Consider the following 72089-nt stretch of genomic DNA (forward strand, 5'->3'; position numbering starts at 1 on the left):
GGCTGTATCACAACCGGCCGTGATCGGGAGTCCCATAGGGCAGCGCACAATTGAACCAGCATCGTCCGGGTTAGGGGAGGGTTTGGCTGCGGGGGCTTTCCTTGGCTCATTGCGTTCTAGCGACTCCTTGTGGTGGGCCGGGCACCTGCTGGCTGACCTCGTTGTTAGTTGAATGGTGTTTCCTCTGACACGGTGCGGCTGGCTTCCAGGTTTAAGTGGGCGGGTGTTAAGAATCGCAGCTTTGCGAGTCATGTTTCAGAGGACACATCACTCGACCTTCGCCTCCCGAGCCCATTGGGGAGTTGCAGCGATGAGACAAGATCGAAATTGGGGAGAAAAAGGGGGTAACATACTAAATAAATAAAAATGTACTGTATGTTATGTCGTGTCTTTGCTATGCCGGATTAAGTGATATGACATGCTATTCTATAAAATCATTTATTTGTAATGAACATTACCTGATTAAACTAAGTCGGGAAACCACGAAAGAATGTTTATCGAGCTGTTATCTTCCGAATAAACTCTTAAAGACCTGGTAATCTTTTACCTCAATAGCAGTCCATCATTAATCATCACCATATTCAGTCTCATCTGAACGGCGTAAATTCTTGGTTATCTTCACGAACCCTGGCTAACAAGTTGAATCAGCAATACAAAATTTGGTTTAATTATTTATTTACTAAATACTTAAATAATCACACAGAACTACATATACACAGGATGGATCATACTTTGATTACTAATTATGTCATACAAGAAAACGCCCCTGGTGGACGGAACCAATATGACGGCTGGTTACACAAAGAAAGGGGGTTGGGTTTGAATGAAAGCGCGGGAAGACTGAGGAACAAAAGGTTTGGGTCTCTATCGGACCAAATGCAGTTTTGCTATCTTAAATACAGAATCTTATGCATTCTAAAAATCACGCCCATTTGGAAAAGGAAAATGCAAGAAATATTTACTCTGAGCTGCGCTTCGATAGGTTGGTTGTAGATGGGATCTCTTTTGTCCTTTGAAGAATATGTCTTGTGGTAGAACGGATACGTTGTTGTACCGTCGTCGTGTGGTAGAACGGATACGTTGTAGAATCCTGTCTTTCTGAGGAGATTGTCCGTCCTATCCTAGCCCACGTTTACAGCTGCTGCTGCTAACTCAACGGCTAGGAGGTATCACTTATTTAGTGAATAAGAGTTCAAAGTTCATACCAAGTTGCCATACTTTACGCTCATGCTATATTCTGGCTGGTGTAGTCGACATTCATCCTTACAGTGTGTCGATCGTCACTTCCACATTAAATTCACCCTTTTTAACGTATGGACAGCAGTCCTCACGTCACCGGGAACACGATGCTAATTTCATTAGGTTATTGTTGTTCAACCAGAGCTCACGCTGAGGTTGGCTTAGTTGTGTAGTTGATATTAGCCCTTTTAACGTATGGACAGCAGTCCTCACGTCCTCGGGAACACAAAGTTAAATTTTCGTAAAGGGGCTTATGTAGTGGTGGGAGAGAAGGGCGTGTTTCATAGTTTACAACCAATGTCTGTTCACTTGGGCGGGGCCACTGAGTGAGCAGAGTTTTTACTTTATGAAAACCATTCTCTAATTTAGAAGCTAAAATTACATTTAATCTTTTCACAAATAGTTTCATATTTAAACATTTAAATTGCACAACAATTCCATGATATTACACAATATTTCCAAGATACAGTTTGTCATCCTATCATCAGTAATAATGTCTCAGACGACAACGGATCTGACATCATATTCTTTTCAGCTGGTTGGATTACCGAAATATGGTTCCGTTCCCCTCCCCTTTTGATGTTACCAGACTCTCTCCATGTTAACAAAGGGCTTCCAACATTCCCATCTGTAGGGTTGAGAGAGGAAAGGGAGGAGGGTATGTATGGGGGTCATAAACCTCGCCAACAGGGCAACGTCATGACAGTTATTTATCGTTCTGTAGTTAATCGATCAATGTACATGCAAACACAGATGTTAAAAACAATCCTAAAAACGTGCAGTAGAGCATGCTGGCAAATATTATAATAATGGGTGTGGTTTTGATAGGACTGTTTTACTCGCCACAGTGTAAAACAATAACTCTGGTTATTAACACCAGCTGGGGGGTTATTTTACACCACTTAGTGTACATTTCACATGTACAGAGTGACTGTAACTCCTGAATCAACACTAGAAATGTTACATTAAGTGGTGTATTAAAGTATTGAGATATCAGCTTTTTTGAGATGCACCCTTTTTAAAGATTATTGCAGTGTTATCACCCCTCTGTCATCAATTCAGGTGTTCCATCCCAAATGGCACCCTATTCCCTACATAGTGCACTACTTTTGACCAGGGCTGGTCGAAAGTAGTGCACTAAGTAGGGAATAAAGTGCTATTTGTGATGCACCCTGTGTGGATAAACAGAGCGAACATCATCCACCTTTTCAAGATCCAAATGTGATGACATGCAGAAGATGGGGAGCTGTGGCACTGTACTACAATGCCATCTAGTGTAGAAAGACGGGTCAGGGCTTCATCTATAGAAGCACCATTCATTGTCACTGAAAACATGTTATTTCATCTACTTTGTGATCATTCTATATTTACCATGTTAAACTAAAAAAACAGTCTCAACAAAGACATTCAAATATTTGTCCAAAACATATCAACTGTGGACCATGGAGGAAAAAACATTCATCTTTGGTGAAATATCAACCGTTCAACTGAGTGATTATTACAATGAGATCTTTTTACACAGAAAAGTTATGTCTCTCAGCTGAGTCCGTATTCATCTGTGACGCCTCAGTCCTAGCCTCTGGGTGACAGGAGAACTGAGGAAGGTCAGAGGATACTCACACTAAACTCTAACACTAATGTTGAAACATGTTTAGCATAAACCTGCCGTGCATGTACACACACACACATATAGAAAAAAAACACAGTAATCATCAATGTGACAACGATGTCAGGACCCTGTACATACACCTGTCAGCTTCACCGTGGGGACATTGTGGCCCTCTGTCAGCTTCACCGTGGGGACATTGTGGCCCTCTGTCAGCGCCACCGTGGGGACATTGTGGCCCTCTGTCAGCGCCACCGTGGGGACATTGTGGCCCTCTGTCAGCGCCACCGTGGGGACATTGTGGCCCTCTGTCAGCGCCACCTTGGCCGTCCATCTGGAATAGATGGTGATCAGCTTTCTGTTTACTTTCTCAACATCACCAGAAGGCACAGGTGAAATGAAGGTCTCCGAACAGTCTGCCGAGGTGAGCTAACAGGTCTCCGAACAGTCTGCCGAGGTGAGCTAACAGGTATACGAACAGTCTGCCGAGGGAATGAGGAAAGGGGGCGAGAAATAGAGGGGGATGAGGGAAGATAGGAAGAGAGAGGGATGGCTAAAGGAGTGGACGGGTGCATTATTCAACTCTACTTCGCCCAAACCAACTATTGATCAGGAATTCTGAGATAGAGGCCTCCCGAGTGCTCGAGGCGCTACTACAGACCTGGGTTCCTTCCTGGGCTGTGCTACAACCGGCCGTGACTGGGTGTCCCATAGGAAGGCGCACTATTGGCCCAGCGTTGTCCGGGTTAGAGGAGGGTTTAGCTGGGGGGAGGCTTTACTTGGCTCATCACGCTCTAGCGACTCCTTGTGGTGGGCCGGGTGCCTGCAGGCTGACCCCGGTCGCCAGTTGAACAGTGTTTCCTCTGACAAATTGGTGCGGCGCGTGTTCAGGAGCAAGGTTAGGCGGGTCATGTTTCGGAGGACGCATAACTCCACCTTTGCCTCTTCTGAGCCCGTTGGGGAGAAAAATAAGAACGCTGAGATAGACCTCATTAGACAAGGACTATTATCATTACTATGGCCCTGGATGCCCTCTTCCTCAATAGCCTTACATAAACCCCACTGTATATCACTGTACGTGAAAGTCCTGAGACTATATGTTACAGGCTAACTAAAGCTACATACTTGAATGTAAGAACTTCCAGCGATGGGCCCATTGTGAAAGAGGGTAAGGTTGATTAACCATCAAGCTACCAACATATTTGACATCTATTACCAACTGGGGTAATTTTGACCCCAAGAAGAAACTATTGGGGAAATCAACAGTCATAGCAAAGCATGACTCAAACAGGCTTATTTTTGCAAAATTACACAAATTAGCACATTCTGTCAATGAAAATACACATTTCCTTTTTGTAATGTGAACCTTGTTTTCTAAAGTACACTCTACATTAGTACTATGCTGAATAAAAATATAAATGCAACATGTAAAGATCCTATGTGTCATGAGCTAAAATAAAAGATCCCAGAAATTTTCCATACACACAAAATATGTATTTCTTTCAAATCTTGGGCACAAATTTTTTTACATCCCTGTTAGGTTCAATTTGAAGTAAATATCAGCCTGTAATATTTATGTGGTAAAAAAACACTTCCATTAAGGGGGCAGTACACCAACATTTGAAATTCTTAATTTTACTGGCAAAAAGTGATTCAATTCACTTTAAGAAAGTGATCCTGAGAGACATTGACCAAAATCATGCCTTCGTTTTCTTTATTTACTTACCCCACAGCCAGCATCAGCATCGCTTCTAGTGAAACAATATCATAACAAGTTGCACATAGAATATTGGAGGATATTATAGGAATTTGGGTATTTATACAACAGTGCCGTTCAAGATGAGGGAGGACATTTGTTTTTCATGAGCATGGCCTTATTTCTATTACAGCATATTGGATGACTGTCATTCATATTCCATTCACCCAGTTCAGTGTAACGGCGATAGGTTTAGGCTACTATATGATACTCAAATTTTCCCTGCACCCATCATGACGTTGCTACAACCTAGCCTATGAATGAACGTTTAGGTGACAGATAGTAACACATTCAATACTGCCTTGCAGAATCTTGCCTGCATTAGTCCAACAGTTGCAAACAAGAGTTTCTATTTGACAAATTCAAGTTTGTGTATCCCTGTTTCGTTCCGTTTGCTTCCATTTAAGAAACATTTCAACAGAATTGGTGGAATGAATTCACCCTTGATCACGCGTAAACACAGTTCACTTTCATAGCAGCCATGTTGTATTCCTTCTTGCATCTATGTGCTCTCCTCCTCTCACCTTTTCCCTTCACTTGTGGACTTCAATGCACAACACATCAGCTGTATGTCACCTGGCGAAAAAACCTTTCCAAGCCAAACCATATCATAACCGTTACACACAGTCTACATTGTTGTCACCATATTAGCTAAAGTAACATCATAGTCGAAATAGCTAATAGAACTAATGCGTCAGTAAACCCGCTACCATCATGCAGTAAGTAACATTACAGTGTATAGTCAATATGCAGTTTAGCTCGGGCCCTGACAATACATTTGTAAAACCAAAAGCTTACCTTGACTTGGAAGAGTTCCAGTGTTGTGTTGGATAGTCACAGCCAGCTAGCTTCATTATCTAGCTAAGTAAGTGAAACTGAAGGTGACAAGAAATGATGAAATATCTCTCTTGCTTCTCCTTCATTTTGGGAGAAATTCATGTCCTCTGGTTGTTGTCATAATTACTGTTTAAGTCTATGGAAGGGGGTGAGAACCATGAGCCTCCTAGGTTTTGTATTGAAGTCAATGTACCCGTAGGAGGATGGAAGCCAGCTGTACTCCGACTACACCAAGGAGCTACCTTACAGAGTGCTGTTGAGGTTACTGTAGACATTCATTTTTATTTTTATGAAATTCACTGAGGAGGATGGTCTCCTTCCACCTCTGAGGAGCCTCCACTGTTATATAACATTTTCAGTAGAATATTTTTTTTTCTTCATATAATACACACAAATACAGCACTATGTGTACATTCAGAGGGTATTTGCTGTACGGTTCTACCAAGTATTCATACCACTGAGACTTTTATGAGCTGTTTTGACTGCAACTAAGCATATGTCCTAGGCAATTTTGTCCATTATCAGAAACGCTAATTTGGACTCACCAGGTTAATCCAGGTGAAAGCCATGATCGCTTATTGTCACTTAAAATGACCCCATGTCTCTCGCATGGCTCAGTTGCTGGAGCATGGCACTTGCAATGCCAGGGTTGTGGGTGTGATTCCCTTGGAGGACCAGTATGACTCAATATTAGGAAGCTGCCCTTCACTTTTGGTATACTAAGTGTATTTATGAAATTACTATAGGCGGAATTAGGTGTTTGTGTTTGGGGTCAAGACCCCAAAGGACCAGAATTGGGTTTTCTTTTTTAAGTCCATATTGATAGAGAAATTATTAAGATTTGTTAAGAATAGGTTGATTGACAAAGTTATGAAAATGTTGGAGAATTTAATTAATAAACTACCTTTGGGTTATGATTTTTTTAAATGACCCCAGTCGGTAGCTTGACGTAGGTTAAAAGTGCATTACGAAGTGACTCACCGATAACAAATCCAAATGGTGCGTACATAACAATTGACTGATTTGGGAATTGTGAAATGATTGACAGCCTCATTTCATTATTCCAAAACGGTCCAAAGGAAATTACAACATCAACCAAATAGCACTCACTCCTAATCCACACAGACACCCAGACTTTGTGTGTACCACAGAATTAAATGGCACAAACCATAGCTACAATATAATAATGTTATATCAGGTTAGCCGTTCCCTCTCATACTTTGGGAACTTGGCAGAAAACGTTTTGATCTGTTTCCTTTGTTTTTCTATTCCTCTGTTTCCTATCCCTCTTGTTAGTGAGAGAGAGAGAGAGCGGTAGACAGACAGCCAGCCAGCCAGACAGCCAGCATAATAGTTTCAGAGTACTGCCCTATCTCCAACATGACGCACATCAGCACACGGGCAAATGAAATCGCCTGGGTGAATCATGAGCCAGTGTATCCTAAGCTGAAATGCACAGAGAGATTTCTATTGAGATTTCTACTGGCCGAGCGATGCCTCCTGCTTTGTTAGAACATTGGAATACAATTCATGTCCTGCGTTTTATAGTGTGTAATACAACTGAGGAAATGAAGCAAAAAACTTGATGCATATAGAATGTTGTGAACAAATTTTTGTGTGTGTGTGTGTGTGTGTGTGTGTGTGTGTGTGTGTGTGTGTGTGTGTGTGTGTGTGTGTGTGTGTGTGTGTGTGTGTGTGTGTGTGTGTGTGTGTGTGTGTGTGTGTGTGTGTGTGTGTGCGTGCGTGCGTGCGTGCGTGCGTGTTCATCCGTGCCTCCTTCCCTGTCTGTTGCCCGGGCAATTATCAAAAAGCTCATTTGTATCAAGGTATAACAGCTTGGGTACCTGCTTGAAATATTTAAAAAGAGCATCTTGCTTTTAATCATTGGTGTACCTCTACAGGATCCAAGCTGATTCAACTCTGGGGAGTGGAGACTCAGCCCTTTGAAAATCAGGCTCCCACTTCAACCCCTTCGTCTTTAAACCTCCAAAACACTATGACTAAATAATAGCACATCACTGAGTCTCTCTGTAGCAGGACTTTTTCAAAGGCAATCGCCCACCGAAGGTAATCTTACCTGCACGGTTTTATGTCAATGGTCGAGGGAAACGTCACCACGTTTAACGAATATGAGGTTAAAGAGTGGTGAAGTTCCCCTTCAAAAGATCCTAAATGTTGCAACTTGACAATTTTTACTGTGTATGGTGGAGGTGTCCATCATTAACAACAAGGCTACATTAGTGACATTTGAGTACAGAATTCTGTTTCTAAGCAGCTTACCACAGCCTGAGGGATTGGTTTGTTCTCTTTATTCCCTCTTCCTTTGTTCCTTTCTTTCTTTCTCTCCTCCCCTCCTCTCTTCTGCTCCAAGCCCCGTCTAGACACTCACTATCTCCTCTGGCATCATAGGGGGAAGTCATCTCTATACCCAGGACCATACTGGTCCTGAATGACACCCTATTCCCTCGACTCTTATAAAAAAAATAAAGGATTCCAGAAAGGTTCTTCGGCTGTCCCCATAGGAGAACTCTTTTTGGTTCCATGTAAAACCCTTTTTGGTTCCAGGTAGAATCATTTTGGGTTCCATCTAGAACCCTCTGTAGGGTTCTACTGCACATGGAACCCAAAAGCATTCTATGTGCAACCAAAAAAGGTTCTTCAAATGGTTCTCCTACAGGGACAGCCGAAGAACCCTTTAAGGCTCTAGATAGCATCTTTTTTTCTAAGTGTGTAAATAATATGATTTTTAGGTGAGGTTTACCAGAAGAAAGTTCTACAAATTATTGGAGTCACTCCAACAAAATCAATGTCATTATTTGAAATAACTGGACATCATATTAGCTTCAAAAGAAGCCATCTTTAAGATATCCACTTGCACATAGCATTCTTGGAAGTGCTACGCTCACAGATACAGTCCACTCGGAAAGTATTCAGACCGCTTGACTTTTTCCACATTTTGTTACGTTACAGCCTTATTCTAATATTTTTTTAATTGTTTTTTCCCCCTCACAAATCTACACACAATACACCACAGTGACAAAGCAAAAACAGGTTTTTAGAAATGTTAGCAAATGTATTACAAATAAAAAACTGAAATATCAGCATTCAGACCCTTTACTCAGTACTTTGTTGAAGCACCTTTGGCAGCGATTACAGCCTTGAGTCTTCTTGGGTATGACGCTACAAGCTTGGTACACCTTTATTTGGAGAGATTCTCCCATTCTTCACTGCAGATCCTCTCAAGCCCTGTCAGGTTGAATGGGGAGCGTCGCTGCACAACTATTTTCAGGTCTCTCCAGAGATGTTAGATCGGGTTCAAGTCCGGGCTCTGGCTGGGCCACTCAAGGACTAACGTGTTAGTAAACCTGCTACAATCATGCATTAACGTTAGCGTATAGTCAGTAAGCAATTTAGCTGGTATACGCTCCCCATCCCAAAGCCACTCATGCGTTGTCTTGGCTGTGTGCTTAGGGTCTTTGTCCTGTTGGAAGGTGAACATTCGCCGCAGTCTGAGATCCTTAGCGCTCTGGAGCAAGTTTTCATCAAGGAACTTGAAAACATCCCCACAACATGATGCTGCCAATACCATGCTTCACCATAGAGATGGTATTGGCCAGGTGATGAGCGGTGCCTGGTTTCCTCCAGACATGACGCTTGACATTCAGGCCAAAGAGTTCAATATTGGTTTCATCAGACCAGAGAATCTTGTTTCTCATGGTCTGTGAGTCCTTTAGGTGCCTTTTGGCAATCTCCTAGCGGGCTGTCATGTGACTTTTACTGAGGAGTGGCTTCCGTCTGGCCACTGTACCATAAAGGCCTGATTGGTGGAGTGCTGCAGAGATGGTTGTCCTTCTGGAAGGTTCTCCCATCGCCACAGAAGAACTCTGGAGCTCTGTCAGAGTGACAATCGGGTTCTTGGTCACCTCCCTGACCAAGGCTCTTCTCCCCTGATTGCTCAGTTTGGCCAGGCGGCCAGCTCTAGGAAGTCTTGGTGGTTCCAAAATTCTCCCATTTAAAAATTATGGAGGGCACCGTGTTCTTGCGGATCTTCAATGCTGCAGACATTATTTCGTACCCTTCTCCAGATCTCTACCTCGACACAATCCTGTCTCTGAGCGCTATGGACATTGCCCTCAACCTTATGGCTTGGTTTTTGCTCTGACATGTACTGTCAACAGTGGGACCTTAAATAGACATGTGTGTGCCTTTCCAAATCATTGAACAAGTTGTAGGAACATCTCAAGGATAATACATGTAAACAGAATGCACCTTAGCTAAATTTTGAGTCTCATAGCAAAGAGTCTGAATACTTATGTAAATAATATTTTTTTTTAATTCAAACAATTCAAAAAAATTGTTTTTCCTTTGTCATTATGGGGTATTGTGTTTAGATTAATGAGGGGAAAAAATATTTAATCCATTTTAGAAAAAGGCTGTAACTTAACAAAATGTGGAAAAAGTCAAGGGGTCTGAATACTTTCCGAATGCACTATACATTTGTGTGTAACACGTCATACTGATACCAAGGAGGCCTATGATTGAAACAGATGGCATCCATGCCATTTCAGTTCAAGCTCATTGTCGACCAGCGTAATCCCCTTGGAGGGGGTTATGCAGATTGTCTCTAATATTGCTGTCTGCATGAGTTCAAGATGCAAAAGACTAGCAGTAATGAAAATAACCTTTGCTGTTCCCTCTTTTTTTTCTCACACATTACATTTCTGTTTTTTCTGGTCTTTGTCTTTCCCTCTGTGCAATACAAAGTTAGCTATTAAGAGGAAAGTGATGAACTAACACCACAAGGCTTTCTCTAATGCTCTATGTTCTAAAACTGTAATCATACTGAGATAAACCCACTAACATACTTACAAAGAGAAAACAACTCAACCCTGAGTACCTTCATGTCCTATCTAAACAACACTGACATGGCTCCCACTGTAATGTCTCCCCACAGAGGATGTCCCCACTTCCATTCACTGGAGCAGTTCAGGATATGCTTCAAACCCCATCAAGTGGCCCATTTCTCTCTCACACACACACACACACACACACACACACACACACACACACACACACACACACACACACACACACACACACACACACACACACACACACACACACACACACACACACACACACACACACACACACACAGACAGGAAGTGAATCAGAGAGCGGCTGGGGGCTTTCTTTCAAAGGGATGGGACATAAACGACAGCGAGGTAGCCAAGCCCAGCAGGCTCTCTCTCGCTCTGTGTGTCTGTGAAAGGGAAACGCTCTGCAAAAGGCGAAAAAAAAGGGAAATGCCCGGACCTTAAAGAGACTGTTCACCCCCTGAAATTACAGTTAAATTGGACATAACTCTCAAAAGTGGTCTAAAGTCTGCAGAGTACAATTCCAATAAATGGGAGTTGGAGGTTTGATGACAAGCTTAAATTCAGCCGTGAATTATCTACACTCTTTTTTTGTGAATTAATCCCACATTTTTTGGTGAAATTATGGTCATTTTCTGACCATTTCTACACTAAAGAAAAATATAAAATGCAACATATTGGTACCATGTTTCATGAGCTTAAATAAAAGATCCCAGAAATGTTCTATACACATAAAAACCACATTTATCTCAAATTTTGTGTACAAATTTGTTTACATCCTTGTTAGTGAGCATTTCTCCTTTGCCAAGATCATCCATCCACCTGACAGGTGTGGCATATCAAGAAGCTGATTAAACAGCAGGACCATTACATAGGTACACCTTGTGCTGAGGACAATAAAAGGCCACTCTAAAATTTCTCAAGTTTTGAAGGAGTGTGCAAATGGCATGCTGACTGTCCATCAGAGCTGTTGCCAGAGAATTGAATGTTCATTTCTATACCATAACCTGCCTCCAACGCGTTTTAGAGAATTTGTCAGCACATTCAACTTGCCTCACAACCGCAGTCAGTGTGTATGGTGTCGTGTAGGCGAGTGGTTTGCTGAGTGCCCCATGGTGGGGTTATGGTATGGGCAGGCATAAGCTACGGACAACGAACACAATTGCATATTTTTCAATGGCAATTTGAATGCACAGAGATACCGTGACGAGATCCTGAGGCCCATTGTAGTGCCATTCATCCGCTGCCATCACCTCATGTTTCAGCATGATACTGTACGCCCCCATGTAGCAAATATCTGTACACCATTCCAGGAAGATGAAAATGTCCCAGTTCATGTTCCAGTCATGTCACCAATTGAGCATGTTTGGAATGCTCTGGATCGACGTATGTTCCAGTTCCCGTCAATGTCCAGCAACTTCGCACAGCCATTAAAGAGGAGTGGGACATCACAAACAACAGCCTGATCAACGTTATGCAAAGGAGAGGTGTTGTGCTGCATGAGGCAAATGGTGGTCACACCAGATACTGACTGGTTTTCTGATCCAAGCCCCTACATTTTTTTTAAAAGGTATTTGTGACTAACAGACACACATCTGTATTCTCAGTCATGTGAAATTCATAGATTAGGGCCTATTTGATGTATTTAAATTGACAGATTTCTTTATTTGAACTGTAACTCAGTAAACTATTTTAAATTGCTGCATGTTGCGTTTATTTATTTGGGTGTTTGCCTTATTAGATATCACTTGTTATGTAGTATCGTTCTGATGTCGACTCGAGACCGATCATTGTCGTCGCTCATTGGTTAGTTGAATAGAAGGTGTGGTCTTGGTAGAAGATCTTGCGCTCTTGGCAAATCAATTCAGTTGAGAAGTGAAAGCTAATCGCACATCGAAAAACATCCTCCGTCAAGAAACGTGCAAGTTTATAAAATTCAACCTGTGGAGGAATCAACGACTTCTGCAATGTGAACTTTGGGGAATTAAATCCTCGAGAAGCGTGCAAAGGAAAAAGCTATTGAACTTACTCATTAAGAAGCACTCCAGTTGAAGTTTTACATGAAAGTGATGTTCTAGAAAAAAAACCACCAACGATAGCCATATTCTGCTGCGTGCCTCTTTAGTGTGTTTGTAGCCCGTTGTGGATTATTATGAGGCGCCATGGCGTGGTGTGACCGTGGGTGTCAGATACTGTTGACCATCGTGGGCGCTTTTGCAGCTTTCAGTCTGATGACCATAGCTATTGGGACCGACTACTGGCTCTATTCTCGGGCGTACATATGTAACGCCACCAATGCCACCACGGAGGACATGCAACCCAAGAAAACTAGAGGCGACCTGACGCACTCCGGGCTGTGGCGGATTTGTTGTATAGAAGGTACTTTGTCAGCTTTCTCGTCTTTATTTTTGAGTTTTTAATTTGGTTAATATAGGAAAGTATCTGATGTATGAATCATTGAAGTGCGTAAAAGTAGTACATGTTTAGTTTGTGACACCAGTTTTTAGTTAGCATAGTGTATTATGATAAGACTTTGTTGGGGGCGTTTGAGGAAAAACAACCTTGCCTATACTGAAATAAACTGTCCATGCACATAGTGAAAAGTTGTTTTGATAGAACAGAGGTCTTGGAACGCGTAGTGCAGCTGGAGATGTAGGCTGTAATTGTGGGCGCGTTATACCATGAGGTATCCCTGTGCGTAATGCAATGTATTAGATGATACTTTATACTATACTTTATGATTTTGCTTCGGATATGACGTGGCCTCGTTACCCTATACTGTGCATGCATAATGCACGGCTGTATGGAAATGTGCAATAGAACTAGTTCATAGCCTACTCAACCCGTTTATAATCAATGGCTGTTACTTTTAAGAGTGCACAACGACGAGTTCAACTTCAGATTGTTTAGATGCGCTTCTCCAAACGGCGGTTCTTTGTCCATCCAGTTCAGTGTATGTGATGCTGTTGCTTGGCAACTACACCCAAGACATTGCTATGGAAACACGGGTGAGATTTAGAAATAGAGTTATCTGCAAATAGGTTTAACGTTGATCAAATTCAAATCCATGTATGTTTTTCACCGACACGAGATCGAACGAATATATAAATTGCTTTCTCGTTTCAAAACACGAGCTGGGTTGGGCTTTGCTAAAAGAGTTGCACAGCAATGAAATATTCAGTCAAATGAATTAATAATGTCTACCCATTTGAGCCAGGTGCTGAGCTTTGTATCTATCAATACATCTTAATCAATACGATCCATCTGTTAAGTGGTGTCCTTCGATTTGGTCACATTCAGATCAATATAGCATATAAATGACATGATGGATAATTATTGGATTTTGGGTCTCTACTTTTCCCTACCAAGCCCCAGTTCTTTACGATTCTCCATTGAAGTAGCCACTAGCCAGCTCTTCCATGTTACTTGCGTCACTGTTAAGGGAAATCAACTACGTTAATAAATATGCCGCAGCTAACCGCTGGAGTGTTGAGATTGAGAAATTATTCTCTAGCGAAGTGAAGTGCATTTAAGTGAATTGTCCCGGGGTATAATGGACACTTCCACTTAAACTTTTGATTATCAAACCTTCTATAAGATACAAAAGTTAGGTAAATATTATTTGGCGTTGTTTATTCTGTAGGCTAGTAAGTGAAGCATTGCATAAAAAGCGTTTCTTCAAAGTCGAATCAAGTGCGCATGAAGTGTCTGAAAGTCGAGCTGGCTGATTTGGCTCTGTCCATTGTGCGTGGCACTGAAACGTGTCTACAGAAAGCGCGGCGGAAAGCGATGAGAGAACTAACGCAACTGGAGAAGGCCATTTCAACTTCCACAGTCAATATGTTTTGAGTTAAACAGCATGAATTACAAGCTACAGACTGCTAAATGAAATTATTCATTGGCAAAGAAGAATACTAACACAGAGAGAGAGAGAGAGAGAGAGAGAGAGAGCGAGAGAAGTCAAGATGGACAAAAAATACATTTCTCAATCATTGCTATTCCATGCATGTCCACAGCTGGGCAACACAATGTCACGTGGCAACATTACCAACCCAATCCTCTTTCCCTTTCTCCGCATCTATACTTTTCCTACCTTTTCTCCAACCCCTAACGTGGCATAACATGTATGTATGTAGCAAACTACAAGTTACTAAATTGCCCTCACACTACTCTCCTCTTTAACGAAGTGTTCCAAATGTAAAGCTCTTTATTTAGTGCCTTGAAAAATATGTTCTTCGCTGCGTGAGAGCATAGGGGAGGCGTTTAAGACGCGCACGGGACAATTTGAATCTTCTTCACAGCTCGCCTTAAATCAAACAAGAATTCCCACCTAACTAGCGCTTCCTTCCTGTGTCGACGGGAGACGAGATGACGTGCTTCAAAGAGAGTGAGAGGGGTCTTATTTCCTTCCTTCTAAGTAGATAGACACCTGTTGAATGACTGTCAATCTCTCTCGGAGGGGTTCTTTCTTTGTGTTATTGAATGGCATTTGATTTTGAATAGCTATTGTTGCTTGCCTTACTGAATAAGAAAGACTTCTTGATGATAATGAAGATGTTACATGGGTCTTGTTGGGTGTTTTGAAATGTAAGGTAATCGTTGAATGATGTTTGTAATAAGCAAAGGGGGGCTGTGAGAGACTGTTTATAGCTAGCAAAACACATTTTGGGGGTTTCAAAACAAACGTCTATGCGAACACCCGCCAGTCCCTGTATGAATGAGTTAGTAGGATGTCAAAGGGCTCCTCTGAGATGTAGGCATGAAATGTGCTTCTTGGGCACCAGGAGGAGGTTGCCATGGCAAAGCTATGCTGAGTAATAAAGGATGCACTGTTGTCTCGCAGGCAGACAGACAGAGATTCCACTAGTAACCACAGGCACAAAGTCAAAATGGTCTATATCGTAAAAATGTAAGCTTAGGTTAGTAGTGTGTTTAGATTTAAAATCACATTTTATGACCAGAAATTCTAGAAATAGGCAGGGTTTTCTGACTTTGTGGCTGTGGTAACTAGTAATAACTGACAGACGGGAGAGAAACTCCCCTTCTCCCCCGCTCTCTTCATATGTTTCTCTCTCATCACCAACTTTATTAGGCCAACGGGTCAAACATATCAGCTGTGTTCTAATTGTCTAAGATGGCTTCCTTTCTTAGACAATCTCTTTGATCAGTGATCTGAAAATATGTGGGGGGGTTTCATCAGAATGAGTGCTTCATCCAGTATCACCTGTGACAGCTGTGATTAACCAGCCGCATCCCCTACCAGCCATTATTCACCTGCTTTTCTCTGTTAGCTCTTTCTGCACATCTCCATCAGTAAAAAAATAAATCAATAATTGCCTCCCGAGTGGAGCAGCGGTTTAAGGCACTGCATCACATTGCCTGAGGTGTCACTGCAGCCCGAGTGCGATCCCAGGCTGTTTGGCCGGCTGGGATTTTCCTTATCCCGCCGTGCTCTGGCGACTACTTGTGGCAGGCCAGGCACCTGCAAGCTGACTTCGGTCGCCAGTTGTACTGTGTTTCCTCCGAGACATTGGTGCGGCTGGCTTCTGGGTTAAGTGAGCAGTCCGTCAAGAAGTAGTGCGACTTGGCAGGGTCATGTTTCGGAGGACGCATGGCTCTCGACCTTCGCCTCTCCCGAGTCCTTACGGGATTTGCAGCGATGGGACAAGACTGTAACTACCAATCGGGGAGAAAAAGGGGTAAAAGTACCAAAAAATTAAACAAATTCAATTTAGCCGTGATGTGAGCTGTGGTTGTGCAGACATTGAGGAATCTTCTGTTGTTACATTTGTTTAATTATTGGAGTAGCTCACAGTGGGAGCAAAGTGAATACATTGTATCTTTTCATTGTTAGAACCAAGAATTACAGGCCAGTCTGGCTATCAAGCCAACCTGGTCTCAGAGCATTTCGTATATTCTTCTGTATGTAAAACTGAGACACACCATTTAGTATGATAATATGATAGATAGATAGATATATAGATAGATATACCCTGCTCAAAAAAAGGGAACACTAAAATAACACATCCTAGATCTGAATGAATGAAATATTCTTATTAAATACTTTTTTCTTTACACAGTTGAATGTGCTGACAACAAAATCACACAAAAAGTATCAATGGAAATCAAATGTATCAACCTATGGAGGTCTGGATTTGGAGTCACACTCAAAATTAAAGTGGAAAACCACACAACAGGCTGATCCAACGTTGATGTAATGTCCTTAAAACAAGTCAAAATGAGGCTCAGTAGTGTGTGTGGCCTCCACGTGCCTGTATGACATCCCTACAACGCCTGGGCATGCTCCTGATGAGGTGGCGGATGGTCTCCTGGGGGATCTCCTCCCAGGCCTGGACTAAAGCATCCGCCAACTCCTGGACAGTCTGTGGTGCCACGTGGTCGATGGAGCGAGACATGATGTCCCAGATGTGCTCAATTGGATTCCGGTCTGGGGAACGGGCGGGCCAGTCCATAGCATCAATGCCTTCCTCTTGCAGGAACTGCTGACACACTCCAGCCACATGAGGTCTAGCATTGTCTTTCGTTAGGAGGAACCCAGGGCCAACCACACCAGCATATGGTCTCACAAGGGGTCTGGGGATCTCATCTCGGTACCTAATGGCAGTCAGGCTACCTCTGGCAGGCACATGGAGGGCTGTGCGGCCCCCCAAAGAAATGCCACCCCACACCATGACTGACCCACCGCCAAACCGGTCATGCTGGAGGATGTTGCAGGCAGTAGAACGTTCTCCACAGCGTCTCCAGACTCTGTCACATGTGCTCAGTGTGAACCTGCTTTCATCTGTGAAGAGCACAGGGTGCCAGTGGCGAATTTGCCAATCTTGGTGCTCTCTGGCAAATGCCAAACGTCCTCACAGTGTTGGGCTGTAAGCACAACCCCCACCTGTGGACGTCGGGCCCTCATACCACCCTCATGGAGTCTGTTTCTGACCGTTTCAGCAGACACATGCACATTTGTGGCCTGGTGGAGGTCGTTTTGCAGGGCTCTGGCAGAGCTCCTCCTGCTCCTCCTTGCACAAAGGCGGAGGTAGCGGTCCTGCTGCTCCATGTCTCCTGATGTACTGGCCTGTCTCCTGGTAGCGCCTCCATGCTCTGGACACTACGCTGACAGACACAGCAAACCTTCTTGCTACAGCTCGCATTGATGTCCCATCCTGGATGAGCTGCACTACCTGAGCCACTTGTGTGGGTTGTAGACTCAGTCTCATGCTACCACTAGAGTGAAAGCACCGCCAGCATTCAAAAGTGACCAAAACATCAGCCAGGAAGCATAGGAACTGAGAAGTGGTCTGTGGTCACCACCTGCAGAAACACTCCTTTATTGGGGGTGTCTTGCTAATTGCCTATAATTTTCACCTGTTGTCTATTCCATTTGCACAACAGCATGTGGAATCTATTGTCAATCAGTGTTGCTTCCTAAGTGGACAGTTTGATTTCACAGACGTGTGATTGACTTGGAGTTACATTGTTGTTTAAGTGTTCCCTTTATTTTTTTGAGCAATGTATATGTTACAAATTCTAGCTAGGTGGCTAACATTAGCTAGCTTGCTAACATAAGCTAGGCTAGGGGTTAGGGTTAAGGTTAGGGTTAGCTAACATGCTAAGAAGTTGCAAAGTAGCTAAAATGTAGTAAGTAGTTGAAAAGTTGCTAAAATGCTGAAGTTATGCGTGATGACATTCTAACTCGCAACCTTTGGTTTGCTAGAACGTTCATTATATGCCCGCCCAACCATCCTACTTTTGCTTTTGCCTTAAGTAGCGGTTTTATATAACCATACCAAATATCACATATTGCACAGGAAGAATGAAAAAGGAAATGATAGCCTACTCAAAGAGATGGTGCTTCAAAGGTAAGATGCATATACCTAATATAAATAAATATAAATAATTCTAAACTGTCTTAAATCAAAAATCGATATTTTTCTGGTGTTCCTTCAATTCTGTTTGGTGCCTAACTTTTCTTAGTTGGGAGCTGCGTGTGTGTGAGCGAGACCTTGAGGCAATATTAGATTGAGTACTCAAATCAAATCAAATTTATTTATATAGCCCTTCGTACATCAGCTGATATCTCAAAGTGCTGTACAGAAACCCAGCCTAAAACCCCAAACAGCAAACAATGCAGGTGTAAAAGCACGGTGGCTAGGAAAAACTCCCTAGAAAGGCCAAAACCTAGGAAGAAACCTAGAGAGGAACCGGGCTATGTGGGGTGGCCAGTCCTCTTCTGGCTGTGCCGGGTAGAGATTATAACAGAAAATGACCAAGATGTTCAAATGTTCATAAATGACCAGCATGGTCAAATAATAATAAGGCAGAACAGTTGAAACTGGAGCAGCAGCACAGTCAGGTGGACTGGGGACAGCAAGGAGCCATCATGTCAGGTAGTCCTGGGGCACGGTCCTAGGGCTCAGGTCCTCCGAGAGAGAGAAAGAAAGAGAGAATTAGAGAGAGCATATGTGGGGTGGCCAGTCCTCTTCTGGCTGTGCCGGGTGGAGATTATAACAGAACGTGGCCAAGATGTTCAAATGTTCATAAATGACCAGCATGGTTGAATAATAGTAAGGCAGAACAGTTGAAACTGGAGCAGGAGCATGGCCAGGTGGACTGGGGACAGCAAGGAGTCCTCATGTCAGGTAGTCCTGGGACATGGTCCTAGGGCCCAGGCCAGTTGAAACTGGAGCAGCAGCATGGCCAGGTGGACTGGGGACAGCAAGGAGTCATCATGTCAGGTAGTCCTGGGGCATGGTTCTAGGGCTCAGGTCCTCCGAGAGAGAGAAAGAAGGAGAGAAGGAGAGAATTAGAGAACGCACACTTAGATTTACACAGGACACCGAATAGGACAGGAGAAGACAGATAAACAAACTGACCCTAGCCCCCGACACATAAACTACTGCAGCATAAATACTGGAGGCTGAGACAGGAGGGGTCAGGAGACACTGTGGCCCCATCCGAGGACACCCCCGGACAGGGCCAAACAGGAAGGAGTACTGCCCTGTATCCAACGCTACAGTGTACACCAGACCCAAAGCTAATGATATCTCCCTGTAAATCTCCTGGGTAAATCATGAGTCTGTGTGCTTAGCTGACTTCTATAGGCTGAGCGATACCTTCTTAGGGTTTTTTTAGAATATTGGGCTACAATTCATGTCAAGAAAGAGAGAGTGATGTGAGTCTGTGTGTAAGAGAGAGAGAGAGGATGTGTGTGAGACAGGGAGGTAGAGTAAGTATGTGTGGAAATATACCGCGTAAAGTTATCTGAAAGGTAAGCTAAAGATGGTTTCATATAGTGTGTATACTGCCACAATGATATGCAGATCAATATGTATTTACAGATTAAGTCGGAGGTTTACATATACACTTAGGTTAGAGTCATTAACTCGTTTTTCAACCACTCCACAAATTTCCTGTTAACAAACTATAGTTTTGGCAAGTCGGTTAGGACATCTACTCTGTGCATGACACATCATTTTTCCAACAATTGTTTACAGACAGATTATTGATCTCAATTATTGATTATTATTGAGCATGGATTCAGATTGTTTAATAATCTCATGTACAGAGTTGAGGTGCGATTGCAGGGCACAGTGAAAATCTTAGGCGTCGAGCTCCAACATGCAGGGAAGCAACAGGAGAAAGAATGTCCATAGGGGGAGTAGCAGGTAAGGTAAGTGAGAGTTGAGACAACACTACGCAACAACACTATACTAAGCCAACAATGGTTGTACATGAACAATGTCTGCTCATTAGAAAAATATATTATGCCTCATGCCATGTCATAGTGTTAATCTGCAAAATTGTATTATTCGCCTACCTCCTCATGCCTTTTGCACACATTGTATATAGACTGCCCATTTTTTTCTACTGTGTTATTGACTTGTTAATTGTTTACTCCATGTGTAACTCTGTGTTGTCTGTTCACACTGCTATGCTTTATTTTGGCCAGGTCGCAGTTGCAAATGAGAACTTGTTCTCAACTAGCCTACCTGGTTAAATAAAGGTGAAATAAAAAAATAAAAAATAGTGTGCTCTCTATTGATGACCTCTGTAACCGTAATAGCCTTGGTTTCATGCATGTTAACATTAGAAGCCTCCTTCCTAAGTTTGTTCTATTCACTGCTTTAGCAGACTCTGCCAACCCCCATGTCCTAGCCGTGTCTGAATCCTGGCTTAGGAAGACCACCAAAAACTCTGAAATCTCCATCCCTAACTACAACATTTTCAGACAAGATAGAACGACCAAAGGGGGCGGTGTTGCAATCTACTGCAGAGATGGCCTACAGAGTTCTGTCCTATTATCCAGGTCTGTACCCAAACAATTTGAACTTCTACTTTTAAAAACCACCTCTCAACAAGTCTCTCACCGTTGCCGCCTGCTATAGACCACCCTCTGCCCCCAGATGTGCTCTGGACACCATATGTGAACTGATTGCCCCCCATCTATCTTCAGAGCTCATGCTGATAGGTGACCTAAAGGTGACCTAGGTGACCTAAACTGGGAAATGCTTAACACCCCAGCCATTCTACAATCTAAACTTGATGCCCTCAATCTCACACAAATTATCAATGAACCTACCAGGTACCACCCCAAAGCCGTAAACACGGGCACCCTCATAGATATCATCCTAACCAACTTGCCCTCTAAATACACCTCTGCTGTTTTCAACCAAGATCTCAGTGATCACTGCCTTATTGCCTGCATCCGTAATGGGTTAGTGGTCAAAATACCTCTACTCATCACTGTCACATGCTCCCTGAAACACTTCAGCGAGCAGGCCTTTCTAATTGACCTGGCCGGGTATCCTGGAAGGATATTGACCTCATCCCGTCCTCACCATCTTAAATAAGCATGCCCCATTCATGAAATTTAGAACCAGGTTCTCTCCAGACCTGACTGCACTTAACACACACAAAAACACCCTATGGCGTTCTGCATTAGCATCGAACAGCCCCCCGTGATATGCAACTTTTCAGGGAAGCTAGAAACCAATATACACAGGCAGTTAGAAAAGCCAAGGCTAGCTTTTTCAAGCAGACATTTGCTTCCTGCAACACAAACTCAAAAGTTCTGGGACATTAAAGTCCATGGAGAATAAGAACACCTCCTCCCAGCTGCCCACTGCACTGAGGATAGGAAAAGCTGTCACCACCGATAAATCCACCATAACTGAGAATTTCAATAAGCATTTTTCTACGGCTGGCCATGCTTTCCATCTGGCTACCGCTACCCCGTTCAACAGCACTGCGCCCCCCCACAGCAACTCGCCCTCGCCTTCCCCATTTCTCCTTCTCCCAAATCCAGTCAGCTGATGTTCTGAAGGGGCTGCAAAATCTGGACCCCTACAAATCAGCCGGGCTAGACAATCTGGACCCTTTCTTTCTAAAACTATCTGCCAAAATTGTTGCAACCCATATTACTAGCATGTTCAACCTCTCTTTTGTGTCGTCTGAGATTCCCAAATATTGGAAAGCAGCTGCGGTCATCCCCCTCTTCAAAGGGGGGGGACACTCTTGACCCAAACTGCTACAGACATATCTATCCTACCCTGCCTTTCTAAGGTCTTCGAAAGCCAAGTCAACAAACAGATTACCGACCATTTCGAATCCCACCCCACCTTCTCCGCTACGCAATCTGGTTTCAGAGCTGGTCATGGGTGCACCTCAGCCACGCTCAAGGTCCTAAACGATATCTTAACCGCCATCGATAAGAAACAATACTGTGCAGCCGTATTCATTGACCTTGCCAAGGCTTTCAACTCTGTCAATCACCACATCCTCATCGGCAGACTCGATAGCCTTGGTTTCTCAAAAGATTGCCTCGCCTGGTTCACCAACTACTTCTCAGATAGAGTTCAGTGTGTCAAATCGGAGGGCCTGTTGTCCTGGCCTCTGGCAGTCTCTATGGGGGTGCCACAGGGTTCAATTCTTGGGCCGACTCTCTTCTCTGTATACATCAATGATGTCGCTCTTGCTGCTGGTGAGTCTCTGATCCACCTCTACGCAGACGACACAATTCTGTATACTTCTGGCCCTTTGGACACTGTGTTAACAACCCTCCAGGCGAGCTTGAATGCCATACAACTCTCCTTCCGTGGCCTCCAACTGCTCTTAAATACAAGTCAAACTAAATGCATGCTTTTCAACCGATCGCTACCTGCACGCCCGTCCAGGATCACTGCTCTGGACGGTTCTGACTTAGAATATGTGGACAACTACAAATACCTAGGTGTCTGGTTAGACTGCAAACTATCCTTCCAGACTCACATAAAACATCTCCAATCCAAAGTTAAATCTAGAATTGACAACAAATCATCCTTCACTCATGCTGCCAAACATACCCTTGTAAAACTGACCATCCTACCGATCCTCGACTTCGCGATGTCATTTACAAAATAGCCTCCAATACCCTACTCAATAAATTGGATGCAGTCTATCACAGTGTCACCAAAGCCCCATATACTCCCACCATTTCAGCCTGTGCGCTCTCGTTGGATGGCACTCACTTCATACTCTTAGCCAAACCCACTGGCTCCAGGTCATCTACAAGACGCTGCTAGGTAAAGTCCCCCCTTATCTCAGCTCGCTGGTCACCATAGCAGCACCCACCTGTAGCACGCGCTCCAGCAGGTATGTCTCTCTGGTCACCCCCAAAACCAATTCCTCCTTTGGCTGCCTCTCCTTCCAGTTCTCTGCTGCCAATGACTGGAATGAACTACAAAAATCTCTGAAACTGGAAACACTTATCTCCCTCACTAGCTTTAAGCACCAGCTGTCAGAGCAGCTCACATATTACTGCACCTGTACATAGTCCATCTATAATTTAGCCCAAACAACTACCTCTTCCCCTACTGTATTTATTTATTTTGCTCCTTTGCACCCCATTATTTCTACTTTGCACATTCTTCCACTGCAAATCTACCATTCCAGTGTTTTACTTGCTATATTGTATTTACTTCGCCACCATGGCCTTCTTTTTGCCTTTTCTTCCCTTATCTCACCTCATTTGCTCACATTGTATATAGACTTGTTTTTCTACTGTATTATTGACTGTATGTTTGTTTTACTCCATGTGTAACTCTGTGTAGTTGTATGTGTCGAACTGCTTTGCTTTATCTTGGCCAGGTCGCAATTGAAAATGAGAACTTGTTCTCAACTTGCCTACCTGGTTAAATAAAGGTGAAATAAAATAAACAGTGGAAGTGAAGCTAAAATGGTTCCCAATACTCAATGCACTTCTGTGTTGAGCTGTAAAGGCACTCACTCAGTCTTAGAGATTGCAGTTTTGCCATACATTGGGGTTGCTTAATTGTCACAATTAAAAATGACAATACAAATTGATTGCCAAAAAAAACATGCCTATTATAATGCTGATTATTTTGTTACCCCACTGATTTTCATACAAAACAAACAATTTAACCTGTGAATTATTAATTTATTTTAAATGATTGTCAAATCTACGAGGGACATTTTCTATCACTGCTAGGAAATGATGTATTTTAGTGGTTAGGGTGTACCACAGTTAGACAGTCCATTTTCAATATACACACCCCACCACTAGGGGCAGCAACGGCCAGGCCAGGTGATTTTTAAGTGCCAACAGTGTGATTGCTCACAGGCAGGGGTTGGAATCAACTATTTTTTTCAATCATTTCGTTCTGAACAAAACCATATTTTTTTCGTTCCATTCCACTGTTCCAACCTGCAAAATAAAGTTCTGAACCGGTTCTAACCCCCAAAAAGTTATGGTTTATATTGTTCCTTTTTAAACCTCTGAAATGTTTACATTTAGCTCAACATTAAATTCATTCACCAATCAGTGAGGATGGAGCAGCTTGCTGTGGAGTGGGCAATCTATAGTTGTTTACATGTGCGATGGACAGACAACTGTAGGGCTCAAGATGACAACTACATTTTGCGTATTGCGAAAGAGCGAGAGAGGTTGGAGGAGGCTTGGCTTGAAGAGCTTATTGACATGCATTATCTGAATTAGGCCCACAGAATCATACATTCAGAGGAGCGGCTTCTATGGAGGAATGTTAAATGTCTTTGAACTTCAGAGAGTTGGCTAAACGTTGAACCAGATGGAGCTAGCTAGCTAACAAGCTGTATGTGCAGAGCGGCACCAGAATTAGAAACACATCTTATATTTTTGTTGTTAATAAATCCAATGTGAAAAGTGATACCATTAGCATTGAAAAAGTTCATTCTAATTAAATAAATAACTTCACCCTAATTTCTGAATCCCGCTTGTAACGTCAGTCAGCTACAGTAGCTTAGGAAGGGGAGGGGCAGGTAGCCTACACATGCGCACACACATTGGCAGAAATATCTACATAAACTAAAGGTTAAAAAAAATAACACAATAAAATAACAATAATGAGGCTATATACAGGGAGTACCGGTACCGAGTCAACGTGCGGGGGTACAGGTTAGTCTAAGTAATTTTTACATGTAGGTAGGAGTAAATCAAATATATTGATATAGCCCTTCTTACATCAGCTGATATATCAAAGTGCTGTACAGAAACCCAGCCTAAAACCCCAAACAGCAAGCAATGCAGTTGTAGAAGCACAGTGGCTAGGAAAAACTCCCTAGAAAGGCCAAAACCTAGGAAGAAACCTAGAGAGGATCCAGGCTATGAGGGGTGGCCAGTCCTCTTCTGGCTGTGCCGGGTAGAGATTATAACAGAACATGGCCAAGATGTTCATAAATGAAGAGCATGGTCAAACAATAGTAATCACAGTGAACAGGTCAGGGTTCCATAGCCACAGGCAGAACAGTTGAAACTGGAGCAGCAGCATGGCCAGGTGAACTGGGGACAACAAGGAGTCATCACGCCAGGTAGTCCTGAGGCATGGTCCTAGGGCTCAGGTCCACACACAGACAGACAGACAGACTAGGGTCAGTCTGTTATATCTGGAGTATTTCTCCTGTCTTATCCGGTGTCCTGTGTGAATTTAAGTATATATATATATATATCTAGAAGGGCGTCAAGGAATCAAGGAGTACGTGATTATGCATAGATAATAAACAGCGATTACTATTGGCAATTTTTCCAGTACTTATACTGTTTTCTTATAATATTTCTATGACAGTAGCAGCAGTGTAAAAACAAAAGAGGGGGGTGTCAATGCAAATATTTCAGATGGCCATTTGAATAATTGTTCAGCAGTTCTATGGCTTGGGGGAAGAAGCTGTAAAAGAACGTTCTTAGCTGGTTCCCATGCTTTAAAAAGAACGGTTCTGTTCCCGGAAGAGTATAGATCACTTTTGTTCCCGGTTCTGATTCTGTTCCTACAAATGTATTGTTATTTTATGTTCTGTTCCCTGAACTGGTTCCAACCCTTGCTTACTGGTACAGTTGAAGTCGGAAGTTTACATACACTTAGGTTGAAGTCATTAAAACTAGTTTTTCAACCACTCCACAAATGTCTTGTTAACAAACTATAGTATTGGCAAGTCTGTTAGGACATCTACTTTGTGCATGACACAAGTCATTTTTCCAACAATTGTTTACAAACAGATTATTTAACTTATAATTTACTCTATCACAATTCCAGTGGAACAGAAATTTACATACACTAAGTTGACTGTGCCTTTATACAGCTTGGAAAATTTCAGAAAATTATGTCATGGCTTTAGAAGCTTCTGATAGTCCAATTGACATAATTTGAGTCAATTGGAGGTGTACCTGTGGATGTATTTCAAGGTCTACCTTAAAACTCAATTCCTCTTTGTATCCTAGAGATGAACGTACTTTGGTGCGAAAATTTCAAATCAAGAACCTTGTGAAGATGCTGGAGGAAACGGGTACAAAAATATCTATGTCCACAGTCAAATTTATTTTACTAAGCAAGTCAGTTAAGAACAAATTCTTATTTTCAATGACGGCCTAGGAACAGTGGGTTAACTGCCTGTTCAGGGGCAGAACGACAGATTTGTACCTTGTCAGCTCGGGGATATGAACTTGTCCAACGCTCTAACCACTAGGCTACCCTGCCGCCCCATGGGTCTTCCAAATGGACAATGACTCCAAGCATACTTCCAAAGTTGTGGCAAAATGGCTTAAGGACAACAAACTCAAGGTATTGAAGTTGCCATCACAAAGCCCTGACCTCATCCTATAGAAAATTCGTGGTCAGAACTGAAAAAGTGTGTGAGAGCAAGGAGGCCTACAAACCTGACTCAGTTACACCAGCTCTGTCAGGCGGAATGGGCCAAAATTCACCCAACTTATTGTGGGACGCTTGTGGTAGGCTCCCGAAGTTAAAATTTTGACCGAAGTTAAACAATTTAAAGGCAATGCTACCAAATACTAATTGAGTGTATGTAAACTTCTGACTCACTGGGAATGTGATGAAATAAAGAATTCTCTCTACTATTATTCTGACATTTCACATTCACATTAAAGTAAAGTGGTGATCCTAACTACTTCTAAGACAGGGAATTTGTACTAGGATTAAATGTCAGGAATTGTGAAAAACTGAGTTTAAATGTATAAGGTGTATGTAAACTTCCGACTTCCAACTGTATATTCTGGACCTTACTACATTCCTCTTGCCTATGGATATGAGCAAATCAGCTATATTCTGCAGTAGGCATAGCCTATTCTATACTGAACAAAAATCTAAACGCAACATGTAACGTGTTTGTTTCATGAGCTGAAATAAAAAGATCCCAGAAATGTTCCATGCGCACAAAAAGTTTATTTCTCTCAATTTCTGCACACATTTGTTAACAGTTATGTAAGTGAGCGTCTGTCCTTTGCCAAGATAATCCATTCACCTGACAGGTGGGGCATATGAAGAAGCTGATTAAACAGCATGATCATTACACAGGTGCACCTTGTGCTGGGGACAATACAAGGCCACTAAAATGTGTTGTCACCCAACAATGCCACCGATGTCTCAAGTTGAGGGAGCAGGTAATTGACATGCTGACTGCAGGAATGTCCACCAGAGCTGTTGCCAGATAATTGAATGTTAATTTTTCCACCATAAGCCGCCTCCAATGTTGTTACGTCCATCCGGCCTCACAACCGCAGACCATGTGTAACCACGCCACCCCAGGACCTCCACATCCAGAATTTCTGCATAAACTGTCAGAAACCATCTCAGCAAAGCTCATCTGTGTGCTCGTCTTCCTCACCAGGGTCTTGGCCTGCCTGAAGTTCGACTTCGTAAACGACTTCAGTGGGCAAATACTCACCGCCGATGACCACTGGCGCGCTGGAGAAGTGTGCTCTTCACAGATTTAATCTTGGTTTCAACTGAACTGGGCAGATGGCAGAACACATGGCGTGGTGTGAGCGAGTGGTTTGCTTATGTCAACGTTGTGAACGGAGTGCCTCGTGGTGGTGGTGTTATGGAATGGGCAGGCATAAGCTATGGACAATGAACACACTTGCATTTTATTGTTGGCAATTTGAATGCACAGAGATACCGTGACAAGATCCTGAGGTCCATTGTCATGCCATCACCTCATGTTTCAGCATGATAATGCACGACCCCATGTTGCAAGGATATATACACAATTCCTGGAAACTGAAAGTATCCTAGTTCTTCCATGGCCTGCATACTCACCAGACATGTCACCCATTGAGCATGTTTGGGATGCTCTGGATCGACGTGCACGACAGCGTGTTCCAGTTTCCGCCAATATCCAGCAACTTTGCACGGTCATTGAAGAGGAGTGAGACAACCTTCCACCGGCCACAATGAACAGCCTGATCAACTCTGAGGCAAATGGTGGTCACACCAGATACTGGCTGTTTTTTCTGATCCACCACCCTTTTTAAGGTATCTTTGACCAACAGATGCACATCTTTATTCCCAGTCATGTGAAATCCATAGATTAGGGCCTAATTTATTTATTTCAATTGACTGATTTCCATATCAACTGTAACTCAGTAAAATCGTTGCATGTTGCATTTATATTTTTTGTTCAGTGTATTATACAGTAAACGGTGTGAAGTTAAATGTGTTATATTGAGTATAGGAGTGAATATCAGGGACAGATTTTTGTCCTGCGAGACGGGGCTAACAGAGATGTTAACAGCTTCACACATGTTTTGCATGCAAAAAAAGTATTATTTTTGGGGCCTCACCAGTCTGCATCCCTGAGTTGAACACCCTAACCAGTCATTTCAATTGCAATTAATGGCTTCTGACCCACTACAAGCATTAAGGAGCGTGTGTCTCTTCAATCCCATATTATCAGTAAGACAGACATACAGAGGCGTTGGGAGACCCAGAGAGACCAGTGCAGTCTGGGTAACTTGGTCTCTCTCTCTCCATGCTCAGTAGCCAGGCTGTCATTACAACAGCTATTTGAGATCAGCTTGACCGGGATTGTCGACAAACGCATTACACTTGACTTGTAAATGTAATTAACACCTGAGCTGACATTCACTATGAGCCAGAGGGAAATAGTCTATGCCATGACTGCAGACAGCTATTGGGGGTACTCACATAATATCTAACTACAGACAGCTATTGGAGGTACTCACATAATATCTGACTACAGACAGCTATTGGAGGTACTCACATCAGAGCTGACTACAGACAGCTATTGGAGGTACTCACATCAGAGCTGACTACAGACAGCTATTGGAGGTACTCACATCAGAGCTGACTACAGACAGCTATTGGAGGTACTCACATAATATCTGACTACAGACAGCTATTGGAGGTACTCACATCAGAGCTGACTACAGACAGCTATTGGAGGTACTCACATCAGAGCTGACTACAGACAGCTATTGGAGGTACTCACATCAGAGCTGACTACAGACAGCTATTGGAGGTACTCACATCAGAGCTGACAACAGACAGGCCCAGGGGGTGTTTGGGGCAGTGGTTTACCATGTTAGATAGGTGCCCAGACCAGGGGGTCCATTTTGGAAGTATTTTGAAGTTCTTAGGATGTCTGTGAATTCAGCCATCTATGTTATCGATTTCCCCATAGACTTCCATTGTAGCAATAGAGAGCGGTGGGCTCTTGTTGTGTTCTGTTGGCCTTGGTTCCTCGTGAGTGTGAGTTAGAGTCCTGGGGCTATAGGAGGTAGAAGTCTCCTATGTTGGGGTTGTAACCAGCCCAGAGTTTTGTTCCTGTGAGGTGTTTTTCTATTTTCCCAGTGCTGTTGGGTGACTGTGTCACTGTTCTCCCATGGGCTATACAATGTGTTAGAGAGCGGTACACTCCAGCTGTTTTATGTGTGTTTCAAATTGGAGTGTTGGCTGCTTTTGGGACCAGGGGGTGTCTGGGGCAGTGGTCCACAATGTAGGGGTTGTGCCCAGACCAGGGGTCCATTTTGGAGGCGTTTTAGGAGTCTCTCAGTCCCTTCTAAGTTGGGTGTCCTGGTCGTAGCTTTCTCATTGATTTCCATTGTGACAGTGGAGACTGTTTGGTGGTAGTTGCTCCGTACCGCAAAATGCTTACGAGCCCTTTCCCAACAATGCAGAGTTAAAAAGTACGAACATTTTCAAATAAAAATATAAATAGTAACACTATAAATAATAATAATTATGCTGTATACAAGGAGTCCTGGTACTGAATAAATGTGCAGGTTATTTTTGATTTTATTTATTGAACCTTTATTTAATTAGTCAAGTCAGTTAAGAACAAATGATTATTTACAATGACTGCCTACCCCGGCCAAACCCTAACCCGGAGGATGCGGAGCCAACTGTGCGCCACCCTATGGGACTCCCAATCACTTGTGATACAGCCTGGAAGCGAACCAGGGTCTGTAGTGACGCCTCTATCACTGAGATGCACTGCCTTAGACCGCTGCGCCACTTGGGAGCAAATTAGGTAGTGGTAGTTGAGGGAATATGTAGGTCGGGGTAAACGTGACGAGGCAATCAGGGTAGATAATAAACAAAGTAGCAGCAGTGTATGTGGAGAGTGTGTTGTGTGTGTGTCAGTGTGGGTAAAGTCCAGTAAGTTTACATAGAGGCAGTGTAAAAAAGGTTCAATGACATAGTCCGGTTAGCTATTAAATGCACTGATTGCCCATAGATTCCACTCACCTGGTGTCCTGAATCAGTTCCTGATTAGAGGGGAAGAATGCAAATCTGCCTTAGAGATACCAGTCAAAGAAAAATAGAATCACCACACACAGACAAATAAACCACTTAAAAGGCATGTTTACATTACTATCTTGTCTCATAAATTATTATCTGTTTTAGAGTGAATAAAGTCCAAGCGTGAAGTAAGTCTCTGTTCATTCGCACACTTCACTTCCCAACCTCTGGTTGAGGCAGCAGTTTCAGTGGAAAAGTGAGAAACGTTTCAATATTCATGTCACCGCCATGTTTTATTCCCTTAAAAGTGCAGAGAACATTTTCTTAACCAAGAGTCAAACTCTTTCAATGGAAGGTGCCTTGGGGCTGAAGAACATCAGAACCCTTTTGTGGGTGTGCAGACTGACTTTCCTGTCCTCGGTTGGTTTCAAATATGGAGGTGAAACTAAGCTTGCCACGTCTAGGGGACCTAAGTTTACCTAAGTCATTCATAATCTGATATAAATGTGTGCATTTCACATGAAAGTCGGTTAAGCAATGCATGTGTCTTTATGGCAGACTGTGTACTCGCCAGGGTTCAGGTTAAGCTTGATCTGCCAGCCCAAGCAGTTTTTCAATGTTCACAGTGACCTAAACGGCAATCTAAAAAAATAAACAAACGGGCATATCAAATTAAGTGTCCAAACAAACACAGGAAAACCCTTCCGGGATGGGAGGCTACTCAATTTACCTCACTCCACCATTGCCTGGCAATCACTTGCACCTACAGTTGAAGTCAGAAGTTCACATACACCTTAGCCAAATACATTTAAACTCGGTTTTTCACAATTGCTGACATTTAATCCTATAATAGTAGAGAATTCTTTATTTCAGCTTTTATTTCTTTCATCATATTCCCAGTGGGTCAGAAGTTTACATACTCAATTAGTATTTGGTAGCATTGCTTTTAAATTGTTTAACTTGGGTCAAACGTTTCGGGTAGCCTTCCACAAGCTTCCCACAATAAGTTGGGTGAATTCTGGCCCATTCCTCCTGACAGAGGAGCTGACTCTTTTCTCTGTATATATCAACGATGTCGCTCTTGCTGCGGGTGATTCCCTGACCACCTCTACGCAGACGACACCATTCTGTATACATCTGGCCCTTCTCTGTACACTGTGTTAACTAACCTCCAAACGAGCTTCAATACCATTCAACACACCTTCCCTGGCCTCTAACTGCTCTTAAACGCTAGTAAAACCAAATGCATGCTTTTCAACCATTCGCTGCCCGCACCCGCCTTCCTGACTTGCATCACTACTCTGGACGGTTCAGACCTAGAATATGTGGACAACTACAAATACCTATGTGTCTGGCTAGACTGTAAACTCTCCAGACTCATATTAAACATCTCCAATCCAAAATCAAATCTAGAATCGTCTTTCTATTTCGCAACAAGCCTCCACTCATGCTGCCAAACTTACCCTAGTAAAACTGACTATCCCACCGATCCTCGACTTTGGTGATGTCATCTACAAAATAGCTTCCAATACTCTACTCAGCAAACTGGATGCAGTCTATCACAGTGCCATCCGTTTTGTTACCAAAGCCCCTTATACCACCCACCACTGCGACCTGTATGCTCTAGTCAGCTGGCCCTCGCTACATATTCATCGCCACTGGCTTCAGGTCATCTATAAGTCTATGCTAGGTAAAGCTCCGCCTTATCTCAGCTCACTGGTCACGATAACAACACCCACCCGTTGCACACGCTCCAACAGGTATATTTCACTGGTCATCCCCAAAGCCAACACCTAATTTGGCCGCCTTTCCTTCCAGTTCTCTGCTGCCAGTGACTGGAACGAATTACAAACATCGCTGAAGCTGGAGACTTGTATTTCCCTCACTAACTTTAAACATCAGCTATCTGAGCAGCTAACCGATCACTGCAGCTATACATAGCCCATCTGTAAATAGCCCACCCAATCTTCCTACCTCATCCCAATATTGTTTTTGTTTACTTTTCTGCTCTCTTGCACATCAGTATTTCTACTTGCACATCATCATCTGCTCAATTTCCTGTATTTACCAAATCATGAGAGCAAACCACACACAAGTCAGAGTTATCACAAAGTCTATTTTTAATTATATGAGCTCCATCAAAACCCTGTGACTCTCAGATCAATTCAGTGTCTATAAATGAATTCTCTGAGAGTCCCTTACACATTGCAACTGAGATCCTTTATAGCAAAGACACACATAGCCAGACAGCATTGGCATAATTTATCGTTCAGCTTTGTCTCCTAAACTATGTTATTTTCTCAAACTCAGAACCTAAACAAATCCTCACATCAACAGGCATATATCAAATCCATCCTATCTTGACAAGATCAGAGACACATTGACTGGCACACAGACATTGTGGAGCCAGGAGATACACGCTTGACCTCTCCCCTCTCTCCGGCCCAAGCAACTTAGTCTTGACAGAGAACAGATACTGCAACCCCGCCACAATTTTATACAAAAATAAACATTCTGATGAGAAGTAACTTATAAACATATGATGAATATAAATCATCTTACCTATGTTACCAACTAATTCTGATTATTCCCCAACAAAAGACACAGTCAACTTATTGTATTTAAACTTCTGACCCACTGGAGTTGTGATACAGTGAAATAATCTGTCTAAACAATTGTTGGAAAAATGGCTTGTCATGCACAAAGTAGATGTCCTAACCGACTTGCCAAAACTATAGTTTGTTAACAAGACATTTGTGGAGTGGTTGAAAAACTAGTTTTAATGACTCCAACCTAAATGTATGTAAACTTCTGACTTCAACTGTACCTGTAAGCAAGAGTTGGAACCAGTTCAGGGAACAGAACAGAAAATAAAACATTTGTAGTAACAGAATCAGAACCGAGAACGAAAGTGATCTATACTCTTCTGGGAACAGAACCGTTCTTTTACAGCTTCTACCCCCAAGCTATACAAATGCTGAACAATTAATCAAATGGCCACCTAAAATATTTGCATTGACACCCCCCTCTTTTGTTTTTACACTGCAGCCACTGTCGTAGAAATATTTGAAGAAAACAGTATAGGTATTGGGAAATTCCCAATACTACTCAATGTTTATTATCTATGCATAATCACTTTACTTCTACCGACATGTAACAAATTACATTGACAAACCTGTACCCCTGCACGTTGACTCGTAAACTTTTTTAAAACTTTAGTTTATGTAGTAAATATTTACTTAACTCTATTTTCTTAACTGCATTGTTGGTTAAGGGCTTGTAAGTAAGCATTTCACAGTAAGGTCTACACCTGTTGTATTTGGCGCATGTAACAAAGTTTTAAGTTCTGGGCATTTTTTTGCAGTCCCACAAAAAAATGCAACAAAGCCCTTACTCTGTCACTCAGGTGTCTATGTGCCAGCTAAACATTTCTGCCAATGTGTGTGCGCTTGTGTAGGCTACCCGCCCCTCCCCTTCCAAAGCTACTGTAGCCTACTGACGTTTCAAGCGTGATTCAGAAATTAGGGTGAAGTTATTTATTTCATTAGAATGAACTTTTTCAATGCTAGTTAAGGATACTAATGGTATCACATTTCACATTGGATGTATTAACTATAAAAAGATAAGTTGTGTTTTTAATTCTGGTGCCGCTCTGCACACACAGCTTCTTAGCTAGCTCGGGTTGAACGTTTAGCCAACTCTCTGAAGTTCTAAGACATTTAAAGTTCCTCCATAGAAGCCGCTCCTCTGAATGTATAATTCTGTGGGCCTAATTGAGATAATGCATGTCAATAAGCTCTTCAAGCCAAGCCTCCTCCAACCTCTCGCTCTTTCCCAATACGCAAAATTTCAGTTGTCATCTCAAGCCCTACAGTTGTCTGTCCATCACACTCCATTGCAAGCTGCTTTATCCTCACTGATTGGTCAATTAATTTAATGTTGAGCTAAATGTAAACAAATCAGAGGTTTAAAAAGGAGCAGAAAGGAACAATATAAGCCATCACTTGTGTGGGGTTAGAACCGGTTCAGAACTTTATTTTACAGGGTGCAACAGTGGAACGGAAAGGGGAAAAAAATATGGTTCTGTTCAGAACGAAATGATTGGAAAAAATGTTTTGGTTACAACCCCTGCCTGTAAGCAATTACTATTTCTTAACCCTGTTGGCACTTAAAAATCACCTGGTCTGGCCGCTGCTGCCCCTAGTGGTGGGAGGTGTATATTGAAAATGGACTGTCTAACTGTGGTACACCCTAACCACTAGAATACATCATTTCCTGGCAATGATAGAAAATGTCCCTTGCAAATTTGACAATCATTTTATATAAGAATCTAAGACTTTACAGCTCAACACAGAAGTGCATTGAGTATTGGGAGCCATTTTAGCTTCACTTCCACTGTGACATGGCATGAGATATAATACACTGCTCAAAAAAATAAAGGGAACACTAAAATAACACATCCTAGATGTGCTTTTTTCTTTACATAGTTGAATGTGCTGACAACAAAATCACACAAATTATCAATGGAAATCAAATTTATCAACCAATGGAGGTCTGGATTTGGAGTCACACTCAAAATTGAAGTGGAAAACCACACTACAGGCTGATCCAACTTTGATGTAATGTCCTTAAAACAAGTAAAAATGAGGCTCAGTAGTGTGTGTGGCCTCCACGTGCCTGTATGACTTCCCTACAACGCCTGGGCATGCTCCTGATGAGGTGGTGGATGGTCTCCTGAGGGATCTCCTCCCAGACCTGACACAGTCCAGCCACATGAGGTCTAGCATTGTATTGCATTAGGAGTACCCAGGGCCAACCGCACCAGCATGTGGTCTCACAAGATGTCTGAGGATCTCATCTCGGTACCTAATGGCAGTCAGGCTACCTCTGGCGAGCACATGGAGGGCTGTGCGGCCCCCCCAAAGAAATGTCACCCCACACCATGGCTGACCCACCGCCAAACCAGTCATGCTGGAGGATGTTGCAGGCAGCAGAACGTTCTCCACGGCGTCTCCAGACTCTGTCACATGTGCTCAGTGTGAACCTGCTTTCATCTGTGAAGAGCACAGGGCGCCAGTGGTGAATTTGCCAATCTTGGTGTTCTCTGGCAAATGCCAAACGTCCTGCACGGTGTTGGGCTGTAAGCACAACCCCCACCTGTGGACATCGGGCCCTCATACCACCCTCATGGAGTCTGTTTCTGACCGTTTGAGCAGACACATGCACATTTGTGGCCTGCTGGAGGTCATTTTGCAGGGCTCTGGCAGTGCTCCTCCTGCTCCTACTTGCACAAAGGCGGAGGTAGCGGTCCTGCTGCTGGGTTGTTGCCCTCCTACAGCCTCCTCCACGTCTCCTGATGTACTGGCCTGTCTCCTGGTAGCGCCTCCATGCTCTGGACACTGCGCTGACAGACACAGCAAACCTTCTTTCCACAGCTCGCATTGATGTCCCATCCTGGATGAGCTGCACTACCTGAGCCACTTGTGTGGGTTGTAGACTCCGTCTCATGCTACCACTAGAGTGAAAGCACCGCCAGCATTCATAAGTGACCAAAACATCAGCCAGGAAGCATAGAATCTGAAGTAGTCTGTGGTCACCACCTGCAGAACCACTCCTTTATTGGGGGTGTCTTGCTAATTGCCTATAATTTCCCCCTGTTGTCTATTCCATTTGCACAACAGCATGTGGAATTTATTGTCAATCAGTGTTGCTTCCTAAGTGGACAGTTTGATTTCACAGAAGTGTGATTGACTTGGAGTTACATTGTGTTGTTTAAGTGTTCCCTTTATTTTTTGAGCAGTGCATATGTTTCTAATGAGCAGACATTGTTCATGTACAACCATTGGATTAGTATAGTGTTGTTGCGTAGTGTTGTCTCAACTCTCACTTACCTTACCTGCTACTCCCCCTATGGACATTCTTTCTCCTGTTGCTCCCCTGCGTGTTGGAGCTCGAAGCCTAAGATTTTCACTGTGCCCTGCAATCGCACCTGCAACTCTGTACATGTGACTGTTAACTCCAACTGAGCATTGATGCAGATTGTTTAACACACACACACACACACACACACACACACACACACACACACACACACACACACACACACACACACACACACACACACACACACACACACACACACACACACACACACACACACACACACACACACACACACACACACACACACACACACACACACACAGTCAAAGTTTGGAGACACCAACTCATTCAAGGGTTTATCTTAATTTTTACTATTTTTTACATTGTAGAATAATAGTGAAGACATGAAACAACTCATGTAATCATGTTGTAACCAAAAAAGTGTTAAACAAATCCAAATATATTTTATATTCTTTAAAGTAGCCACCCTTTGCCTTGATGACAGCACTGCACACTCTTGACATTCTCTCAACCAGCTTCACCTGGAATGCTTTTCCAACAGTCTTGAAGCAGTTCCCACATATACAGAGCACTTGTTGGCTGCTTTTCCTTCACTCTGCATCCCAAACCATCTCAATTTGGTTGAGGTCAGGTGATTGTGGAGGCCAGGTCATTTGATGCAGCACTTATCACTCTCCTTCTTGGTCAAATAGCCCTTTACACAGCCTGGAGGTGTGTTTTGGGTAATTGTTCTGTTGAAAAACAAATGGTAGTCCCATTAAGCACAAACCAGATGGGATGGCATATCGCTGTGGTAACGATGCTGGTTAAATGTGCCTTGAATTCTGAATGAATCTCTGACAGTGTCACCAGCAAAGCACCATCACACCTCTTCCTCCATGCTTCACGGTGGGAACCACACATGCGGAGATCATCTGTTCATCTACGCTACGTCTCACAAAGACACGGGCGGTTGGAAACAAAAATCTCAAATTTGGACTCATCAGCCCAAATGACAGATTTCCACCGGTCTAATGTCCATTGCTCGGGTTTCTTGGCCCAAGCAAGTCTCTCCTCCTTATTGGTGTCCTTTAGTAGGGGTTTTTAGGCAGCAATTTGACCATGAAGGCCTGATTCTCCTATGAACAGTTGATGTTGAGATGTCAGTTACTTGAACTCTGAAGCATTTATTTGGGCTGCAATTTCTGGGGCTGGTAACTCTTAATGAACTTATCCTCTGCATCAGAGGTAACTTTTGGTCTTAATTTCCTGTGGCGGTCCTCATGAGCCAGTTTCATCATAGCGTTTGATGTTCTTTGCAACTGCACTTGAAGAAACTTTTAAAGTTCTTGAAATGTTCTGCATTGACTGACCTTCATGTCTTAAAGTAATGATGGACTGTCATTTCTCTTTGCTTATTTGAGCTGTTATTGCCATAATATGGACTTGATCTTTTACCAAATAGGGCTATCTTCTGTAGACCACCCCTACATTGTCACAACACAACTGATTGGCTCAAATGCATTAAGAAGGAAATCAATTATTTTTAACAAGGCACACCTGTTAAATGCAATGCATTCCAGGTGACTACCTCATGAAGCTGGTTGAGAGAATGCAAAGTGTGGCTACGGTGAAGAATCTCAAATATATTTGGATTTGTTTAGCACTTTTTTGGTTACTACATGATTCCATATGTGTTATTTCATTGTTTTAATGTCTTCACTATTATAGTAAAAATAAAGAAAACCCCTTTTAATGAGTAGGTGTGTCCAAGCTTTTGACTGGTACTGTATAAAAATCAATAGCCATGTTTCAAATGTCCACTAACCTGCATGAGCTGGAATCAACGTCTCGACCATTCTCTGTGAAGTGTGCACTCTTTTCTAACAAGACTTTCTGTGGTTCTTTGGACTCCACAGGGATCAACAAAGGAAGCTGTCTTCGGATCAATCACTTCCCAGAAGATAACAACTATGACACAGACAGCTCGGAATACATCTTACGTAAGTGCTTGTCTCCCGCCACCACATCCAGATGTCTGTTCATCCTTTATCATCGTGTGTAAAAGCACACAATGCCCGTAGATACTCAATGGTAGTCAGTGGACAAGGTGTGCTTTATCTGTCAATACTCCCTTGGCCCTGGTCCATAACAGCATGATGTCATGACAGTAATTGGAGCTATGGGGAGAGAGACCGATGGCATAAGTGCTGAGTTTATATAGACTTGGGTAAAAGTAAAGTTACTTAACTAGAAAATGACTCAAGTAAAAGTCACCCAGTTAAAAAACTACTTGAGTAAGTCTGAAAGTATTTGGTTTTAAATATACTGTACGTAAGTATCAAAAATAAATAGAAATTTAGGGTGTGCTAACCGCTGCTAGCACTTGGCCTGCTGTGTATTGGCAACAACCTTATAAAAATATATTTCTAAAACAATGCTAAGAACTAAGAAAAACATTGCTTGTGTCATAGTTTCAACTGTGTGTTAGTGATGATGCCAAAAATGTCTTGTCCTTTACATTTGGCTACATGCATGTACTGTAATGGCAGCCAAACTGGTGCGTTAACAACAATGTTCAAAGTACTAGCGCACTTCTCTGTACATCCATAATGCAATAACAGCAGAAAATGTACAGAGTTAGTGACGATGCTGAATGTGCTAATGCTGAAACATGCTAATCATCCTAAACATACTAATGTTGTAGTCATGCTAACGTTGCAAACATGCTAACCATCCTAACTGCTGTGTACTATACAGGTATAGTGCGGGCCTCCAGCCTCTTCCCCATCCTGAGCAACATCTTGTTGTTGCTGGGAGGACTGTGTGTCGGGGCTGGGAGGATCTACAGCAGTAGGAACAACATCCTGCTCAGCGCCGGCATCCTGTTTGTGGCTGCAGGTAGGTGACGTCACACAGCTATTAATAATATTGCAATGGTGGCCATTCCCTGCATATTTAGCATTGCCTTGGCGTAGACATTACCCACTAATGTTACATATACTGTATGTACGTTTGAAAACACTAAGCTACAGTATGGGCAAGGCCCTCCAAGCACCTCTCATTTCTACCTCTCTATGTATCTCCTCAGGTCTAAGCAACATCATCGGCATCATCGTCTACATCTCCAGTAATGCCGGTGACCCCAGCGACAAGAAGGACGAGAACAATAAGGGCAGCTATGGATATGGCTGGTCTTTCTACTTCGGAGCTCTGTCCTTCATCGTGGCCGAGTCCGTCGGCGTTCTCGCTGTCAACATCTACATCGAGAAGAACAAGGAGACGCGGTGCCGGGCGAGGCGTGAGTTTATCAAGACCACCTCGTCCACCTCGCCCTACTCCCGTATCCCTAGTTACCGTTACCGGCGGCGACGCTCCAGTTCCCGCTCCACCGACCCGTCCCGAGAGACCTCACCCGTCGGGGTGAAGATGGGAGGAGGAGGGGGAGCAGGCGTAGGAAGTGGAGCAAGCTTTGGGATGCCCATGGGTGGGATCTCCATGTACGCCCTCAGCAGGGACACTATGAAAAGTGGGATAGCTGGGTACTGTAGTCCAGAGCGTGACTCAAGCTTCCTGCAGGTCCACAACTGCTTCCAGAAAGATCTGAAGGAGGGTGTGAACAGGAGAACGACTCCCGTGTGAGAGTTGGAACGCATCTCTGAACTTGGAAGGATACAGGAGACTTCACAAAACTGTAAAGGAAACAGCTGGACAGCACAAGACCCAGGATCATTGTTGCAGCTACAAAACCCAGACCATCTTCCATGTTGAAAGGTCATAGTTCATATGATGGAGTGTGCTCTTTTCTTTGGTATAACAAATTGCCGTCTGTCTTCGTTTGGATGTGGAGGAGAAATGGAGCCTTACCTAAGGTTTATTACGAAAACCTTTGGTAAAGCTTATATAAGTCCATTTACAAAAAGACTACAGAAACCCAGACCTTTAGTAGCAATGCTTTTGTGATACATGATAGTGTTTTGCATACCCCTCAACAAATGGTTGTCATGTCTTGTTGTTTTGATGTTGTCAAGTGATAAAACTCACTTGAGGGGTTTTGCCATTGTAACTGGTGCTATACACTTTCAACACACTTTAAATATTCTGATTACACTTAGAAAAAGGGTTCCAAAATAGTTGTTTTGGCTGAAGCAGAACCCTTTTTTCGTTCTGGGTAGAACCCTTTTCTGGTTCCGGGTAGAACTCTTTTGGAAAGGGTTCTATATTGAATAAAAAATATGAACATAAGATCCCAGAAATGTTCCATGCGCACAAAAAGCTTATTTCTCTACAAGGTTGTGCACAAATTTGTTTACATCCCTGTTAGTGAACATTTTCTCATTTGCCAAGATAATCCATCCACCTGACAGATGTGGCATATCAAGAAGCTGATTAAACAGCATGATCATTACACAGGTGCACCTTGTGCTGGACACTATATAAAAGGCCACTCTAAAATGTGCAGTTTTGTCAAACAACACAATGCCACAAATGTCTCAAGTTTTGAGGAAGTGTGCAATTGGCATGCTGACTGCAGGAATGTCCCCCAGAGCTGTTTCCAGATAATTTAATGTTAATTTCTCTACCATAAGCCGCCTCCAACGTTTTAGAGAATTTGGCAGTACGTCCAACTGGTTGGGCCTATTCCCTCCCAGGACAATCCATGCCTGTGCCCCAGTCATGTAAAATCCATAGATTAGATTAGCTGATTTCCTTATATGAACTGTAACTCAGTAAAATCATTGAAATTGTTGCATTTTATATTTTTGTTCAGTATACATTAAACACCAAAAGGTTCTACCTGGAACTAAAAATGGTTATTCAAAGGGTTCCGATATGGGGACAGCTGAAGAACCCTTTTCGGTCCTAGATAGCAAATGTTCCCCGAAAACCGGGGAATTTTGGTAAACTTACTGGAATTTTGTAACTCTAATCCTTCTCTCCAACTGTTATGTGATACTCATCTATCTATCCTCTGTGGTCTTTGTATTGGAGGGAACTGGTGTACCTGTATGTTTGTACTATTATCTGAGCCACAATATCCAAATACTAACCCTTTGTAGATTGAAAATAAGTACGGGGATGTATGGAAATACTGAACTCCTTTTCATGAATAACATTCCAATCAATATAAATAATAGATTTATTTCAATCAAACGTACATTGTCTTTATTGAGTGTTAGTTTATTTTTGATTTTGCTCAGGGACGCTGTGTTGGTATTAACTCATTTACACCATTATGAAGTGTTACCTATTAGGTATATTACAGAAAAGCATTTGTGTTATATCTTATCTGATGCCATAAAGACTGTCATCAGTGTCCACGAATAGAGGTGAGATCACACTGTTTTAGACTGTTATTTGGAATATCTTGCTTCTTGCTAGCTACTCTGTTGACAGTTTGACAAGAACATGTAGCCAACTAGCTAGTTAATTGTTTACAAACAAATGAGTGAATGCGCTAGAGAGCTAAACCGCTAGCTAGTTGACTGCAGTGGCTAACTAAAAAGGACTTGTTTTAAAAGTTGGATCATGTTCTCACACTATGATTTTGAACATTCAAAGCAACTGGGAAACATCCATGGCTGGCATTGTTGTCACTTTAACTTGCTACATAACTTCTGAGTGATCTGAAGTAGGAGCACCACCGCCAATCGGCCTACACCACTGCACACACACACACACACCCCCATTGTTACTATGACAACTAGCGTAGCCATGTCAGCAAATTACTTCTGTCTGAACACACACACACATCTGATTTGGCAACTTGCTGTTTGGACAGTCAATATTCCAAAATGGATTTGATCATTAAGGCTTGCAGTGTGAACAAGGCTCAAAAAGGCCCCTATTCAGAGTCAACTTCCTTTACGCCACATTGTTCATGGTGTTCAGTTCCCCCTCACATTGAGCTAATGAGGCAGGCTTGATAGGCCTGTAAATGCTCCATTCTGTGGCAGCGCGGAAGGCATTAAGACATTACGAGCATCCACAGGGTGCGAATGAAGGGAATCAACATCAAGTCACTTCAAGCATGAGTCTACTAACAGACTCCAATATCTCTCCCCCAACTGGAGACTTTAGAAGGGAATTGGGTAATACGCCTATTACATCACCGGAGTTCATTTAGAGTTCACCTGACTCATTCCTGGGATTGTTCACCCGTCACTGGATCCTTGTGTTAGATTCTAATCAAATCAAAGTTGATTTGTCACGTGTGCTGAATACAACAGGTGTAGTAGACCTTACAGTGAAATGCTTACATACAGGCTCTAACCAATAGTGCAAAAAAAGGTATTAGGTGAACAATGGGTAGATAAAGAAATAAAACAACAGTAAAAAGACAGGCTATATACAGTAGCGAGGCTATAAACGTAGAGAGGCTACATAGAGACACCGGTTAGTCCGGCTGATTGAGGTAGTGTGTACATGTAGATATGGTTGAAGTGACTATGTATATATGATGAACAGAGAGTAGCAGTAGCGTTAAGAGGGGTTGGCGGGTGGTGGGTGGGACACAATGCAGATAGCCCGGTTAGCCAATGTGCGGGAGCACTGGTTGGTCGGCCCAATTGAGATAGTATGTACATGAATGTATAGTTAAAGTGACTAAGCATATACGATAAACAGAGGCTAGCGGCATCGCAAAAAGAGGGGTTGGGGGGGAACATACTGCAAATAGTCCGGGTGGCCATTTGATTACCTGTTCAGGAGTCTTATGGCTGGGGGTAAGCCGTTTTGTCTTAGACATGGCACTCCGGTACCGCTTGCCATGAGGTAGCAGAGAAAACAGTCTATGGCTGGGGTCTTTTGACAATTTTTAGGGCCTTCCTCTGACACCGCCTGGTGTAGAGGTCCTGGATGGCAGGCAGCTTAGCCCCCATGATGACCTGGGCCGTACGCGCTGCCCTCTGTTGTGCCTTGCGGTCAGAGGCCGAGCAGTTGCATTTACATTTACATTTAAGTCATTTAGCAGACGCTCTTATCCAGAGCGACTTACAAATTGGTGATTGGTGCATTCACCTTAGTTGCCATACCAGGCAGTGATGCAGCCAGTCAGGATGCTCTCGATGTTGCAGCTCTAGAACCTTTTGAGGATCTCAGGACCCCTGCCAAACCTTTTTAGTTTCCTGAGGGGGAATAGGCTTTGTCGTGCCCTCTTCACGACTGTCTTGGTGTTTGGACCATTCTAGTTTGTTGTTGTTATGGACACCAAGGAACTGGAAGCTCTCAACCTGCTCCACTACAGCCCCGTCGATGAGAATGGGGACGTGCTCGGTCCTCCTTTTCCTGTAGTCCACAATAATCTCTTAGTCTTGGATAGGTTGTTATTCTGGCACCACCCGGCCAGTTCTCTGACTTCCTCCCCTATAGGCTGTCTCGTCGTTGTCACAGTTGATCTTCTGGTGTTTATTTTTAGTGGCTATTTTGATTTATTTCATCAGGTGATTATTTGTGTAGTTTCAGGTGACTATGTGTGTTTAAATCATCAGGGTTGGTTGCGTGGTTCTGCTGCTTCCTTTGCTAGTTGTCACTCACGACTTCTGGAGTATGATGCCTTTGTTATCCAATAATGGTCCACTGAACATACATCCTGTTCTGTTCATCAGCCATGAATTTGAACAATTCTCTCCCCTCACCACCGATAGTTTCATCCATGATAAAGCTAAGCTTTTTTTCCAGTCTGCGCCAGTGATTTTCTTCCCCCTCTAATAGAGACAGAAATGACAGGATTTTGTGTTCCACTTGGCCAATGATTTAGCTGTTAGTTAGCGAGCTACTGTGTGACAGTAACCCTGCACTCTGTTGAACGATTGGTCTGGGTCTGTCTCATAGCAATTGAGGAGAAGATGACCGACAAAACAGTGAATGGCAGTCCTCTTAGGAACACATTTAATCATCAACCTTTTCCATGTTAGTTTATCATTTGAACTTCACATTGATAGACAGCTTCATTAGATTTTTTATCGTGAACTTTCAATCATTATTTACTTTAACTTCTTTACATTAACCTTGGTCCATGGCTCTCACCATAACATGATTTGCACTGTATATTTTTATTTTATTTCTGAACAGCTTCCCGCTAGTGATTTTAGTATGCTTCAAGAAGAGAGCCCTTCCCAACTAGGTAGAGTAAAAAATATATATATAAGAACAAATAATAAATATATAAAATAATACAAATAAAAATAGTAACACAAAAGGAATAGGATACACACTAATGAAGTTCTATACAGGGAGTACCAGTACCATATCACTGTGCAGGTGTATGAGGTATTTGAGGGATACTATACAGTGCATTCGGAACGTAATCGGACACCTTGACTTTTTCCACATTTTGTTGCGTTATACAGCCTTATTTTAAAATTGATTAAATACATATTTTCTCATCAATCTACACACAATATCCAATATGGACAAAGTGAAAACAGGTATTTAGGTATATTTGCAAATGAATGAACAATCAAAAACAAATGCCTTATTTACATACATATTCATACCCTTTTGCCATAGTATAAGACTCAAAGTTTAGTTCAGGTGCATGTTTCCATTGATTATCCTTGATGTTTCTACAACTTGATTGGAGTTCACCTGTGGTAGATTCAACTGATTGGACAGGCACACACCTTTCTATATAAGGTCCCACAGTTGACAGTGCATGTCAGAGCAAAAACCAAGCCATGAGATTAAAGGATTTGTCCGTGGAGCTCCGAGACAGGATTGTGTTGAGGCACAGATCTGGGGAAGGGTACCAAAAATCGTATGCAGCATTGAAGGTCCCCAAGAACACACTGGCCGTAATCATTCTTAAATGGAAGAAGTTTGTAACCACCAAGACTCTTCCTAGAGCTGGCCGCCCGGCCAAACTGAGCAATCGGGGGAGAAGGGCCTTGGTCAGGGACGTAACCAAGAACCAGATGGTCACTCTGACAGAGCTCCAGAGTTCCTCTGTGGAGATGGAAGAACCTTCCAGAAGGAAAACTATCTCTGCAGCCCTTCATCAAATCAGGCCTTATTGGTAGAGTGGCCAGACGGAAACAAGATTCTCTGCTCTGATGAAACCAAGGTTCAATTCTTTGGCCTGAATGCCAAGCATCACGTCTGGAGGAAACCTGGCACCTATGGGGAAGCATGGTGGTGCCAGCATAATGCTGTGGGGATGTTCTTTAGCGTCTGGGAGACTAGTAAGGATCGAGGGAAAGATGAACGGAGAAAAGAACAGAGATCCTTGATGAAAACCTGCTCCAGAGGTTCATCTTCCAACCTGACAATGACTAAGCACACAGCCAAGACAACGCAGTCTCAATGAGCCCAGACTTGAACCTGATTGAATATCTCTGGAGAGACCTGGAAATAGCTGTGCAGCGACGCTCCCCATCCAACCTGACAGAGCTTGAGAGGATCTGCGGAGATGAATGGGAGAAACACCCCAAATACAGGTGTGACAAGCTTGTAGCGTCATACCCAAGAAGACTCGAGTTTGTAATCACTGCCAATGGTGCAAAAACAAAGTACTGAGTAAAGGTCTGAATACTTATGTAAATGTAATATTTTTTTCTTCTAGATTTATGAGGGGAAAAAACAATTTAATCCATTTTAGAATAGGGCTGTAACGTAACAAAATGTGAAAAGATTCAAGGGGTCTGAATGCACTGTATATACACACAAAAGTATGTGGACACCCCTTCAAATTAGTGGATTCAGCTATTTCAGCCACACCTGTTGCAGACAGGTGTATAAAATCGAGTACAAAGCCAAGCAATCTCCATAGACAACCACTCCACAAATGTCTTGTTAAACTATAGTTAAACTATAGTTTTGGCAAGTCGGTTAGGACATCTAAAATGATGTCATGGCTTTAGAAGATTCTGATAGGCTAATTGACATCATATGAGTCAATTGGAGGTGTACCTGTGGATGTATTTCAAGGCCTACCTTCAAACTCAGTGCCTCTTTGCTTGACATCATGGGATAATCTAAAGAAATCACCTCAGAAGAAAAATTGTAGACCTCCACAAGTCTGGTTCATCCTTGGGAGCAATTTCCAAACGCCTGAAGGTACCACGTTCATCTGTAAAAAACAATAGTACGCAAGTATAAACACCATGGGATCACGCGCAGCCGTCATACTCTCACCCAGGATGACGAGAGAGAGAGAGAGAGAGAGAGAGAGAGAGAGAGAGAGAGAGAGAGAGAGAGAGAGAGAGAGAGAGAGAGAGAGAGAGAGAGAGAGAGAGAGAGAGAGAGAGAGAGAGAGAGAGAATGAATGAATGAGCGCTCTGATCTGCCAGGCTTTTTGTCTTTAAGGGTACATTTTTTTTATTCATTTGATTATGTTTGAGGACTGTATTGTTTCAGAAGATGAAATATCAGACACTGTTTTACTGTAATTGATACTAAATCTGAAAGTGTGGTTGAGCGCTTCCTTGCCCTCTCTATTGTGTTTTGGTTTAGAAATTAACATACAAAGAAGTTTGGTGTGCTAAAATGAAATCTCTCCTTTTCCTTCTCCCTCAATTAAGATTTGTCATTAGTATAATAAAAGGTTCCATTTCAGAGACTAGGAGAACAACCCCAAAACATATTTTTGGAGGCAATACTTCATACTGTAGTATGTGTCTGGTTTCAGTGTGTTGAATACAACAATTGTTTTCAATCATAACAATGCTTTTTGTGCTTCAGGAAAAATACTAACATGAAGTCTTCAACAAACAATGTGCTATAAATTCATTCTGTGACTTTAAATAGACTACATGGCCAAAAGTATGTGAACATGCCTTTAAATTAGAGGATTAGTCTAATTCAGCCACAGAAACATCATTAACAAATCTGAACTGTTGCTGTTAAAACATTTTTTAAATGGTTTTATTTAACTAGGCAAGTCAGTTAAGAACACTTTCTTATTTACAATGACGGCCTACCAAAAGGCAAAAGGCCTGCTGCGGGGAAGGGGCCTGGGATTAAATATTTAAAAATTCTATATGACAAAACATCACGACAAGAGACAACACTACATAAAGAGAGACCTAAGACGACAACATAGCAAGGCAACAACACATGACAACACAGCATGGTAGCAACACAACATGGTATCAGCACAAAACATGGTACAAACATTATTAGGCACAGACAACAGCACACAAAGGGCAAGAAGGTAGAGACAACAATACATCACTCAAAGTAGCCACAACTGTCAGTAAGACAGCGGCAGGGTGGTAATCACTGACTGGTGTCCTTTCTAGGTGTTAGCAATAGACTCCATCATCACAACCCAGTCAGAAAAATACATCTTTAAATATACTTAAATCATACTTCATTAATGTATTTAAGTATCTGTAAGAAAGACACTAAAGTATATTTAAAATGTAATAAATATTTTTATATATATATATATATACACATTTAATATTACTTTATTAGCATTTACAATTGAAGTCGAAGTTTACATACACCTTAGCCAAATACATTTAAACTCAGTTTTTCACAATTCCTGACATGTAATCCTAGTAAAAATTCCCTGTCTTAGTTCAGTTAGGATCACCACTTTTCTTTAAGAATGTGAGAATGTCAGAATAATAGTAGAGAATGATTTATTTCAGCTTTTATTTCCCAGTGGGTCAGAAGTTAACATAAACTCAATTAGTATTTGATAGCATTGGCTTTAAATGGTTTAACTTGGGTAGCCTTCCACAAGCTTCCCACAGTTTTGTGCCATTCCTGTCATGTTTGTCATTTATTATCATGTCTTGTCCCTGTGCTCCCCATGCTATTCGTTTCCCTCTGCTGGTCTTATTTGGTTCTTTCCCTCCTTCTATCCCTCTCTCTCCCCCTCCCTCTCTCACTCTCTCGCTCTCTCTTCTCTCTATCGTTCCGTTCCTGCTCCCAGCTGTTCCTATTCCCCTAATCATCATTTAGTCTTCCCACACCTGTTCCCGATCCTTTCCCCTGATTAGAGTCCCTATTTATTCCTTTGTGATCCGTTCCTGTCCCGTCGGTTCCTTGTATTGTATTCACCATGCTGTGATTGCGTTTCGCCCTGTCCTGTCGTGTTTTTGCCGTGATTGTGTATCGCCCTGTCCTGTCGTGTTTTTGCCTTCATCAGATGCTGCGTGTGAGCAGGTGTCTCTGTCGACTACGGCCTGCGCCTACCCGAAGCGACCTGCAGTCTGTGGCCGCTTCTCCAGTTGTTTCCCCTCTACAAGTCTAGAGGATTTCTGTTATTCCGTTTTGGACTTAAATAAACTCTGTTTCTGTTAAGTCGCTTTTGGGTCCTCTTTCACCTGCATGACAGAAGGAACCGACCAAGGAATGGACCCAGCGACTTCAGACGCTCGTTACACTGCCGTCGAGATCCAAGGAGCCATGCTCGGCAGACACGAGCAGGAATTGTCCGCTGCTCGCCATGCCGTGGAGAACCTGGCCGCTCAGGTTTCCGACCTCTCTGGACAGTTCCAGAGTCTACGTCTCGTGCCACCTGTTACTTCCTGGCCTGCCGAGCCTCCAGAACCTAGGGTTAATAACCCACCTTGCTACTCCGGGCAGCCCACTGAGTGCCGCTCCTTTCTCACGCAGTGTGAGATTGTGTTCTCTCTCCAACCCCACACATACTCTAGAGAGAGAGCTCGGGTTGCTTACGTCATTTCACTCCTTACTGGCCGGGCTCGAGAATGGGGCACAGCTATCTGGGAGGCAAGGGCTGATTGCTCTAACAAATTCCAGAACTTTAAAGAGGAGATGATTCGGGTTTTTGACCGTTCAGTTTTTGGTGGGGAGGCTTCTAGGGCCCTGGCTTCCTTATGCCAAGGTGAACGGTCCATAACGGATTATTCCATTGAGTTTCGCACTCTTGCTGCCTCTAGTGAGTGGAACGAGCCGGCGCTGCTCGCTCGTTTTCTGGAGGGACTCCACGCAGTGGTTAAGGATGAGATTCTCTCCCGGGAGGTTCCTTCAGATGTGGACTCTTTGATTGCTCTCGCCATCCGCATAGAACGACGGGTAGATCTTCGTCACCGGGCTCGTGGAAGAGAGCTCGCATCAACGGTGTTTCCCTGCTCCGCATCGCAACCATCTCCCTCCTCTGGCTTTGAGACTGAGCCCATGCAGCTGGGAGGGATTCGCATCTCGAATAAGGAGAGGGAACGGAGGATCACCAACCGCCTGTGCCTCTATTGCGGAGTTGCTGGACATTTTGTTAATTCATGTCCAGTAAAAGCCAGAGCTCATCTGTAAGCGGAGGGCTACAGGTGAGCGCAACTACTCAAGTCTCTCCATCAAGGTCCTGTACTACTTTGTCGGTCCACCTACGCTGGACCGGTTCGGGTGCTACATGTAGTGCCTTGATAGACTCTGGGGCTGAGGGTTGTTTCATGGACGAAGCATGGGTTCGGAAACATGACATTCCTTTCAGAGAGTTAGATAAGCCTACGCCCATGTTCGCCTTAGATGGTAGTCATCTTCCCAGTATCAGATTTGAGACACTACCTTTAACCCTCACAGTATCTGGTAACCACAGTGAGACTATTTCTTTTTTGATTTTCCGTTCACCGTTTACACCTGTTGTTTTGGGTCATCCCTGGCTAGTATGTCATAATCCTTCTATTAATTGGTCTAGTAATTCTATCCTATCCTGGAACGTTTCTTGTCATGTGAAGTGTTTAATGTCTGCCATCCCTCCCGTTTCTTCTGTCCCTACTTCTCAGGAGGAACCTGGCGATTTGACAGGAGTGCCGGAGGAATATCATGATCTGCGCACGGTCTTCAGTCGGTCCCGAGCCAACTCCCTTCCTCCTCACCGGTCGTATGATTGTAGTATTGATCTCCTTCCGGGGACCACTCCTCCTCGAGGTAGACTATACTCTCTGTCGGCTCCCGAACGTAAGGCTCTCGAGGATTATTTGTCTGTGTCTCTTGACGCCGGTACCATAGTGCCTTCTTCTTCTCCGGCCGGGGCGGGGTTCTTTTTGTTAAGAAGAAGGACGGTACTCTGCGCCCCTGCGTGGATTATCGAGGGCTGAATGACATAACGGTTAAGAATCGTTATCCGCTTCCCCTTATGTCATCAGCCTTCGAGATTCTGCAGGGAGCCAGGTGCTTTACTAAGTTGGACCTTCGTAACGCTTACCATCTCGTGCGCATCAGAGAGGGGGACGAGTGGAAAACGGCGTTTAACACTCCGTTAGGGCATTTTGAGTACCGGGTTCTGCCGTTCGGTCTCGCCAATGCGCCAGCTGTTTTTCAGGCATTAGTTAATGATGTTCTGAGAGACATGCTGAACATTTTTGTTTTTGTCTATCTTGACGATATCCTGATTTTTTCTCCGTCACTCGAGATTCATGTTCAGCACGTTCGACGTGTTCTACAGCGCCTTTTAGAGAATTGTCTCTACGTAAAGGCTGAGAAGTGCTCTTTTCATGTCTCCTCCGTTACTTTTCTCGGTTCCGTTATTTCCGCTGAAGGCATTCAGATGGATTCCGCTAAGGTCCAAGCTGTCAGTGATTGGCCCGTTCCAAGGTCACGTGTCGAGTTGCAGCGCTTTTTAGGTTTCGCTAATTTCTATCGGCGTTTCATTCGTAATTTCGGTCAAGTTGCTGCCCCTCTCACAGCTCTTACTTCTGTCAAGACGTGTTTTAAGTGGTCCGGTTCCGCCCAGGGAGCTTTTGATCTTCTTAAAGAACGTTTTACGTCCGCTCCTATCCTCGTTACTCCTGACGTCACTAGACAATTCATTGTCGAGGTTGACGCTTCAGAGGTAGGCGTGGGAGCCATTCTATCCCAGCGCTTCCAGTCTGACGATAAGGTTCATCCTTGCGCTTATTTTTCTCATCGCCTGTCGCCATCTGAGCGCAACTATGATGTGGGTAACCGTGAACTGCTCGCCATCCGCTTAGCCCTAGGCGAATGGCGACAGTGGTTGGAGGGGCGACCGTTCCTTTTGTCGTTTGGACAGACCATAAGAACCTTGAGTACATCCGTTCTGCCAAACGACTTAATGCCCGTCAAGCTCGTTGGGCGTTGTTTTTCGCTCGTTTCGAGTTTGTGATTTCTTACCGTCCGGGTAGCAAGAACACCAAGCCTGATGCCTTATCCCGTCTGTTTAGTTCTTCTGTGGCTTCTACTGATCCCGAGGGGATTCTTCCTTATGGGCGTGTTGTCGGGTTAACAGTCTGGGAATTGAAAGACAGGTTAAGCAAGCACTCACGCACACTGCGTCGCCGCGCGCTTGTCCTAGTAACCTCCTTTTCGTTCCTGTTTCCACTCGTCTGGCTGTTCTTCAGTGGGCTCACTCTGCCAAGTTAGCTGGTCATCCCGGTGTTCGAGGCACTCTTGCGTCTATTCGCCAGCGCTTTTGGTGGCCGACTCAGGAGCGTGACACGCGCCGTTTCGTGGCTGCTTGTTCGGACTGCGCGCAGACTAAGTCGGGTAACTCTCCTCCTGCCGGTCGTCTCAGACCGCTCCCCATTCCTTCTCGACCATGGTCTCACATTGCCTTAGACTTCATTACCGGTCTGCCTTTGTCTGCGGGGAAGACTGTGATTCTGACGGTTGTCGATAGGTTCTCTAAGGCGGCACATTTCATTCCCCTCGCTAAACTTCCTTCCGCTAAGGAGACGGCACAAATCATTATTGAGAATGTATTCAGAATTCATGGCCTCCCGTTAGACGCCGTTTCAGACAGAGGCCCGCAATTCACGTCACAGTTTTGGAGGGAGTTCTGTCGTTTGATTGGTGCGTCCGTCAGTCTCTCTTCCGGGTTTCATCCCCAGTCTAACGGTCAAGCAGAGAGGGCCAATCAGACGATTGGTCGCATACTACGCAGCCTTTCTTTCAGAAACCCTGCGTCTTGGGCAGAACAGCTCCCCTGGGCAGAATACGCTCACAATTCGCTTCCTTCGTCTGCTACCGGGTTATCTCCGTTTCAGAGTAGTCTGGGTTACCAGCCTCCTCTGTTCTCATCCCAGCTTGCCGAGTCCAGCGTTCCCTCCGCTCAAGCGTTTGTCCAACGTTGTGAGCGCACCTGGAGGAGGGTGAGGTCTGCACTTTGCCGTTACAGGGCACAGACGGTGAGAGCCGCCAATAAACGCAGGATTAAGAGTCCAAGGTATTGTTGCGGCCAGAGAGTGTGGCTTTCCACTCGCAACCTTCCTCTTACGACAGCTTCTCGTAAGTTGACTCCGCGGTTCATTGGTCCGTTCCGTGTCTCCCAGGTCGTCAATCCTGTCGCTGTGCGACTGCTTCTTCCGCGACATCTTCGTCGCGTCCATCCTGTCTTCCATGTCTCCTGTGTTAAGCCCTTTCTTCGCACCCCGTTCGTCTTCCCCCCCCTCCCGTCCTTGTCGAGCGCACCTATTTACAAGGTACATAAGATCATGGACATGCGTTCTCGGGGACGGGGTCACCAATACCTAGTGGATTGGGAGGGTTACGGTCCTGAGGAGAGGAGTTGGGTTCCGTCTCGGGACGTGCTGGACCGTTCACTCATCGATGATTTCCTCCGTTGCCGCCAGGATTCCTCCTCGAGTGCGCCAGGAGGCGCTCGGTGAGTGGGGGGTACTGTCATGTTTGTCATTTATTATCATGTCTTGTCCCTGTGCTCCCCATGCTATTCGTTTCCCTCTGCTGGTCTTATTTGGTTCTTTCCCTCCTTCTATCCCTCTCTCTCCCCCTCCCTCTCTCACTCTCTCGCTCTCTCTTCTCTCTATCGTTCCGTTCCTGCTCCCAGCTGTTCCTATTCCCCTAATCATCATTTAGTCTTCCCACACCTGTTCCCGATCCTTTCCCCTGATTAGAGTCCCTATTTATTCCTTTGTGATCCGTTCCTGTCCCGTCGGTTCCTTGTATTGTATTCACCATGCTGTGATTGCGTTTCGCCCTGTCCTGTCGTGTTTTTGCCGTGATTGTGTATCGCCCTGTCCTGTCGTGTTTTTTGCCTTCATCAGATGCTGCGTGTGAGCAGGTGTCTCTGTCGACTACGGCCTGCGCCTACCCGAAGCGACCTGCAGTCTGTGGCCGCTTCTCCAGTTGTTTCCCCTCTACAAGTCTAGAGGATTTCTGTTATTCCGTTTTGGACTTAAATAAACTCTGTTTCTGTTAAGTCGCTTTTGGGTCCTCTTTCACCTGCATGACAATTCCTCCTGACAGAGCTGGTGTAACTGAGTCAGGTTTAGTGCCCTCCTTGCTCGAACACGCTTTTACTGTTCTGTCAACACATTTTCTATAAGATTGAGGTCAGGGCTTTGTGATGTCCACTCCAATACCATGACTTTGTTACCAAACCATTTCGCCACAACTTTGGAAGTATGCTTGGGGTCATTGTCCATTTGCGACCAAGCTTCAACTTATTGACTGATGTCTTGATGTTGCTTCAATATATCCACATCATATTCTTTCCTCATTATGCCATCTATTTTGTGAAGTACACCAGTCCCTCCTGCAGCAAAGCACACCCACAACATGATGCTGCCACCCCCGTGCTTCACAGTTGGGATGGTGTTCTCCGGCTTGCAAGCTTCCCCCTTTTTCCTCCAAACAAAACGATGGTCATTATGGCCAAACAGTTCTATATTTGTTTCATCAGACCAGAGGACATTTCTCCAAAAAGTATGATCTTTGTCCCCATGTGCAGTTGCAAACCGTAGTTGCAAACCGTAGTATTTTTTATGGCAGTTTTGGAGCAGTGGCTTCTTCCTTGCTGAGCGGCCTTTCAGGTTATGTCGATATAGGACTCGTTTTACTGTGGATATAGATACTTTTGTACCTGTTTCCTCCAGCATCTTCACAAGGTCCTTTGCTGTTGTTTTGGGATTGATTTGCACTTTTCGCTACAAAGTACGTTCATCTCTCGGAGACAGAATGCGTCTCCTTCCTGAGTGGTATGGCGGCTGCGTGGTCACATGGTGCTTATACTGTACCTCATCCCCATATTGTACGCCTATGTAGATATTCCATTAAAAATCTGCCGTTTCCAGCTACAATAGTCATTTACAACATTAACAATGTCTACACTCAAAAACAAAGACATTTCTAAGTGATCCCAAACCTTTGAACGGTAGTGTGTGTGTGTATACAATGGAATATCTACATAGGCGTACAGAGGCCCATTATCAGAAACCATCACTCCTGTGTTCCAAAGGCACATTGTGTTAACTAATCCAAGTTTATCATTTTAAAAGGCTAATTGATCATTAGAAAACCCTGGAGTGATAGGTGTGCAGAAGATGATGAATGCGCAAGTAGAAATACTGGGGTGTAAAGGAGCAAAAAAACAATATGGGGATGAGGTACAGTATCCCAATATACACACACACATACACCCACACACAAACACACGCAATGATATGCTTAATATAAGGAATTTGAAGTACTTTTACTTTTTAAGTATGACAATTCAGTACTTTTTCCACCACGGTACTTATGTACATTTAAAACCAGATCGTTTAAGGCTTTTACTTAAGTAGTATTTTACTAGGTGACTTATCTTTACTTAGTCATTTTCTATTAAGGCCTCTTTATTCAGGTATTTGAGTACTTTTTTCCACCATTACCCAGGATAATTTTCTGCAGTTTTAAGTTGATTTATAATATGATGCTTTTTCTCTTATTTAGCTTATTCACATTTGTTGATGTTTTCCAATTTAATGATGTTGTTCTTTGAATTACACGTTACACATTACAAATGTTTTTCATTGTTAATTTGTCAGTGTAATGTGAACATCTAAAGTGCAAAATGCTACTGGTGCACAGTTAAACAATTTTGCTTCTAAAGTGCTGTGTAAGTAGCCTGTTGTAACATTGGCTGAGAAGATGCCTTGGTCAATCAAGTTAACCTTTACATGGCTAATTACAATAGCCAATGTGGTTAATGAGTAGATGTCTATTTGTATAAGTTTACTTGAAAAACATAAATGCACTTTATTTGTGAAGAAAGTACAGGAATTCTAATTAAAAAACAATTTCATTAATGATGCTAGTATACTAATAATACAATGACATTATTTGGTCAACTACATCAAACATACAACACATTTACAGTGAATTTGGATTTTAGTATACCTCTAATTTATTAGAAATATACATAAAATGTACTTAAGATGTATTCAAAGTATATTTGTTGTTCTCTTTATCTAATATACTAAGAATATAAGTCCAAAAAAAGTGTCCCAATTTAGATAATTTTATGCATTTAATTTAATACGTACAGTTGATGTCGGACGTTTACATACACTTAGGTTGGAGTCATTAAAACTCGTTTTTCAACCACTCCACAAATTTCATGTTAACAAACTACAGTTTTGGCAAGTCGGTTAGGACATCTACTTTGTGCAGGACACAAGTAATTTTTCCAACAATTGTTTACAGACAGACTATTTCGCTGTATCACAATTCCAGTGGGTCAGAAGTTTACATACACTGTGCCTTTAAACAGTCATGACTTAAGAAGCTTCTGATAGGCTAATTGACATCATTTGAGTCAATTTGAGGTGTATCTGGATCTATTTCATGGCCTACCTTCAAACTCAGTGCCTCTTTGCTTGAAATGATGGGAAAATGAAAAGAAATCAGCCAAGACCTCAGAAGAAAAATTGTAGACCTCCACAAGTCTGGTTCATCCTTGGGAGCAATTTGCAAATGCCTGAAGGTACCACGTTCATCTGTACAAACAATAGTATGTAAGTACATGTAGTTGGATGGGCTATTTACAGGTGCAATGATCTGTAAGCTGCTCTGACAGCTGAAGATTAGAGTTATTGAGGGAGATATGAGTCTCCAGCTTCAGTGATTTTTATTTATTTATTTAATTCAATTCGTTCCAGTCATTGGCAGCAGAGAACTGGAAGGAAAGGCAGCCAAAGTAGGAGTTGGCTTTGGGGTGACCAGGGAAATATACCTGCTGGTGAGTGCTGATATGGTGACCAGTGAGCTGAGATAAGGCGGGGCTTTACCTAGCAGAGACTTATAGATGACCTGGAGCCTGTGGGTTTGGTGACTAATATGAAGCGAGGGCCAGCCAACGAGAGCATACAGGTAGCAGTGGTGGGTAGTATATGGGGCTTTGGTGACAAAACGGATGGCACTGTGATAGACTACATCCAATTTGCTGAGTAGAGTGTTGGAGGCTATTTTGTAAATGACCGCTGAAGTCAGGAATCGGTAGGATAGTCCGTTTTACGAGGGTGTGTTTGGCAGCAGAAGTGAAGGATGCTTTGTTGCAAAATAGGAAGCCGATTCTGTCAGGACCCAGTTACGAACCCGGGACTCCGGAGTGAGAAACAGTCACTTAACCAACTGAGCCACGAATAGTTGGCAGAACCCAGAAGATGAGGCAGACACAGCAGTACTTGAGACGGTGTATTTAATGAAGTAAAAAGTGAAGTTCTTCAGGAAAACATGTAACTCCACAACCTCAAAAGGAATTCCACAAGAACAAAGGTAATCCCCCAAGACAAAAAGGTAAATCCACAAAGTGGAAGGTATAGCACAAAAAGCCTCAAAAAAATACTCAAAAACAAACAAACAAGAACAAAAAACAGAATTCCACAAGAGAGTCCACCGGGATCAACAAGAGTTCACAGAGAACTAGGGCTGGGTGCTAACATACAAACACAGAGCAAAGGACTGAGGAAAACAAAGGGTTTAAATACAATCAGGGGAAACGAGGCACAGGTGCAAATAATAATGGGGATCAAGGGAAAACAAAAGGTCAAAAGGCACAATGGGGGCATCTAGTGACCAAAAACCAGAACAACCCTGGCCAAATCCTGACACGATTCTAGATTTAATTTTGGATTGGAGATGCTTAATATGAGTCTGGAAGGAGAGTTTACAGTCTAACCAGACACCTAGGTATTTGTAGTTGTCCACATATTCTAAGTCAGAACCGTACCGGGTAGTGATACTAGACAGCCGGACAGGTGCGGGCAGCGATCACTTGAAGAGCATGCATTTAGTTTTACTTGCATTTAAGAGCAGTTGGAGGCCACGGAAGAAGAGTTGTATGGCATTGAAGCTCGTCTGGAACTTAGTTAACACAGTGTCCAAAGAAGGGCCAGAAGTTTACAGAATGGTGTTGTCTGCGTAGATGGATCAAAGAATCACCAGCAGCAAGAGCGACAACATTGATGTATACAGAGAAAAGACTCGGCCTGAGAATTGAACCCTGTGGCACCCCCATAGAGACTGCCAGAGGTCCAGACAACAGGCCCTCCGATTTGACACACTGAACTCTATATGAGAAGTAGTTGGTGAACCAGGCGAGGCAGTCATTTGAGAAACCAAGGCTGTTGAGTCTGCCGATAAGAATGCAGTGATTGACGGAGTCGAAAGCCTTGGCCAGGTCGATGAATACGGAGGCACCGTATTGTCTTTTATCCATGGTGGTTACGATATCGTTTAGGACCTTAAGCGTGGCTGAGGTGCACCATGACCAGCTCGGAAACCAGATTGCATAGCGGAGAAGGTACGGTGGGATTCGAAATGGTCGGTGATCTATTTATTAACATGGCTTTGGTTATATCACAATCATATGGTAAATTCTAAGCACACAGCCTAGGCTACAGGGAAGCCTGCAATTTGGTCAGCGCACGCCCGGGAAATATGAAATAGCTGCTTGTCAGCATCTAAAAACAGCCCTAGCCCATTGCAATATTTCAAAATTCAATGGCAGGATAAACACAAGTTACATATTTTCTGGGTGATCCTTTAAAATGATTTAACTGTAAAACGTACTGTAGTTTATTCCCATTCATAGGCTACACCAGGACTAATCTCTTGGCACTAGCGGAGTGCATCGGACAGATCCCTGGTGAGTGCGCATATTCACTGTCTTCATTGGGTGAGTCAGTGCCACTGGAAAGTTTAGGAGGATACTTTCCTCCTCCTGTCTAGATGGATGTCATGTTGTACAATGTGTCTCCCCTTTTCGCAGGCCTAGATTCAATTAAAATAAATGTATTCTAGTTCGGGTTGAGCTGCTACCCCAAACATGATGTGTATTTAATTATGTTTGTTTACTGTCGAACTTGGATGGTCAGCTTGTTTTGTCAGAGGTGTGGGGATGAGGTACAGTATCCCAATATACACACACACATACACCCACACACAAACACACGCAATGATATGCTTAATATAAGGAATTTGAAGTACTTTTACTTTTTAAGTATGACAATTCAGTACTTTTTCCACCACGGTACTTAAGTACATTTAAAACCAGATCGTTTAAGGCTTTTACTTAAGTAGTATTTTACTAGGTGACTTATCTTTACTTAGTCATTTTCTATTAAGGCCTCTTTATTCAGGTATTTGAGTACTTTTTTCCACCATTACCCAGGATAATTTTCTGCAGTTTTAAGTTGATTTATAATATGATGCTTTTTCTCTTATTTAGCTTATTCACATTTGTTGATGTTTTCCAATTTAATGATGTTGTTCTTTGAATTACACGTTACACATTACAAATGTTTTTCATTGTTAATTTGTCAGTGTAATGTGAACATCTAAAGTGCAAAATGCTACTGGTGCACAGTTAAACAATTTTGCTTCTAAAGTGCTGTGTAAGTAGCCTGTTGTAACATTGGCTGAGAAGATGCCTTGGTCAATCAAGTTAACCTTTACATGGCTAATTACAATAGCCAATGTGGTTAATGAGTAGATGTGTCATGCAGGTGAAAGAGGACCCAAAAGCGACTTGGCGAAAACAGAGTCTTTAATCCAGTAAAGTGAATACAAACAAAAAACACAACTTTCACTCGAAATGACGAGGACAAACTGGAGACTCGATCTTGAACAGCAGGTGAACAGCAGGTTGCCTCGGGAAGGCACTCGAACCAGACAGACTCAGACACCTGCTCACCACGCAGCATCTGAGGAAAACACGACACGACAGGGCGATACACAATCACAGCACGGTGAATTCTAAACAAGGAACCGACAGGACAGGAACGGAACACAAAGGAAGAAATAGGGACTCTAATCAGGGGAAAGGATCGGGAACAGGTGTGGGAAGACTAAATGATTGATTAGGGGAATAGGAACAGCTGGGAGCAGGAACGGAACGATAGAGAGAAGAGAGAGCGAGAGAGTGAGAGAGGGAGGGAGAGAGAGAGGGATAGAAAGAGGGAAAGAACCTAATAAGACCAGCAGAGGGAAACGAATAGAATGGGGAGCACAGGGACAAGACATGATAATAAATGACAAACATGACAGTACCCCCCCACTCACCGAGCGCCTCCTGGCGCACTCGAGGAGGAATCCTGGCGGCAACGGAGGAAATCATCAATGAGTGAACGGTCCAGCACGTCCCGAGACGGAACCCAACTCCTCTCCTCAGGACCGTAACCCTCCCAATCCACTAAGTATTGGTGACCCCGTCCCCGAGAACGCATGTCCATGATCTTATGTACCTTGTAAATAGGTGCGCTCGACAAGGACGGGAGGGGGAGGGAAGACGAACGGGGGTGCGAAGAAAGGGCTTAACACAGGAGACATGGAAGACAGGATGGACGCGACGAAGATGTCGCGGAAGAAGCAGTCGCACAGCGACAGGATTGACGACCTGGGAAACACGGAACGGACCAATGAACCGCGGAGTCAACTTACGAGAAGCTGTCGTAAGAGGAAGGTTGCGAGTGGAAAGCCACACTCTCTGGCCGCAACAATACCTTGGACTCTTAATCCTGCGTTTATTGGCGGCTCTCACAGTCTGTGCCCTGTAACGGCAAAGTGCAGACCTCACCCTCCTCCAGGTGCGCTCACAACGTTGGACAAACGCTTGAGCGGAGGGAACGCTGGACTCGGCAAGCTGGGATGAGAACAGAGGAGGCTGGTAACCCAGACTACTCTGAAACGGAGATAACCCGGTAGCAGACGAAGGAAGCGAATTGTGAGCGTATTCTGCCCAGGGGAGCTGTTCTGCCCAAGACGCAGGGTTTCTGAAAGAAAGGCTGCGTAGTATGCGACCAATCGTCTGATTGGCCTCTCTGCTTGACCGTTAGACTGGGGATGAAACCCGGAAGAGAGACTGACGGACGCACCAATCAAACGACAGAACTCCCTCCAAAACTGTGACGTGAATTGCGGGCCTCTGTCTGAAACGGCGTCTAACGGGAGGCCATGAATTCTGAATACATTCTCGATAATGATTTGTGCCGTCTCCTTAGCGGAAGGAAGTTTAGCGAGGGGAATGAAATGTGCCGCCTTAGAGAACCTATCGACAACCGTAAGAATCACAGTCTTCCCCGCAGACAAAGGCAGACCGGTAATGAAGTCTAGGGCGATGTGAGACCATGGTCGAGAAGGAATGGGGAGCGGTCTGAGACGACCGGCAGGAGGAGAGTTACCCGACTTAGTCTGCGCGCAGTCCGAACAAGCAGCCACGAAACGGCGCGTGTCACGCTCCTGAGTCGGCCACCAAAAGCGCTGGCGAATAGACGCAAGAGTGCCTCGAACACCGGGATGACCAGCTAACTTGGCAGAGTGAGCCCACTGAAGAACAGCCAGACGAGTGGAAACAGGAACGAAAAGGAGGTTACTAGGACAAGCGCGCGGCGACGCAGTGTGCGTGAGTGCTTGCTTAACCTGTCTCTCAATTCCCCAGACTGTTAACCCGACAACACGCCCATAAGGAAGAATCCCCTCGGGATCAGTAGAAGCCACAGAAGAACTAAACAGACGGGATAAGGCATCAGGCTTGGTGTTCTTGCTACCCGGACGGTAAGAAATCACAAACTCGAAACGAGCGAAAAACAACGCCCAACGAGCTTGACGGGCATTAAGTCGTTTGGCAGAACGGATGTACTCAAGGTTCTTATGGTCTGTCCAAACGACAAAAGGAACGGTCGCCCCCTCCAACCACTGTCGCCATTCGCCTAGGGCTAAGCGGATGGCGAGCAGTTCACGGTTACCCACATCATAGTTGCGCTCAGATGGCGACAGGCGATGAGAAAAATAAGCGCAAGGATGAACCTTATCGTCAGACTGGAAGCGCTGGGATAGAATGGCTCCCACGCCTACCTCTGAAGCGTCAACCTCGACAATGAATTGTCTAGTGACGTCAGGAGTAACGAGGATAGGAGCGGACGTAAAACGTTCTTTTAGAAGATCAAAAGCTCCCTGGGCGGAACCGGACCACTTAAAACACGTCTTGACAGAAGTAAGAGCTGTGAGAGGGGCAGCAACTTGACCGAAATTACGAATGAAACGCCGATAGAAATTAGCGAAACCTAAAAGCGCTGCAACTCGACACGTGACCTTGGAACGGGCCAATCACTGACAGCTTGGACCTTAGCGGAATCCATCTGAATGCCTTCAGCGGAAATAACGGAACCGAGAAAAGTAACGGAGGAGACATGAAAAGAGCACTTCTCAGCCTTTACGTAGAGACAATTCTCTAAAAGGCGCTGTAGAACACGTCGAACGTGCTGAACATGAATCTCGAGTGACGGAGAAAAATCAGGATATCGTCAAGATAGACAAAAACAAAGATGTTCAGCATGTCTCTCAGAACATCATTAACTAATGCCTGAAAAACAGCTGGCGCATTGGCGAGACCGAACGGCAGAACCCGGTACTCAAAATGCCCTAACGGAGTGTTAAACGCCGTTTTCCACTCGTCCCCCTCTCTGATGCGCACGAGATGGTAAGCGTTACGAAGGTCCAACTTAGTAAAGCACCTGGCTCCCTGCAGAATCTCGAAGGCTGATGACATAAGGGGAAGCGGATAACGATTCTTAACCGTTATGTCATTCAGCCCTCGATAATCCACGCAGGGCGCAGAGTACCGTCCTTCTTCTTAACAAAAAAGAACCCCGCGCCGGCCGGAGAGGAAGAAGGCACTATGGTACCGGCGTCAAGAGACACAGACAAATAATCCTCGAGAGCCTTACGTTCGGGAGCCGACAGAGAGTATAGTCTACCCCGAGGAGGAGTGGTCCCCGGAAGGAGATCAATACTACAATCATACGACCGGTGAGGAGGAAGGGAGTTGGCTCGGGACCGACTGAAGACCGTGCGCAGATCATGATATTCCTCCGGCACTCCTGTCAAATCGCCAGGTTCCTCCTGAGAAGTAGGGACAGAAGAAACGGGAGGGATGGCAGACATTAAACACTTCACATGACAAGAAACGTTCCAGGATAGGATAGAATTACTAGACCAATTAATAGAAGGATTATGACATACTAGCCAGGGATGACCCAAAACAACAGGTGTAAACGGTGAACGGAAAATCAAAAAGAAATAGTCTCACTGTGGTTACCAGATACTGTGAGGGTTAAAGGTAGTGTCTCAAATCTGATACTGGGAAGATGACTACCATCTAAGGCGAACATGGGCGTAGGCTTCTCTAACTCTCTGAAAGGAATGTCATGTTTCCGAACCCATGCTTCGTCCATGAAACAACCCTCAGCCCCAGAGTCTATCAAGGCACTACATGTAGCACCCGAACCGGTCCAGCGTAGATGGACCGACAAAGTAGTACAGGATTTTGATGGAGAGACTTGAGTAGTTGCGCTCACCTGTAGCCCTCCGCTTACAGATGAGCTCTGGCTTTTACTGGACATGAATTAACAAAATGTCCAGCAACTCCGCAATAGAGGCACAGGCGGTTGGTGATCCTCCGTTCCCTCTCCTTAGTCGAGATGCGAATCCCTCCCAGCTGCATGGGCTCAGTCTCTGAGCCAGAGGAGGGAGATGGTTGCGATGCGGAGCAGGGAAACACCGTTGATGCGAGCTCTCTTCCACGAGCCCGGTGACGAAGATCTACCCGTCGTTCTATGCGGATGGCGAGAGCAATCAAAGAGTCCACATCTGAAGGAACCTCCCGGGAGAGAATCTCATCCTTAACCACTGCGTGGAGTCCCTCCAGAAAACGAGCGAGCAGCGCCGGCTCGTTCCACTCACTAGAGGCAGCAAGAGTGCGAAACTCAATAGAATAATCCGTTATGGACCGTTCACCTTGGCATAAGGAAGCCAGGGCCCTAGAAGCCTCCCTACCAAAAACTGAACGGTCAAAAACCCGAATCATCTCCTCTTTAAAGTTCTGGAACTTGTTAGAGCAATCAGCCCTTGCCTCCCAGATAGCTGTGCCCCATTCTCGAGCCCGGCCAGTAAGGAGTGAAATGACGTAAGCAACCCGAGCTCTCTCTCTAGAGTATGTGTTGGGTTGGAGAGAGAACACAATCTCACACTGCGTGAGAAAGGAGCGGCATTCAGTGGGCTGCCCGGAGTAGCAAGGTGGGTTATTAACCCTAGGTTCTGGAGGCTCGGCAGGCCAGGAAGTAACAGGTGGCACGAGACGTAGACTCTGGAACTGTCCAGAGAGGTCGGAAACCTGAGCGGCCAGGTTCTCCACGGCATGGCGAGCAGCAGACAATTCCTGCTCGTGTCTGCCGAGCATGGCTCCTTGGATCTCGACGGCAGTGTAACGAGCGTCTGAAGTCGCTGGGTCCATTCCTTGGTCGGTTCCTTCTGTCATGCAGGTGAAAGAGGACCCAAAAGCGACTTGGCGAAAACAGAGTCTTTAATCCAGTAAAGTGAATACAAACAAAAAAACACAACTTTCACTCGAAATGACGAGGACAAACTGGAGACTCGATCTTGAACAGCAGGTGAACAGCAGGTTGCCTCGGGAAGGCACTCGAACCAGACAGACTCAGACACCTGCTCACCACGCAGCATCTGAGGAAAACACGACACGACAGGGCGATACACAATCACAGCACGGTGAATTCTAAACAAGGAACCGACAGGACAGGAACGGAACACAAAGGAAGAAATAGGGACTCTAATCAGGGGAAAGGATCGGGAACAGGTGTGGGAAGACTAAATGATTGATTAGGGGAATAGGAACAGCTGGGAGCAGGAACGGAACGATAGAGAGAAGAGAGAGCGAGAGAGTGAGAGAGGGAGGGGGAGAGAGAGGGATAGAAAGAGGGAAAGAACCTAATAAGACCAGCAGAGGGAAACGAATAGAATGGGGAGCACAGGGACAAGACATGATAATAAATGACAAACATGACAAGATGTCTATTTGTATAAGTTTACTTGAAAAACATAAATGCACTTTATTTGTGAAGAAAGTACAGGAATTCTAATTAAAAAACAATTTCATTAATGATGCTAGTATACTAATAATACAATGACATTATTTGGTCAACTACATCAAACATACAACACATTTACAGTGAATTTGGATTTTAGTATACCTCTAATTTATTAGAAATATACATAAAATGTACTTAAGATGTATTCAAAGTATATTTGTTGTTCTCTTTATCTAATATACTAAGAATATAAGTACAAAAAAAGTGTCCCAATTTAGATAATTTTATGCATTTAATTTAATACGTACAGTTGATGTCGGACGTTTACATACACTTAGGTTGGAGTCATTAAAACTCGTTTTTCAACCACTCCACAAATTTCATGTTAACAAACTACAGTTTTGGCAAGTCGGTTAGGACATCTACTTTGTGCAGGACACAAGTAATTTTTCCAACAATTGTTTACAGACAGACTATTTCGCTGTATCACAATTCCAGTGGGTCAGAAGTTTACATACACTGTGCCTTTAAACAGTCATGACTTAAGAAGCTTCTGATAGGCTAATTGACATCATTTGAGTCAATTTGAGGTGTATCTGGATCTATTTCATGGCCTACCTTCAAACTCAGTGCCTCTTTGCTTGAAATGATGGGAAAATGAAAAGAAATCAGCCAAGACCTCAGAAGAAAAATTGTAGACCTCCACAAGTCTGGTTCATCCTTGGGAGCAATTTGCAAATGCCTGAAGGTACCACGTTCATTTGTACAAACAATAGTATGTAAGTACATGTAGTTGGATGGGCTATTTACAGGTGCAATGATCTGTAAGCTGCTCTGACAGCTGAAGATTAAAGTTATTGAGGGAGATATGAGTCTCCAGCTTCAGTGATTTTTATTTATTTATTTAATTCAATTCGTTCCAGTCATTGGCAGCAGAGAACTGGAAGGAAAGGCAGCCAAAGTAGGAGTTGGCTTTGGGGTGACCAGGGAAATATACCTGCTGGTGAGTGCTGATATGGTGACCAGTGAGCTGAGATAAGGCGGGGCTTTACCTAGCAGAGACTTATAGATGACCTGGAGCCTGTGGGTTTGGTGACTAATATGAAGCGAGGGCCAGCCAACGAGAGCATACAGGTAGCAGTGGTGGGTAGTATATGGGGCTTTGGTGACAAAATGGATGGCACTGTGATAGACTACATCCAATTTGCTGAGTAGAGTGTTGGAGGCTATTTTGTAAATGACCGCTGAAGTCAGGAATCGGTAGGATAGTCCGTTTTACGAGGGTGTGTTTGGCAGCAGGAGTGAAGGATGCTTTGTTGCAAAATAGGAAGCCGATTCTGTCAGGACCCAGTTACGAACCCGGGTCTCCGGAGTGAGAAACAGTCACTTAACCAACTGAGCCACGAATAGTTGGCAGAACCCAGAAGATGAGGCAGACACAGCAGTACTTGAGACGGTGTATTTAATGAAGTAAAAAGTGAAGTTCTTCAGGAAAACATGTAACTCCACAACCTCAAAAGGAATTCCACAAGAACAAAGGTAATCCTCCAAGACAAAAAGGTAAATCCACAAGGTGGAAGGTATAGCACAAAAAGCCTCAAAAAAATACTCAAAAACAAACAAACAAGAACAAAAAACAGAATTCCACAAGAGAGTCCACCGGGATCAACAAGAGTTCACAGAGAACTAGGGCTGGGTGCTAACATACAAACACAGAGCAAAGGACTGAGGAAAACAAAGGGTTTAAATACAATCAGGGGAAACGAGGCACAGGTGCAAATAATAATGGGGATCAAGGGAAAACAAAAGGTCAAAAGGCACAATGGGGGCATCTAGTGACCAAAAACCAGAACAACCCTGGCCAAATCCTGACACGATTCTAGATTTAATTTTGGATTGGAGATGCTTAATATGAGTCTGGAAGGAGAGTTTACAGTCTAACCAGACACCTAGGTATTTGTAGTTGTCCACATATTCTAAGTCAGAACCGTACCGGGTAGTGATACTAGATAGCCGGACAGGTGCGGGCAGCGATCACTTGAAGAGCATGCATTTAGTTTTACTTGCATTTAAGAGCAGTTGGAGGCCACGGAAGAAGAGTTGTATGGCATTGAAGCTCGTCTGGAAGTTAGTTAACACAGTGTCCAAAGAAGGGCCAGAAGTTTACAGAATGGTGTTGTCTGCGTAGATGGATCAAAGAATCACCAGCAGCAAGAGCGACAACATTGATGTATACAGAGAAAAGACTCGGCCTGAGAATTGAACCCTGTGGCACCCCCATAGAGACTGCCAGAGGTCCAGACAACAGGCCCTCCGATTTGACACACTGAACTCTATATGAGAAGTAGTTGGTGAACCAGGCGAGGCAGTCATTTGAGAAACCAAGGCTGTTGAGTCTGCCGATAAGAATGCAGTGATTGACGGAGTCGAAAGCCTTGGCCAGGTCGATGAATACGGAGGCACCGTATTGTCTTTTATCCATGGTGGTTACGATATCGTTTAGGACCTTAAGCGTGGCTGAGGTGCACCATGACCAGCTCGGAAACCAGATTGCATAGCGGAGAAGGTACGGTGGGATTCGAAATGGTCGGTGATCTATTTGTTAACTTGGCTTTGGTTATATCACAATCATATGGTAAATTCTAAGCACACAGCCTAGGCTACAGGGAAGCCTGCAATATGGTCAGCGCACGCCCGGGAAATATGAAATAGCTGCTTGTCAGCATCTAAAAACAGCCCTAGCCCATTGCAATATTTCAAAATTCAATGGCAGGATAAACACAAGTTACATATTTTCTGGGTGATCCTTTAAAATGATTTAACTGTAAAACGTACTGTAGTTTATTCCCATTCATAGGCTACACCAGGACTAATCTCTTGGCACTAGCGGAGTGCATCAGACAGATCCCTGGTGAGTGCGCATATTCACTGTCTTCATTGGGTGAGTCAGTGCCACTGGAAAGTTTAGGAGGATACTTTCCTCCTCCTGTCTAGATGGATGTCATGTTGTACAATGTGTCTCCCCTTTTCGCAGGCCTAGATTCAATTAAAATAAATGTATTCTAGTTCGGGTTGAGCTGCTACCCCAAACATGATGTGTATTTAATTATGTTTGTTTACTGTCGAACTTGGATGGTCAGCTTGTTTTGTCAGAGGTGTTGTTGTATGCGGTTTTAACTTGTGCTGCCTACTTGGCAATAGGCCTTAATTACGGGCTTGTTTGACAAGGGACATTTGTGGTGTTTCTTAGGCACATTTATCATGTTTTATGTGTTAAATGATGCAATTGCACTAATTTTCACTTACTATGTCGGGATGTTTTTGCTGGAAAATGTTGGCCCAGCTCCAGTCACTTTTACTAGGGCCCAGACACAGCATTTTCTGCCTACACCTCTGACGGACAGACAGGGGCACACACTCCAACATCATTTGCAAACGCAGTATTTGTGTTTATTGAGTCCGCCAAATCAGAGGCAGTGGCGATGACAACGTGTTATATTGATAGGTACTTAAATTGGACCATATTGCTTTCCTACCTGAGCATTTGAAATTAAACAAGTATTTTTTGTTTCAAGGAAAATGTATGGGAGTAAAAAGTAGGGGGAGAGCGAGATATGTTGTCACATGGATAAGTTGTCAAACTGTTCATACCTTCAACACTAGAGGCGCTATCTCAAAAACGAAACAGCTACTTTGTGTGACTACATGTTCAACTTCCTGTCAAGTGACCTTGACACGTGGTCAAGGTCACTCTAATCTGAGGTGAGCGCAAGTTTTCCCCCCTTCAAAAGTAAAACAATGGCACTTTACATTTTATGCAATACAGATTTTTTTTTAGTTATGAATGTTCAAAATGATAGTAGAGTAGAGGAGACAATAACATGCCTTTGGATACTTCAGCTGCAGTCCTATGTTGAGCTAACCTTGAGCTTTAGCCAACATTAGCAGTTTGGGTCAAGTTGTCTCAATGACCTTGGGGAAAGTCTTCATGTGACAACTTGCCCCAGTATACATAGACACATAGAACATGCTCAATAAACATTGTGATATTGTGTAATCAGCTCTGATAATAGTATTAAATGCTACTGTAAATGGAATAGTATATATGCGTATAGTTTAGAGCAGTAGACATATCCCTGGACTACACAAGACAAGCTCTGGTGTGTGTGTGTGTGTGTGTGTGTGTGTGTGTGTGTGTGTGTGTGTGTGTGTGTGTGTGTGTGTGTGTGTGTGTGTGTGTGTGTGTGTGTGTGTGTGTGTGTGTGTGTGTGTGTGTGTGTGTGTGTGTGTGTGTGTGTGTGTGTGTGTGTGTGTGTGTGTGTGTGTGTGTCTACTAACACACTACATGCCTACTCGATGAGAGTATCCACACACACTACTTCATACAGTGTCATGTATTTAGTGTGGTGTTGTGAATTGTATTGTGACAACAAGGATTGTAGACAGGGAGGTGGGCGTAATAAGCCTGTAATAAATATGCAATTGCAATGAGGAAATGTGTTGGAAGGAAGGAAGGAAGGAAGGAAGGAAGGAAGGAAGGAAGGAAGGAAGGAAGGAAGGAAGAGGGGAAGGAAGGAAGAGGGGAAGGAAAAGGGGAAGGAGAGAAAGAAGGTTAGAAATTATAAAAGAAAGACAGAGAATGGCAGCACACCACCTGGCATAATGTTAAAGGATGTGAGGCAGGTGAAGTTGCAGAACAAATCATTCAGGAGTACAGCTAAGGATTTCGACATAAATTACCATACTCTAACTCGGTATTGATAAAAGTTTACCAGAGAAGTAGTTGAAAGTCAGACAGCCATGCCAACAACATTGGTTGGCTAGTCAAAGCCACGGCAGGTTTTTTCACCTGATTTGGAGTTGCAGCTTGTTCAGTATATTACTAGGTCAGCTGACATTTATTTTGGTCTGTCGCCAAGTGAGGTCAAAAGACTTGCCTACCAGTTTGCTATGTCACACCTGCTGATGTTCGCGCCACTGTGGACAGAAAAAGAAAAGGCCAGCTCGGAGTGGTTTACAGGCTTCTTAAAGCGGCACCCAACGCTGTCGCTGAGAAAACCAGAGGCAACTAGCCTTGCCCTGGCAAGTAGCTTCAACAGAGAAAATGTTCATGCTTTCTTCAACAATGTAGCAGAAGTGCTACAGAAACGTCAATTTGGACCAGGAGACATATGGAATGTCGATGAAACTGGGGTGACCACTGTACATAAACCTGACAGACGTGGATTCAAACAAGTAGGGTCACTGACCTCCGCTGAAAGGGGAACCCTCGTTAAACTGGCCTGTCTCAGCCACAGGGAATAGCATACCTCCATAGGGGCAAATCCCTCTGGGTGGATGAAAGATGTGCACTTTGTTGACTTCCTGAAACATTTCGTCGAGCATACGAAATGTTCAAAGGAGAAGCCCTGTTTACTCCTTTTGGACAAAACCCACGAGTCTCATCTGTCCATTGATGGACTCAATTATGCCAAAGAAAATGGCATAATTATGCTGTCATTCCCACCCAATTCCTCTCATCGGCTTCAACCCTTAGACAGGTCTGTCTACGGGCCGCTAAAGAGGCACATCAACACCACGTGTGATGCAGGAAGACAATGTCAATTTATGACATTCCTGGGGTTGTGGCAATCACCTATCCTCTGGCTGCAACCCCCTTGAACATTCAGGCTGGCTGGGGTACAACCTTACAACAGGGGTGTAATTCTGGAAACCGAGTTTGCGCCATCCTACGTTACAGATCGCCCCATTCAGAACCCAACCCTGCACCAACCCTGCCCTGCCAGGCCCCAGCACCAACCCTGCCCTGCCAGGCCCTAGCAACATTCCAGCCCTGCCAGGCCACAGCACCAACCTGCCAGGCCTCAGCACATTTCCAGCCCTGCCAGGCCCCAGCACCATTTCAGCCCTGCTAGGCCCTAGCACTATTCCAGCCTTCCAGACCCAGCACCAACCTGCCAGGCCCCAGCACCATTCCAGCCCTGCCAGTCTCAGCACCAACCTGCCAGGCCCCAGCACAATTCCAGCCCTGCCAGACCCAGCACCATTCCAGCCCTGCCAGGCCCCAGCACCATTCCAGCCCTGCCTAGCACAAGCTTAGACACAGACCCCTGCCCAGTTCTTATGCTAGCACCAGCTCACCCTTTTGCCCAGCAATGCCATTGCTGACAGCGGACTACCAAATCCAGAAGACATCTGGCCCGAAAATCAGCTTGGAAAGGAAGAAAACGGCGCAAAACAGCAATTCTAACTGACATACCAGTGAAGCAGGCACTAGTAATGGAAAAGAATAAGGCACAATCTAGCAAAGGGCTGTTTCCGAAGAAAGGGAAGCAAGGGGGGGAGGCAAAATCTGGATCTGCACAGAACAAGAAGGCAGCTGAAAAAAAGAGAAATGGTAGAAGAGTCATCATCAGCTGAAGAGGAGAGCTTCTGCCTCATCTGTGTGGAGCCATTTCAAACAGCCTTCCAAAGGAGACTTGGGTGAAGTGTGTGAGAGGCAACAAATGGGCCCATGATGTTTGCACCTCAGACCAGGCAATTTATGTGTGCCAGAACTGTGACTCTGAGGATGAGTCTGATTAGTCAGATACGGATATACGTCATATAGGGGTGGCAGCGTAGCCTAGTGGTTAGAGCGTTGGAAAGGTTGCAAGTTCAAATCCCCAACCTGACATCTGTTGTTCTGCCCCTGAACAGGCAGTTAACCCACTGCTCCTAGGCCGTCATTGACAATAAGAATTTGTTCTTAACTGACTTGCCTGGTTAAATAAAGGTAAAAAATAGGCTGTTACAAAACTGTGCATTTGTGTTTTTAAACACCACGTCTGTTTTGTTAAGCCTTAAAAAATGTCAGCAAGTTATCTGCAGCATTACATTCTATTCCGATTCCAATAATTATGGATCTATGTGCACGCCACAGAATGTTCGCTTTCAAGGTAAAGTGGTCGTGCCACTTAATTAATGTGTGCTCTGCCAGCATTATTGTTTTGATTGAAAGGCATGATTTGCCAGATTCTCTAGGCATGATTGTTTTTATTTTGACTTCTTTAATGAAGTTTAATTTAGTTTTGAAATTAAAATCAATATTCACAATGAATTAGTTGCGTTCTTATTTGTTGATAATCCAATGTGACAACTTACCCGACGTAGTATGACAACTTACCCGACGTAGTGTGACAACTTACCCGACGTAGTGTGACAACTTACCCGACGTAGTGTGACAACTTACCCGACGTAGTGTGACAACTTACCCGACGTAGTGTGACAACTTACCCGACGTAGTGTGACAACTTACCCGACGTAGTGTGACAACTTATCCGACGTAGTGTGACAACTTATCCGACGTAGTGTGACAACTTACCCGACGTAGTGTGACAACTTACCCGACGTAGTGTGACAACTTACCCGACGTAGTGTGACAACTTACCCGACGTAGTGTGACAACTTACCCGACGTAGTGTGTCAACTTACCCGACGTAGTGTGACAACTTACCCGACGTAGTGTGACAACTTACCCAGACGTAGTGTGACAACTTACCCGACGTAGTGTGACAACTTACCCGCTGATGGGGCAAATTGTCACAAGTATACAACTCCGTACTGAAATAAGATATGAAGATGTATAGAATACAAAATATATGCCCAAGTATTCCAGCTTTCATTAAGTATGACATTTATGCCATTGTGATGTATTGTACATGTTAGACAGCGTGAAAAGTGTGACAACATACCTTGCTCTCCCCTACATATTTTCTGTACGAATGTGGTGAGTAAAAGTAAGACTTTCAAGTATTATTAGTTTTTGGGACATTGGTG

The 72089-nt window shown here is 43.8% G+C and overlaps 1 protein-coding gene across 1 annotated transcript; it reads left to right on the top strand.

Moving 5' to 3' along the window:
* The first annotated feature begins 12196 nt into the window (after nt 1-12196).
* On the top strand, nt 12197-40605 carry LOC124003745 (voltage-dependent calcium channel gamma-4 subunit-like). Its single transcript, XM_046312291.1, has 4 exons — nt 12197-12694; nt 38160-38243; nt 39001-39141; nt 39332-40605. The coding sequence occupies exons 1-4, from the start codon at nt 12478-12480 to the stop codon at nt 39880-39882; spliced, it is 993 nt and encodes a 330-aa protein (XP_046168247.1). The 5' UTR covers nt 12197-12477; the 3' UTR covers nt 39883-40605.
* Nucleotides 40606-72089: the final 31484 nt, after the last annotated feature.

The sequence above is a fragment of the Oncorhynchus gorbuscha genome, linkage group LG18, assembly GCF_021184085.1.
Source record: "Oncorhynchus gorbuscha isolate QuinsamMale2020 ecotype Even-year linkage group LG18, OgorEven_v1.0, whole genome shotgun sequence".
In the NCBI taxonomy this organism is placed as follows: Eukaryota; Metazoa; Chordata; class Actinopteri; order Salmoniformes; family Salmonidae; genus Oncorhynchus; species Oncorhynchus gorbuscha.

Excerpts from the sequence above, each read along its gene's own strand:
- LOC124003745 (XM_046312291.1), top strand. The coding sequence starts at position 12,478 with ATGGCGTGGTGTGACCGTGGGTGTCAGATACTGTTGACCATCGTGGGC. Across the intron at positions 38,244-39,000 it reads CAGCTCGGAATACATCTTAC|GTATAGTGCGGGCCTCCAGC; the intron begins GTAAGTGCTTGT and ends TGTACTATACAG. Across the intron at positions 39,142-39,331 it reads CATCCTGTTTGTGGCTGCAG|GTCTAAGCAACATCATCGGC; the intron begins GTAGGTGACGTC and ends GTATCTCCTCAG.